This window comes from Myotis myotis, unplaced genomic scaffold (assembly GCF_014108235.1).
Source record: "Myotis myotis isolate mMyoMyo1 unplaced genomic scaffold, mMyoMyo1.p scaffold_m19_p_4, whole genome shotgun sequence".
Lineage (NCBI taxonomy): Eukaryota > Metazoa > Chordata > Mammalia > Chiroptera > Vespertilionidae > Myotis > Myotis myotis.
The window spans coordinates 30,587,176-30,640,011 of record NW_023416346.1 but is presented as its reverse complement, the minus strand read 5'-3'; the positions used below and the strand labels follow the sequence as shown (position 1 = coordinate 30,640,011).

Here is a 52,836-nt window from a genome sequence, read left to right as displayed (position 1 = left end):
ATAGGAATGTCCAGAAAGAAAACAGAAAATGGTGGGAGCAAATTATCAATCCAAAATACTTTCCCAGCTCTGAAGGACTTGAGTTTTCAGATTTAAAGGGTCCACTTAGAGCCCAACAAAAGAGCATTATGAGTTTCCAGAACACTGGGGATAAAGAGAAGAACCTGAAAAGTTAATGAGAGAAAAAATATATCACATACAAAGTATTTGACTTCACAATAGCAAGATTAAAGGCTAGAGGACAATGAGGTGATGCCTTCAAAATTCTGAGTAACTGATTATTTTCAACCAAGAATTTTATCTTTATCTAAGTTATTAATCAAATCAGAGGGTAGAATAACATTATTTTCAACCAAGAATTTTATCTTCACCTAAGTTATTATTCAAATCAAAGGGTAGAATAACCCTTATTCAGATGGGAATGCACAATCAAAACAAGGATGTAAACCAAGAAAGAGAATCACAAAGCATAGAGCTTATCCAGGGGAGAGGTGAAAGGAATTTACAGGATGACAGCTGTGCAGTAAGTTCAGAAAGCAAATGGTTCAGATTGGAGAAGACCAGAGAGTCCCAGGAGCAACATTTCTATGGAGAAAAAGCCTCAAAATCCAAATAAAGCCAAACAACAACAAAACTAAGAGATCATCTGAAATCTTTGCTCATGTGACCATGTGAACCATTGTACCAATAGGTATTTTACAAGACTGTTGGAAGGTATAGGAAGACTTGGAGATAGTTTCAAATAAACTATGTAATGGGGGAAATAAATTAGGTCATCATTAACTTATGAAAAAACAGAAATTGTACAAAAAGGAAATGTAATCATAATACAATTCTTAACCCATCAGTGAAATATTTGTGTAATCATAGTGATGCCAACATTAAATTGTGATATAAACTATATTGGGAGAATAAAGGAGGAGAGAAAATTGGAAGAAAATTCAATCCTCATATACTATAATAAGATGCCAGTAGTTTAATTACATTGAATCAAAATAAAATAATGTCAACCACTCTTATTCAAGATAGTACAGGAAGTCCTAGCCACAGCGATCAGACAAGAAGAAGAAATAAAAGGCATTCAAATTGGAAAGGAGGAAGTAAAGCTCTCATTATTTGCAGATAACATGATATTGTACATAGAAAACCCTAAAGACTCCATTGGTACAAAAAGCAGATTAAAAAAACCATTAAGCAAATAGAAAAGTTGAAGGACATGATCAACAAAGTTGGCCTGATAAATATAGAACACTATAAACAACAACTGACGAATATATACTCTATTCAAATGCAAATGAAATGATTCACCAACATTTATCATACTATGGACTCTAAAGCAAGTGTTAAATTTCAAAGGACTGAAATCATGCAGAGTATATTATCTGACCACAGTAGAATTAAGCTAGAAATCAATAACAAAAATATAACAGGACATCTCTATTTGAAAATTATATAATATACTCCAAATAACCCAGGGTTCAAAGGAGAAACAAATGTACAGCATAGGGAATACAGTCAATAATATTGTAATAACTATGTATGGTGCCAGCTATAACCCAAGGGTGAACCTAGGTAACTAGGCTTAAGTTTAACAACAGGAATTTTTTAAAAAACTGAGCAGAGATTCCAGTTGTCACACACTGTGGGGTAAATAGACACTACATAATTAGTCAAAGCACATCACTAACATAAATAAATATTTAAAAACAAAGAAACAAGACATAGCCCATACAGAGGAAAAAGCAGCTTATATACATTGTTTCTGGGTGGGCCTAGATAAAGATTTCAAATAAGCTATTATAAATATGTTTGAATAACTAAAGGACACCATGTTTAAAGAATTAAAGCAGGGGGAGTGGGAGCAGGTGGGGAGAGGTCAATGGGGGGAAAAAGAGGCATATATAAAACTTTCAACAATAAAGAATTTTTTTAAAAATTAAGTATATGATGATAATGACTCATCACATAGAGAATATTAATAAAAAGATACAAATTATAGAAATAATGGAAATTCTGTAGTTAAAGGGTATAGCAAATAAAAAAATTTACTCAAGGGGCTCAACAGTAAAAAAGAATGAAGAAAACTGAATAATCTCAAAGGCCTGTGAGACACCATCAAACACACCACATATGTTTAATGGGATTTCCAGAAAGGAGGGGAGGGGGGGCAATGACATAAGTATTTGAAGAAATAATGGGTAAAATTTCTCAAATTTGATGGAAAACTTTAAGCTACACATCCAAGAAGCTCAATGAATTCCAAGTAGAACAAACACAAAGATATTCACAGCTAGATAGATATTAATCAAGTTGTTCAAAGCCAAAGCCAAAGAGAAAAACTTGAAAACAGCAGGAGAAAAATTATATATATGCAAAGGAACCACAATAATATTAACAGCTGCCTTGTCATCAGAAACAATGGAGACAAAAGGAAGCAACAGGTGCCCATCAATAGATGAGTGGATCAAAAAACTTGTGGTAGCCGAAACCGGTTTGGCTCAGTGGATAGAGCATCGGCCTGTGGACTGAAAGGTCCCAGGTTCGATTCTGGTCAAGGGCATGTACCTGGGTTGCGGGCACATCCCCAGTAGGAGATGTGCAGGAGGCAGCTGATTGATGTTTCTCTCTCATCGGTGTTTCTAACTCTCTATCTCTCTCCCTTCCTCTCTGTAAAAAATCAATAAAATATATTTAAAAAACAACAACAAACTTGTGGTACATAAGTACAGTGGAATATTACTGGCCATAGAAAAGAATAAAATCTTACCATTCCGGACAGCATGGTTGGACCTAGAGGACATTCTGATCAGTAAATAAGCCAGTCAGAGAAAGACAAATACCTTATGATTTCACTTATATTTGGAATATAAATAACAATATAAACAAACAAACAAAACAGAAACAGACTCAGAGATACAGAAAACAGACTGATGGTTGTCAGAGGGGAGGGGGATTGGGGACTGAGTAAAAAAGGTGAAAGGACTAAGAAGCACAAGTTGATAGTTGCAAAATAATCACAGGAATGTAAAGCATAGCATAGGGAATATAGTCAATACTATTGTAATAACTGTGTACTGGGCACATGCCCAGGTTGTGGGCTCAATCCCCAGTGGGGGTGTGCAGGAAGCAGCCAATCAATGATTCTCTTTCACTCTCCCTATCTCTCTGAAATCAATAAAAATGTATTTTTTTTTAAAAAAAAAGTTAAGAAAGAATCAATGGAGACAAGAAGGCAGTGTTATGACATGTGCAAGGTGCTGGGTTGGGGGGACTGCAGCCAAGAATTCTAGAATTCAGTTCACCATGGTAACAGCTCATGACAACACTTTCTTCTCAGCTTTGGGTGAGCCTTCAGGTCTTCTGCTCTAAGATGTGCTTATGAGAAGGGCGTGGAGAGGTCTCTGACCTGACACTATGGGTGACAACTTTGAAGGTATGAGCATTGAACAACTGAAAGTGGAGTTATTGGAAGAAATCCATAAGAAAGACTAGTAAAACTCTCAATAAATGAACTAACATAAGATAGTGGAACAGAAAGCCAACTTCATTAAAAACATTGAATGAAGATGCTTTATGAGACACAACTTGAAGTGAATTATCAACTGAGAGAGCAAATAGTTACTCTGAAAGAGAAATTGGGAAAACTCAGTGGAGATCCTTCAGATATACAAGGTACTATTGAAGTCTACATGGAATTGTCAACGAGATATTTAGTGAAATTACTTAGAAAACTACTCCAAGAGAAAAGGCGTCTTGAAAATCAAGTGAAGTACTATTCAGTTAAAGCGGAACAAGAAGAAAGGGCTTACAAAAAGGTCAAGGATGAACGCCAAAAATACCTTAATAGCCTATTTCAGGTCTCTCACTTACACGAAATTCCTAGAAGACAACATATGGATGAATTCCATAGAAGGAAAGAGATTCCAGTGGAAATCGGAAGGTACAATACAGCTAATCAGAAGATAGGAAATGCCAAGAGAGAATCAGCAAAACAGAGTAGAACAGGCGTCCTCAAACTACAGCCCGCGGGCCACATGCGGCCAGCGGAAAACATTTATCCGGCCCGCCGGGTGTTTTTGCCACCGCTGCCTGTCCTGCTTAGCAGCCGACTGGTCCCTGGCCCGCAGTGCGCATGTGTGGAATGTCTGAGGGACAGTGAACTGGCCTCCTGTTTAAAAAGTTTGAGGACTTCTGGAGTAGAAGATCAAACTGTCTTCCAAAACTCAATCCATGATTCAAGAATTGGATGGGTTTCTATTTCTTCCCCTTTTTCATTTGTTATATTTACCTTGTGAAGTTAATACTCAACACGTTTTTTTCAGGGAATGAAATAGATAAGAGCTATTAAACCTCTTTCGTTCCTCTTTCAGAAGTTTGTCCCTTTGTGTCAAAGTAATTTTCTTAGTAATTTGGTTTAGTTTCAAAAATTATTTTAGAAAGTAATTTTGGTGACCCTAAAATTATAATAGCAGTGTTTTTAATTCTTAAAATATCCTAAGGAACCTGAGTGAACTATCCCAATCATTACAATAGCATATTAGTTGCTCATCTTATCATGGGGACTCACTTCATCATGTTTAAGTGTTAGCTCTACAGGAGCTACTTTGGAATACTTTCCAGATGTTAGAAAATGTCTGTGTTAGAGTGATGGTATGCATGTTGGTGGGGTACTATAAAGAACTGAAATGGGAGACACTCTAAGATCTCTATTCTGTTATCAGTTTTGCCACTGACACTATGGGTGACAACTAAGAAGGTATGAGCATTCTGACTTTGAGTAAATCACTTTGCATTGCATCACTTTCAGCATTTATACAGTTGGGAATATTTACCTACTTCCTTGAGATTGCTGTGCAGATCAAGAATACTTACTAAATATTTATTTATTTATTTTGTTATACTAGAGAAAAAGTTTTATCTAGTTCTAAGCTCTGAAGATAATTTGTCATGTGAGATTTTACAAGAAAATGAAATTATTTATTGTAATAATAAAAACAAAAAATGCAGGTTGTGGGCTCAATCCCTAGTAGGGGGCTTGCAGGAGGCAGCTGATCAATGATTCTCTCTCATTATTGAAGTTTCTATCTCTCTCCATCTCCCTTCCTCTCTGAAATCAATAAAAATATATTTAAAATATGTATTAATATAAGTATATTTAAGTTCAGAATTCATAGAGAAAAAATTAGTATACGGATATTTAATATGTTTTTTACTGATTTCAGAAAGAGGAAAGAAAAGAGAGAATGATAGAGAAATATCAATGTGAGAGAGAAATATTGATCAGTTGCCTCCCGTACATGCCCTACTGGGGATCGAACCTGAAACCTAGTTGTATGACCTAACTGGAATCAAACCCTTCACCTTTTGGTATATGGGAGGACACTCCAATCAACTGAGGCGCACCAGCCAGGCCTTTAATATGTTAGAAATTTTAAAATGTCTAAATATTTTACAAAATATTAAGAGCTACCATTTATAAAAACAAATGTTGCTATAATTAAAAAAAAAGACATAAAAAAGAGTGCTAGCAAGGATATGGAGAAATTGGGACCCTCATCCACTGCTGGTGGGGTTGTAAAATGGTGCAGCTATTTTGGAAAATAGTTCCTCAAAAATTAAACATAGAGTTATCATATGACCCAGAAATTCCACTCACATATATAGACAAGAGAAATGAAAGCCTACATCAACAAAAAGTTTCACACAGCCCTAGCCAGTTTGGCTCAGTAGTGTAGATAAAGTGTCAGCCTGTGGACTGAAGGGTCTTGGGTTCAACTCTGGTCAAGGGCACATGCCCGAGTTGTGGGCTCAACCCCCAGTAGGGGGCATGCAGGAATCAGCCAATTAATGATTCTCTCTCATCATTGATGTTTCTCTCTCTCTCTCCCTCTCCTTTCCTCTCTGAAATCAATAAAAATCTTTTTTTAATTAAAAAAGTTGCACACAAAAGTTTACAGCACCATTATCCTATATAATAAAAGCCTAATATGCTAAGTCCAGTCCTCTGATCGGCCATTCAACCAATAAAAGCTTAATATGCTAATGATATGCTAAGGCTGCTCAACTGCTCTATGATGTGCACTGACCACCAGGGGGCAGACAGTCGACTGGTCAACCAGGAACTATGACATGCACTGACTACGAGGGGGTAGACGCTCCAACTGGTAGGTTAGCTTGCTGCTGGGGTCTGGCCGATTGGGACTGAGCGAGATGGGCCAGACATGCCCTGGAGCCTTCCCGCGGTCCCTCCCTGGCTAGCCAACCTCCCGCGTCCCTCCCCAGCCCCTATCATGCAACAGTGGGGTCCCTTGGCTTGACCTGTACCCTCTCGCAATCTGGGCTGAGAGACACCCCCCCAAGTGCACAAATTTCGTGCACCGGACCTCTAGTTTACTCATAATAGCCAAAAAGTGAAAACAACCCAAATGCCCATCAACAACCCAAATGAACAAATGTAGTATATTTAAACAATGGAGTATTATTCAGTAATAAAAAGAAATTAATGATGTAGGCTACAACATGGATGAAACTTGGAAATAATATCTCGAGTAAAAGAAGCTAGCCACAAAATATCACATATTGCATAATTCCATTTATATAAAACTAGAGGCCCAGTGCACAAAAATTTGTGCACTCGGGGGGGTGGCGGGGGTCCCTCAGCCCAGCCTGTGCCCTCTTACAGTCTGGGACCCCTCAGGGGATGTCTACCTGCTGGCTTAGTGCCACTCCCCAGGGGATCGGGCATAAGCTGGCAGTCAGACATCCCTCTGGCAGCCCGAGATCCCTCCAGGGATGTCCACTTGCCAGTGAGGAGCAGGCCTAAGCTGCAGTTGGACATCCTTAGCGCTGCTGAGGAGGCGTGAGAGGCTCCCACCACCATTGCTGTGTTGGCAGCCATCAGCCTGGCTTGTGACTGAGCAGAGCTCCCTCTTTGGGAGTGCACTGACCACCAGGGGGCAGCTCCTGAATTGAGCATCTGCCCCCTGGTGGTCAGTGTGTGTCATAGTGACCAGTCATTCCCAGTCGTTCTGCTGTTAGGGTCAATTTGCATATTACCCTTTTATTATATAGAATAGAGGCCTGGGGCATGGGTGGGGGCCGACTGGTTTGCCCTGAAGGGTGTCCCGGATCAGGGTGGGGTTCCCGCTTGGGTGCCTGGCCAGCCTGGGTGAGGGGCTGGGGGATGTTTGCAGGCTGGCCAAGCACCCCAGCGGGAACCCTCACCCCATGGGGTTGTGGCTAGCCTGGGTGAGGGGCTGAGGGCTGTTTGCAGGCTGGCCACACCCCCTTAAGTGTGGGGGGGTCATGCTGGGGTGCTTGGCCAGCCTGGATGAGGGGCTGATGGCTGTTTTCAGCCTGGCCATGCCCCCTGGCGACCCAAGGTCCCAGCCTCTCCTTTTTTTCGTTTTCTTTTTTTTCCCAGTGCCTCCTTGAGCGGAGGCGAGGGTGGGCTGGAAGCAGGTATCTGGGATTTATTTGTCTTCTATAATTGAAACTTTGTAGCCTTGAGCAGAGCCCAGGGCCGGCCAGGGCAGGCGGGAAGCTTGGCTTCCTCCATCGCCCGGGGCAACCCAAGCCTCCTGCCTGCTCCAGCTCCATGGCCAACGCCATCTTAGTTGGGTTAATTTGCATACTTGCTCCTGATTGGCTGGTGGGCACGGCTATAGTGGAGTGGTGGAGTGATGGTTAATTTGCATGTTTTTCTTTTAGTAGTGTAGACTAGAGGCCCAATGCATGAAATTCATTCACTGGTGGTGGGTGTCCCTCAGCCCAGCCTGCATCTTCTCCAATCCAGGTCTTCTGGCTCCCAACTGCTCGCCTGCCTGCCTAATTATCGATGCCTAACCACTCCCCTGCCAGCCTGATTGACACCTAATTGCTCCCCTGCCGGCCCTGTTGCCCCCAACTGCCCTCCCCTGCTGGCCTAGTCACCCCCAACTACCCTCCCCTGCTAGCCTGGCTGCCCCCAACTGCCCACCCCCCGCTGGCCTGGCCACCCCCAACTGCCCTCCCCTGCAGGTCTGGTCCCCCCAACTTCCCTCCCTCCCCTTTAGGCCTGGTTGCCCTCAAATGCCCTCCCCTGCTGGCCTGATTGTCCACAACTACCTTTCCTGTTGTGGCAGCCATCTTTGACCACATGGGGGCGGCCATCTTGTGCAAGAACATGAGGGTCAATTTGCATATTACCTCTTTATTATATAGGATGTCCTGAACAAGAAAATCTATGGCGATAGAAAGTGGATTAGTAATTGCCTGGAGCCGGCAGGGCCAGAGGGAGTGTGGGTGATGGGGAGTGACTGCAAAGGGTACAGGTTTTCTTTTTGGGATGATGAAAATGTTCTAAAATGTATTGTAGTGATGGTTGCACAACTCTGTGAATATATTAAAAACCATTGAACAGTACATTTTAAATGGGTTAATCATATGTAAATAATTTATATCTTAATGCTCTTATTTTGTTAAAAATCTATACCTACCAAAATAACCCTTGAAAAATAAAGGCCCAGAGGATTAATAAAGAGTAAGTGGATGCTGCATGGACAAGCTCCCAGGAATTACAACTAAAATAGAGAAAAACTTCCTGAATAATCAACAAAACTCGCAGGAGAGAACCCAGATACCCGAGGACCGAAAGTGGAGACCACACAGAGACTGAGTTAATAAATAAATAAATAAATAAATAAAATAAAATAAAGGCCCCAGGAAAAGGCAAACCCAGAAAAAGAAAAAAGCCTTAGAGAACTAGTGGCTATTAGACTTGCCTTATAAGAAATAAAAGGAATTCATCAGGCTGAATAGAAATTGTAACCCAAACACCAGTAAAGGTACTTACATAGGAAAACATAAAGTACAATATAAGTACATTTTCTTTCCTTCTCACAACTGCTTTAAAAGACATCTGCATAAAACAATAATTGTTAAATATTGTTAGCTTTAGAATACATAAAGATATACTGTCTATGATAATAATAGCACAAAGGGCGAAGAGGAAAGGGAGCTATATTGGAGCAGTTTCTGTATACTAGCAGAAATAAATTAGCATTAATGTGAAGCATATTGTTTTAAGATGTATATTTTAATACCCAGAGCAACCACTAAGAAAATAATTCAACAAATAGAGTAAATAGAGAATTTAGATGGCACACTAGACAATGTCTATTAAATGGAACAGTAAGCAGTAAAGAAGAAATAGAGGAGAAAATATACATGAGACATACATATAGAAAATAGTTGTAAGTAAGTACATTTATATTATAGCCAATAACCATATTAAATGTAAATGAAATACACTGTAAGCACCACAATAAAAAATAAAAGATTATCAGGCTAGATTAAAAAAAAACAGAATCTAACTGCATGCTGTCTAAAACATATATACTTAATTTTTTATGTTGTATTTTAATTTTATATCTTTAAAACATGTTTTATTGATAGTTTAGAGAGAGAGGAAAGGAGAAGGAGAGAGAAAGAAACATTGATGGGAGAGAAACATTGATTGGTTGCCTCCTGCACACCCCCTACTAAAGATGGAGTCTGCAACCCGGGCATGTGCCCTGACCAGGAATTGAATCAGTGACCTCTTGGGGTATGGGAATCCAGGTCCCAGGTGCCAGAGGGAAGCCTGTGCCAGCAGCAGGGGGAAGGAAGGCCTACTCTTGCACAAATTTCATGCATCGGCCCTCTAGTATACTTTATAAAGTCTTCCCCCTGATGTTTCCAGTACCCACCTGGCAACATACATATTTATTAGAATATTATCAACTATATTCCCTATGCTGTACTCTACATCCTCATGACTGTTTTGTAATTACCAATATGTACTTCTCGATCCCTTCATCTTTTTCACCCAGTCTCCCAACCCTCCCCTCTGGTGACCATCAGTCTGTTCTCTGTATCTATGAGTCTGTTTTTGTTTTGTTCATTTGTTTACTAGTATATTATTCCAGAAGTAGTGGAAATAAAGAATCAGAGTAGGGACCAGAGCAGACACACAGTATTATCAGCCATGGTGTTCAGGTAAGGAAGAAGGGAAGGTGACTAAAGGTGAAATTAATCTTTATCATGGAATCCAGAAAAAAAAAGGTTCTGCCTACATCTCAGAAAACAAAGCATCCCACTCCATGTTACATCTATTATCTTCTACTCAATGCTAAAATTAGAAAATTGGGAATCATCCTTGACTCTTCCCTCGTCATCTTAACAAATCGTATTCATAATTACCAAATCCTATCTATTCTATCTTCTGATGTTCTCTTGAAGCAATCTAATTATCCTCAGCCTCTCGGCCATTACTTAATCCAACAAAATATCTCTCTTCTGGATTACTTCAATAACCTTCTCATTGGTCTCCATGACTCCACTTTTGCTGCCCTACAATCTATCTGTTATGTGCTGAATTGTACCCCACTCTTAATTATGTATGTTGAATTCCTAACTCCCAGTAACTCAGAATGACTATAGTTGGAGATAAGGTAAAGAGATAATTAAGTTAATATAATGTTATTAGCATGGGCACTAATCCAATGTGACTGATATAAGAAGAGGAAATGATAAGAAGAGGAATTTTGAACACAGATACAGAGGGAAGATGATGTGAAGGCACAGAGAGAATATAGCTATATGGAAATTGAGAGAGAACTCAGAAGAAACCATCCGTGCTGACACCTTGATCTTGTATTTCTAGCTTCCAGAACTGTGGGACAATTAATTTTTACTGTTTAAGCCAGCCAGTCAGTGATACTTCTTTATGGCAGTCCTGGCAAGCAAGTATACCATCTTCCACACTGCCTCCACAGTAACTTTTATTATGTGTAAAATTAGTCATGTTAATTCTCTGTTTACATTCCTTACTGGGCTCTCACCAAGAACAACTAAACAAATCTAGGTATTATTTAAAAATATACAGAGATGTAAAGATATTGGAAGCTGATGGAGTAATCAGTATAGGATGGGCCAAGGTTTTAAAAAGGGTTGAAACACCAGAGGACAGTGACTTTTTTTCTGGGGTCATTTGCAAATTATGGTTTTATAGTAAGAGAATGATAACCTGGGCTTTGGCTAGACAGAGGGCCACTGCTGGAGAAACAAAGATTTGGGTATTTTTTAGGGGGTGATTTGAGGAGCCCATACCCCAGTGAAAAGGGAAGGGAAAGGAAATAAACCTGAAACATATTTTGTGTTTTCCTTCAGAAATTTGATTAATTTTGAAACTGTACATGTCACTTAGCATAATTTCCTCCAGGTTAATCTGTTTTTCTTATATATTTGGAATATTAAGCCCTTATCAGATACATGGTTTGCAAATATTTCATCCTATCTAGTAGATTCCCTTTTCAGTCTGTATATAGCTTCCTTTGCTGTGCAGCAGGGTTTTTTTGTTTGATGTAGTGTCATTTGCCTACTTTTGCTTTTATTTATTGTGCTTTTGGTCTCATAGCTAAGAAATCATTGCCAAGTATAATGTTAAGAAGCTTTACCCCTATGTTTTCTTCCAGTAGTTTTACATTTTGAGGCCTTATGCTTAAATCTTTAAATGATTTTTTAGTTGATTGTTGTTTGGTATGTAAGATAAGGCCTAATTTCATTCTTTTGCATATGGATATTTAGTTTTCCCAGCACTATTTATTAAAGAGAGTATCATTTTTCTGTTGTATATTATTTTTACCTTTGTTGAAGATAAATTGACTGTATATGTGTGGGTCTATTTCTGGGTTGTCTGTTCTGTTCGATTGATCTATATACCAGCCTTTATGCCAGTATCATACTGTGTGTGTGTGTGTATGTGTGTGTGTGTGTGTGTGTGTAGTATTTTTTAAAAATATTTACTGCTGAGAATTATTACATATGGCCCTCATTTTCCCCAATTGACCTCTTCTAGCCTGATGCCTCCCCCTGCCCCAGGCATTCACAACCCTATTGCCTGGAAAGCTATTTTTCCTTAAATTTTAAATGATAGCCTTGCTGGGTAGAATAGTCTTAGTTGTAGGTCCTTGCTTTTCATCATTTTGAATATTTTGAGTCAATCCCTCTGGCTTGAAATGTTTTTATTGAGAAATTAGCTGACAATCTCATGGGAGCTACCTTGTAGGTAACTAATTGTATTTCTCTTGCTACTTTTAAGATTCTCTCTTTGTCTTTAACTTTTGGCATTTTAATTATGATGTGTCTTGGTGTGGGTCTCCTTGACTTTATCTTGTTTGGGACTCTCTGTACTTCCTAAACTTGGATGTCTAATCCATTTACCAGATTAAGGAAGTTTCCAGTTATTATTTCTTCAAATATGTTCTCAATCCCTTGCTGTATCTCTCTCTTCTTTCTCTGGTACTCCTATGATGTGGATGTTGTCATGGTTGAAGTTGTCCAGAGGCTCATACTATCCTCATTTTTTAAAAAATTCTTTTTTCCTTTTGCTATTCTGATTGGGTATTTTCTGCTTCTTTATCTTCAAAATCTCTGATTTTATCCTCTGCTTCATCTACTCTGCTGTTCATTTCCTATAATGCAGTGGTTCTCAACCTTCTGGCCCTTTAAATACAGTTCCTCATGTTGTGACCCAACCATAAAATTATTTTCGTTGCTACTTCATAACTGTGATGTTGCTACTGTTATGAATTGTAATGTAAATATCTGATATGCAGGATGGTCTTAGGCGACCCCTGTGAAAGGGTTGTTCGACCGCCAAAGGGGTCATGACCCACAGGTTGAGAACCGCTGCTATAATGTATTCTTCATTTCAGTTAATGTTTCCATCATTTTGACTGGATCTTTATTATGTTTTCTGTCACCATTTCTATGTTTCTTATCTCTTTGTTGAAGTTCTCACTAAGTTCATCTACTCTTCCTCTAAGTTCATTGAGCATCCCTATAACCAGTGTTTTGAATTCTGCATCTAGTAGATTTCTTGTCTCCATTTTGTTTAGTTTTTTTTTCTGAAATTTTGTCCTGTTCTTACATTTGGGACATGTCTCCTCATTTAGGCTACTCCCTGTGCTTTTTAAAAATCTATGTATTAGGTAGAGCTGCTAAGTCTCCAAGGTTTGGTAGAGTGGCCCTATGTAGTAGGTGTCTTATAAGATCCAGTGGCACAGCCTCCCCAATCACCTGAGCTGGTCATTCCAGATGGGACCCCCATGTGGGCTGTGTTCACTCTCCTGTTGTAGTAGAGACTTGATTGCTGCTGGCACATCAATGGGAGGGATTTGCCCCAGGCCAATGGGCTGTGAGGACTGGTTGTGACCACTGTGTAGGATCATCTGTGCAGGGGCTAACCCTATGGAGCAGGATTACTTTCAATGGGGCTCTGGTGCTCACTAAATCTGCTCCTTGGGTGTGCCAATTGTGGATGCAGTTGGGTGATCTTTGATGTGGTCCAAAGCTGTCCACTGTGTGCACTGGCTCTGGGGCCTCCTGCAAAGTTCAGACCAAGGTCTGCTGCCACTTGTGCCCTGCCCAGGGCCACCCAGAATGGGCTACAAAGCAATCTGAAGATGACTGTTACTTGTGCTGGGCCTATAGGTGCCCAGGCAGAAGCTAAGCTGCAAACAAAATTGGTCTGCTGCTAGTTACAGGCCTGGAGCCATGTGATGAGTGGTCCAGGGCATGCCATGGCCAGATGCTGCTTGATTGAGAGGTTTTAGGAAAGGCTGAAGCATGAGCCAAAACAGGCCATTTGTATGGAAAAACCACTGGAAAAGGCTTAAATGGATTTACAGTTTTGGTGGCATGGCATCTCAGGGAATCACCAGGCTGGGGCAAACAGTGGTAGCCAGTTTGATGGAGACTCAGACATGGTGTCTACCTGCCAGGCTCAGTACACTATCTTCCCAGAAGGTACTATTCAAAGTCTCCGTTTGAGTTGTGCAAGAAAGATTTCAGTCACAGATCTTGACATTTCTAGCATCAATAGGCAGGTAGAAAAACTCTGTGAATGACTCTACGTGCTTGCCTGTCCAGAGGCTGATAATAACTCAATTTTATTGCCTTTCTAGAGTTACAATATCCATCTACCACCACCACATATTCTTACAAGTTCTGGTTTCACTAAAAAATTCTCCCATATGAATGCATGATATCACCCTGAGGTTTGCGTTAGATTGAGTTCAGAGCTCATTCCCTCCCCCCTTTCCCCACCATCACAGGCATTATTCTGCTACAAATTTAGAAGACATATTACTGCTGACTTAATTTACTTATTTTCATTTCCTTAAAATATCCACTTCAACATTGTGAAATTAATATTGTGAAAATATTAATTTGCTGCTATAGTAATTTCAAAGTACATTTGGAGGTAGCTGATAGGGATATCATCCAAGCAGACAATTTGTATAAAGCAAAGTTCTTTGGATTTTTTATTTAGAATGCATATTTTTACTTTATAACTGTAGCCAACTTGATTATGTAGGCTATTAAAAAGGCAAAATTGTGTATAATCTAAAACTTTGGGGAAAAGGTCATGGATATCTGTTTTGGGAATATATTATCGATTTTTTTTTCTGGGAACAGCAGGTATTCCTAATTATGACTTTGCTTAGGCTAATACTGGGATTAACTTGCACACTGAGCATATATATGTCAACAACATGTTGGGTAAATGAGCAGGGAGCCCTAACCCAAGAGTCTTTTTTTTTAAAATATATTTTATTGATTTTTTTACAGAGAGGAAGGGAGAGGGATAGAGAGTTAGAAACATCGATCAGCTGCCTCCTGCACACCCCCCACTGGGGATGTGCCAGCAACCAAGGTACATGCCCTTGACCGGAATCGAACCTGGGACCTTTCAGTCTGCAGGCCGACGCTCTATCCACTGAGCCAAACCGGTTAGGGCAACCCCAGACTCTTAAGAAGCTGTTTGATATACAATTTATCTGCAAAGTCTTGAGCCCTCTCTTTGTAACTGATCTGTCAGACTTCCCATGTAAAATGAGAGCTGTTTCTCACCTTGACAGGCTGCATACCAACTTCAAAGATGCCATCACTTATAAAATTTTCAAAATCTCTTTGCAATTTACTTCTAAAATCTGCCCTCTTTTTTCTCAGTCATGATGGAATCTGGGCTTCTGTATCAACCCATCCATTGCAGATTTTGGGGCAAGTTGGGAGGCTTGATAGGCAGGGAAGAATCCTTTGGATTAGCCATGAGAATGCATGGCTTCAGCATGGTCTTTATCCTGATTACTTCTAAATTCCTTTCCCTGGCCCACACCTTTCTCCCCAAATCTAATGGCATGTAGATCTGCCTATTTATCTTCCCCTTAATATCCAACAGGAACTTCACCCGAACTTCTCTTACTCACTCCATTCCAAATCTACTTCTTGTATATATTTTTTTACATCAGTGGCTGGTACAACTATCCATCCAGTCCCCAAACTAAGAAGTTAGGAATCGTTCTTGCCTTCTCTTCTCCACAGTCCTTCCCCCACTTCTCCAGTTCTTGCTGAATTTACCTTGGATGGTCGCTTCTGTTCACCTACCTCTCTGTACCCTCTTTTCTACTAAGACAAAGCCTCTATCACCTCCTGTGTGGTCTATGCAGATATTACCCTAATTGGCTTCCTTGAATGGAATCTTGCTCCCTGCTCCCATTCATCCTTCACAGAAGAAACACAGAAAAGTGTTATTCTGATACACAAATTTTAAGTCACTCCTTTGCTTAATGGCCACCATTGCCCTTAAGGCAAAGTTTTAAAACCTTGACTCTTTTGAAAAGGCCCAGTACAAATGTGACACGTGCCAACCTTTCTAGCTTTATGTCATGTCTTTTTTCCCTTTTGTCTCTCAACTTCAGCCATGCTCTATTCTCAACCTCAGGACATGCCAGGCTCTCTAGTCGCTGAGCCTTTATTAGGGCCCTCCCACTGTATAGAGTACAGTTTTACTTTCCTCTTTATCTGGTTACATCCTCCTCATTATTCAGATCTGGATCAAAATGCCACTGACTCAGGACAATTCCTCTGACACTTCAGACTTTCCTGTTTTCTGCTCTTCTAGCTCCCTGTTTTATGGTTTTCTAGCTCCCTGGACTTCTCCTTTGTAGCTCTCTTCAGATTATGAGAGCACAGGGGCATAGAACATGTATGTTTTTCTACTTTTTTTTTCTATGAAATGCTTCATGAATTTTCATGTCATCCTTGTGCAGGGGTCATGCTAATCATCCAATATTGTTTCAATTTTAGTATATATGCTGCCAAAGCAAGCACAAGGCATGTATATTTTTGTTCCATGCTAAAGTCATTAGCACAGTGGTCGGAACAAAACAGGAGCTCAATAAATGTTTTCTGGGTAGCTGATTAAGCAGTAGCCTCCTAACTGTCCCCCTTTCCTCCAGGTTCTTCCCTTTTCAACCTATTCTTTCCACTACCACTAGACCAGTGATGGCGAATCTTTTGAGCTCGGCGTGTCAGCATTTTGAAAAACCCTAACTTAACTCTGGTGCTGTGTCACATATAGAAATTTTTTTATATTTGCAACCATAGTAAAACAAAGACTTATATTTTTGATATTTATTTTATATATTTAAATGCCATTTAACAAATAAAAATCAACCAAAAAAATGAGTTCGCGTGTCACCTCTGACACGCGTGTCATAGGTTCGCCATCACTGCACTAGAGTGATCACCTAATCCTAAAATCTGAGGCCTGGTTCCATTCAAGTCACCTTTGAATGAAGAAAATAAATTCTCTCCCTCACATACAGAATGAAGTCTAAATGCTTTTGTATATGACATCAAGATCTTCTGTGATCTGTTCCCTAAACTATCTGAACAACTTGATTTGTGTCTTAGTTTCTGCTTGGAAGAGTAGTCTACATTCTAGTCAAATGGAATTGTGCACTATTACCTGCCCATGCCTCATGCTCTCTAGCCTCCATATCTTTGCTTTTGGTGATCCATCAATCTAAAAATCTAAAAAGCCCTTGCTGTGTTCCTGCCAAACTCCCATATTGCCTTGTCTTCTCTGAAGCTTTCGTAGTTCCCCCTCCAAGTTGGAAATGGCCACTGTTTTTCCTGACATACCCTACATTTTTACCTTCTTTTGACTGATCCCATTATGTACAAACATGGCTCATTTTCTGCTAGACTGCAAACTACAGGAGAGAAGGACCTGGCTATTTCTTTATGGCTGACAGGACTCAGGCAACACTAGACGTGTGGGGTTTATTTGCAGGCCTACACTTGTTTCATAACATTGTACTCAAAGTGTGGTGCAAGGATGAACTGCTTATATATCATGCAGGGGCTTATTAGTAACTAGAGGCCCAGTGCATGGATTTCTGTACTGGTGGGGTCCCTCGGCCTGGCCTGAAGGAAATTGGGCTGAAACCGGCTCTCCAACATCCCCTGAGGGGTTCTGGATTGCAAGAGGGCACAGTCCAAGCCGAGGGGACCCCACAAGTGCACAATCGGGGCAGGTGAGGGACCGTGGGAGGGATAATGGGAGGGATTGTGGAAGGGCTCCAGGGTGTGTCGGGCCCATCTTGCCCAGTCCCGATTGGCTGTAACCCAGCAGCAAGCTAACCTACTGGTTGTAGTATCTGCCCCCTGGTGATCAGTGTGCATCATGGCGACTGGTCAAATGGTCCAATGAAAGGTCGGTCACTTAGTATATTAGGCTTTTATTATATAAGATAAACAACCTCAGGTCTATCAGACTTACCAAATCAGAATCTGCATTTTAATGAGATGCCCAGGTGATTTGCATGCACATTAAATTTAAAAGGTAGTGCACTGTCTGATTACGCCAGGGAACATGCATCCTCTGAAAAAGACAAACACCACATTTTGTTATTCAGTGCTCTCAGACCTGGTACCAATTTACAGATCAACTGCGCAGTATGTGTTTCTCTATTTCTGTATTCTCAGCCTAATATCATCTGGCTTTTAGTTTGGGACTCTTCCATTTTCAACAGTATGGGAGAACAATGGCCCCAATCAGGGAGGGAAGCTAATTCTTTAAGCTTGACTTAATCAGTGCAGTCTCTGGCCAAGCTGTGAGGCAGGCCTTGTGTCCTCTGTTAATCATCAGTGAAAGGAATGCCATGGAGTGATGTCAAGTGAGCTTTTGAGCTAACCACTCCTTGAAACATCTGGAGCTGGCAGAGGATCGTGACTATGAATACGGATGAGAACAATTGAACAATTTAAATTAATCATAGTTTATGTATTTTGTACAAAATGTATTTGTGTTTTGATCAAACAAGGCAAACAACTAAGCAACGCTTGAGCTTCCTAGGTTTTAGAAGAGAGGTCAATACTCAATTAAAAAGACATTCCTGAAATTTTCCCCCAGACTCTTTAAACACGAATAGCCTTCTCTTTTTCCTTAGGCCTTATTTCATTATCAACATAGCTCAAGTGTTAATATTTACTGCCCACCTTGTATGCAGATGCTGATGGGTCCTGTGGAGCATATTGTCTCACTTCTTTTCAGTGTGCTGCAGATAAATTTGGAATTGGAAAGGCTCTCAAGTTCAGGCAGAGCAGCTCAAAGTGAGAAGTGGCAAAACCAGCTTTTATTTATTTATTTAGTCAGTCTCAGGCATGTATTTGCTGATAAATTACTACTTCTAAAACCTCCTCACTATCGTTTGAACTGCTTGGCTTCTATTCAGAACTACACCCAGACTCAGGCAGGTGAGGCTTCAGATTAGCTTCTATCTGACACGGGGGACAAAAAGTACATGAAAAACCAAACAAAACAGAGGTTGCTAGCAATTCCGCTATCACAGGCTCCTTACTGTGTGCATTTAATCAAACATGTATATTGTCAAATAAGGCTATGCCAGACAAGGAAACAACTGCGTGGAATCAGAAACTGGAAGATGACATACAGGCCACTGATGGAGGCTGTCTTTCTCATGAGAAAGTTGCTCCTGTACAGAATTGTGAAATAGACGCATTGCACACTTTCTCTCCAAATATTTCTCCTTTTGCTGGGTATATTAATGGGTCAAGGAGAACAGAGTGGAGAGAGAGAGAGAGAGAGAGAGAGAGAGAGAGAGAGAGAGAGAGAGAGAGAGAGAGAGAAGAAGAAGAAGAAGAAGAAGAAGAAGAAGAAGAAGAAGAAGAAGAAGGAGGAGGAGAAGAAAGAGAGAGAGAGAGAGAAGGATTTGGCTCACATGTTTATGGGGATGGCAAATTCAAAATCCAAATTCCAGCAGGTCATCTGGCTTGAAACTCAGGCAGATTTCCCTGTTTCAGACTTGAGACATATTTCCTTCTAGAGCACACTAAACAGTTCTACCATTATAACTTCATTTAGTATAAACCACCTTTTGGTCCAGGTTTCATCCAAGCAAACAAACTGCTAGACTGGGCTAAGGCCATCTGGCCTTTCTGGTTATTTAAGGTTGTTGATCTGGACCACAAGGGAATACAGTGGGATTCCCTGTAGAATTAGGAAACCACAAAGGGTGGACAGGGACATTTGTCTGATACTTCTGACATGCATAGTAGAAGTCTCTGAGGCAATGTCAAGAGAGCCAAACTCCCAGGTTGTCAAATCTCTCAGGCAGTGACTCCAGAGCTATTCTAAGGTCTTCCTTTGCCTTTTAAACCACAAAAGTTTGCCATTTCCTCTAAATTGAAAGAGTACTCACTGGTCTCTTCCCAGATGCCTGGCTCTCACTGCTCTAGGGAGCCCAAGAGAAGGTTTGATTGTGCCTGGTTGCCCCTTTCCTTGCTATGATCCTGAGAGGCAACCAAAGATCCTCCATTCATTGAACAGCTATTCTGTGGTAGGCAGAGGGCTTTAGAAAGGAATCAGACATGATTCCAGCTCTTGAGGTGCTCCCACCCAGGAAGTCAATGATCTCAGGCAACTGGGATTAAGAGGAGGCCCGCCTAACTCCCTGGGCACTGATACTTACTCCTCTGTTTATCTACTTCTCCCAACCCTGGTGACCCTTATATCCTCTCCATTCTCTCTCCTCACCACATACCTTTGTTGGCCTTCTGGTTGCCCAGGCTTTTGCATTGCAGTTTTCTGGACAAACTTGCCCTCTCTGTGCTTCCAAAACAGGTCTGTCCTACTCTTCCATATGTTCAGAATTTGTTGCCAGTACATGGGTCATTGGATATCACTCTAATAAAGTGGAGTGCAACATGGTACAAGTAACTGATAGTCTATTTCAGTGATGGCGAACCTATGACATGCGTGTCAGAGGTGACACGTGAACTCATTTTTTTGGTTGATTTTTCTTTGTTAAATGGCATTTAAATATATAAAATAAATATCAAAAATATAAGTCTTTGTTTTACTATGGTTGCAAATATCAAAAAATTTCTATATGTGACACGGCACCAGAGTTAAGTTAGGGTTTTTCAAAATGCTGACATGCCGAGCTCAAAAGGTTCGCCATCACTGGTCTATTTAAATTCATTCATTCTACCAACAACTATGTACCTAGGATCTACTATGTATCAGGCCCTGTGCTAGGTGCTGTGCATAGAGAGGTAAATATTACATGGTTGATGCCCACAATGAACTCATCATTTTGTTAAGAAGACAAGACAAATTGGCAAACACAGACAATTGCCCCACAACAAAGAAGCGCAATGATAGAGTTGTGTGCTGTGGAGTAACTCTTTTTGACCTTGGGGAATGGAGACTAGGGAGAGGAGAAGCTTGAGCTGCTTCCTGAAATATAAGTAATAGTTCATCAAGTAAACAAGGCAAAATAGACATTCCAAGGAAAGGGAACAACAGAAGCCAAAGCACAGTTGTGTAGTCATACACAGCCTTTTGGGAGGATGGAGATGTGGCACAGTGCCTGCCAGGGATTGGACATGTACATAGAAGTGAAGGCTCTGGCCTTCCAGGCAAAAAGCCTTGGACTTAATGTTAAGAGCAACAGAGAGCTATGCATGTTTTTGGATTTTTGTAATAGCTTTATTAAAATATAATTTATATACCATATAATTCACTTACTTTAAGTATACAATGTGCGGTGCTCAGTATATTCACAAAGTTGTGCAACCATAATGACTAACTAATTCTAGAACATTTTCATCACCCCCAAAAGAAACCTCATACTGATTAAGGGCCACTCCCCATATCTTCCCCCACTGGCAACCATTAATCTATTTTTTGCATCTATATATTTGCCTATTCTTGATATTTCATGCATATGACATTATGCAACATGTGATCTTTGGTGAGAAGCATCTTACACTTAACATAGTGTTTTCAAGGTTTGTGCATGTTGTAGCATGTATGAATATTCCATTTCTATTCATGGCCAAATAACATTCCATTGTATCGATGTACCATATTTAGTTATCTATTTATCAATTGACAGACAGATTATTTATATTTTGGGGCTCTTATGATTAATGTTATTGCAAACATTTATGTGCAAGTTTTTTATGAATATGTTTTCATTAGTTTTGTGTATATGCCTATGATATGGTAACTCTATGTTCAATGTTTGAGGAACTGCCACACTATTTTCCAAAGTGACTACATCATTTTACATTCCCATCAGCAGTGTAGGAGGCTTCCAATTTCTCTGCATCCTTACCATCCTGTATTATTTTTCTTTGTGATTATAGCTTAGCCAGTGTGACATAGTACTTTTGTTGTTATTTTGACTTGCATTTCCCTGATGAATAATGATGATGAGCATCTTTTTGTATATTACTAGCCATTTGTATATATATTCTTTGAGAATTATGTACCCATACCATTACCCAAATTTTATTGGGTTATTTGTCTTTTTATTATTGAATTATAGAACCAGCTCTGGATAGGACTAAGGCGAGCCAGACTGACGAGTAGAAGAACCGAAGGACCTTCACTACTGCAAATTTTTTTTTCTTCTTTTTTCACCTTTTAACTAAGAAACCAATTTTTTTTCTTCTTTTTCCATCACCTGATTTTACCCTTTTAATTACTACATTTTTATTTTTAATCAGTATTATTACTGCTACCATTTTACCATTTTTTAAAGTGCCATTTTATTTTCTCTTGATTTTATTTTGGGATTAGTGTTCTCCATTCTATTTTCATCATTCCTTTAGCATCAATTTTCCCTACCTCAATTTTACCTCTATGCTAAAACCCTCTCCCTCACTTTTCCCCTTTTGTTGTCCTGTTTCTCTTACCCTATTCCTGCTTTAGATTTTCCCTATTCCTTCTGTTTACCTCCTGTCAAAATTTCACCCTACTTATATATCCTATTTCCAATCCACTGCTCTAAATCCTTATACACATATCCCTTATCTTTCTTCACTATCCAAAATTTTTTTTCTTCTTCTTTTATCTTTCTATTGTTTTGTTGCTGTTTGCTTGATTGTTGAGTATATTATTTTGTTGTTGTTGTTGTTGTTGTTTGTTTGTTTGTTTTGTGTCTGTGTGTGTGTTTTTAGGACTGGTTGTGAGGCTATTTGTCTTTTTCTTTTTCTATTTTTCTGCTGGTTTTTCCCCTCCCTCCACCCGCCCCCCCTTTCCCCGGTTACTTTTGTGCTTCTGTTTTCCCTTGCCTCTCTTGATATTATTGGTTGTTTCTAGTTTGCATTCATCTCCAGGGAACTGTTGCTGGAATTTGTTGGGATTAGTGGTGGTTCTATAGGAGTTTTCTCCTCATATAAATAGTCTCCTCCCCTCTTCTACTTCAGTCTCTCTTTAGGCTCTTTTTTTTCTTTTTTCTTTCTTTTTTTCTCCCCCTCCTTTTTCCCAATTTCATTTTTGCACCCCTTTCCCCACCCCCCTACTTTTCTTTTCTTTTCTTTTTTCTCTTTTATCTTTTTCTCCTCTTTCTTCCTTATCCCCTAATTCTCTTAATTCGGGTGGTCACCTTTATGTGGGGTTATTAATATCGTGAATATATTTGTGTTTAGTGCCTGGTACGTGGTGCCTTGTTGTGTTGTATTTTGTGCCTTTAAATCAACGCAGCAGATCCCAGCAACAGCAGCCTCCTGAGCACCACACCCTCTGTCTGAGGAACAGCAGCTGTACGTGAAGCCTCCCCCCACCAGCCAGAAGAGCCACCAAAGCTGTAAACAGCACCCACCAGAGGAGCTGCTGCCAACTGAGGAGCAGCTACTACCACAACCGCCTGAAGAGCAACCACAGCCCAAGGAGCCACTGCCACCCAGGGAGCAGCCACTGAATGACTCAACGTCTAGATATGTCAGTGAGATCAAACATGGGTAGACAAAGAAACCCCCAAAGGAAAGAAAAGGAAGACTCGCCAGAAAAGCAGCTACGTGATACAGAGGCATGCAACATGACAGAAAAAGAATTCAGAGTAAGGGTCCTAGAGTGCATAAACCGGATGGAGGAAAAAATCAATAACATATACAAGAAGCTAGAAGAAACAGATGAAAAAGTCAACAACTTAAGTAAGACCCAAAGAAGAAATGAAGAGCGATATAGCTGCAATAAAAAACACCATGGAAAGTATCAACAGTAGACTAGGAGAAGCGGAGGACTGAATTAGTGAATTAGAAGACAAGGAAGCAAAACACACCCAAAATGTACTGCAATTGGAGAAAAAAATTAAAAGACAGGAGGAGAGCCTAAGGGAGCTTTGGGACAACATGAAATGAAACAACATACGAATAATAGGGGTGCTAGAACAACAGTAAGATGAACAAGGATTAGAAAACCTATTTGAAGAAATATCAGAAAACTTCCCTGAGGTGGGGAAGAAAAAAGTCACACAAGCCCAGAGAGTCCCAAACAAGGTGAACCCGAAAAGACCCACACCAAGACACATCATAATTACCATGGCAAATGTTCAGGACAAAGAGAGAATCTTACAGGCTGCAAGAGAGAGACGGAAAGTTACATACAAGGGATCTCCCATTACATTGTCAAATGATTTCTCAACAGAAACACATCAGGCCAGAAAAGAATGGGCGGAAATTTACAAAGTGATGCAAAGCAAAGGACTGAATCCAAGAATACTCTATCCAGCAAGGCTATCATTCAAAATTGAAGGGGAAATAAGAAGCTTCACAGACAAAAGAAGGCTAAGGGAGTTTATCACCACCAAGCCAGCCATGCAAGAAATGCTAAAGGGACTGGTGTAAAAAGAATAAATAAAAAGTTCAGAAAGAGAACAGCCACACAAAAAAAGAAATGGCTACAAACAAGTACCTTTCAATAATAACTTTAAACGTAAATGGACTAAATGCTCCAAACAAAAGACATCGAGTGGCTGAATGGATAAAAAAAACATGACCCATACATCTGCTGTCTACAAGAGACCCACCTCATTAGAAGGGACTCACACAGACTGAAAGTGAAGGTATGGAAAAATATCTTTCAGGCAAATGGAAAGGAAAAGAAAGCTGGGGTAGCAATACTTATATCAGACAAAATAGACCTCAAAGTGAAGGCCATAACAAGAGATAAGGAAGGCCACTTCATAATACTAAAAGGATCAATACAACAAGAAGATATAACCCTGGTAAACATATATGCACCCAATGCAGGAGCACCCAAATTCATAAAAAAACTCCTGGAAGATATCAAAGGAGAGATCGACAACAATACAATCATAGTAGGGGACTTAAATACACCACTGACATCACTGGATAAATCCTCTAAACAAACAATCAGCAAAGAAACAGCAATCCTAAATGACTCACTAGATCAGATGGACTTAATTGACATCTTCAGAACACTTCACCCCAGTGCCACGGAATATACATTCTACTCAAGTGCTCATGACACGTATTCAAAAATAGACCATATATTGGGTCACAAGCAAAGTATCCCCAAATTCAAGAAGATTGAAATCATAAAAAGCGTCTTCGCAGACCACGATGACATAATATTAAAAATAAACTACAATAAAAAAACCCCAAAATACTCAAACACCTGGAAGCTGAATAGCATGCTATTAAATATTGATTGGGTTACCAATGAAATCAAAGAAGAAATTCAAAACATCCTGGAAACTAATGACAATGAAAACACAACAATGCAAAACCTATGGGACACAATGAAAGCAGTCCTGAGAGGGAAGTTTATAGCTCTACAGGCCTATCACAAAAAACAAGAAAAAATGGTAGTAAATCATCTAACTCTACAACTCAAAGAATTAGAAAGAGAGCAACAAGAAAACCCCAGAGTGAGCAGAAGGAAGAAGATAATAAAGATTAGAGCAGAAATAAATGACATAGAGACCAAAAAAACAATACAGAAAATCAATGAAATCAAGAGCTGGTTCTTTGAAAGGATAAACAAGATTGACAAACCTCTAGCCAGACTCACCAAGAAGCAAAGAGAGAGGACCCAAATAAACAAAATCAGAAACGATAGAGACGAAATAACAACAGACCCCACAGAAATACAAATGATTGTTAAAAAATACTATGGACAGCTCTACTCCAACAAACTAGACAACCTGGAGGAAATGGACAAATTCCTAGAAAAATACAACATTCCAAAACTCAATCAGGAAGAATCTAAAAATCTCAATAGACCAATAACTATGGAAGAAATTGAAGCAGTCATCAAAACGCTTCCAGCAAGCAAAAGCACAGGACCAAACGGCTTCACAGGGGAGTTTTACCAAACATTCAAGGAAGAACTAAAACCTATCTTCCTCAGACTACTACAAAAAATCCAAGAGGAAGGAACACTTCCAAGCTCATTCTATGAAGCCAGCATCACCTTAATACCAAAACCAGGTAAAGACAACACAATGAAAGAGAATTACAGGCCAATATCCCTCATGAACATAGATGCCAAAATCCTCAACAAAATCTTAGCAAATCGGATCCAGCAGTACATCGGGAAGATCATACACCATTACCAAGTAGGATTTATCCCAGGGATGCAAGGATGGTACAATATCCACAAATCAATAAACGTGATACATCACATAAACAAATTGAAAGAAAAAAACCACATGGTCATATCAATTGATGCAGAAAAAGCATTTGACAAAATTCAACACCCATTTTTGATAAAAACTCTCAGCAAGGCGCGAGTAGAAGGATCATACCTCAACATAATAAAAGCCATATATGACAGGCCCACAGCCAACATCATACTCAATGGACAAAAACTAACACCATTTGCCCTAAGAACAGGAACAAGACGGGGATGCCCACTCTCACCACTTCTGTTCGACATAGTACTGGAAGTATTAGCCATTGCAATTCGGCAAGAAGAAGAAATAAAAGGCATCCAAATTGGAAAAGAGGAAGTAAAACTATCCTTATTTGCAGATGACATGATATTATACATACAAAACCCTAGAACTCCATCAAAAAGCTACTAGACTTAATACATGAATTTGGCAATGTAGCAGGATACAAAATTAACCCCAAGAAATCTGAGGCATTTCTATACACCAATAGTGAACTTACAGAAAGAGAGATTATAAAAACAATCCCATTTATCATCGCACCAAAAAAATTAAGCTACCTAGGCATAAACATAACTAAAGAGGTAAAAGACCTCTACTCAGAAAACTTCAGGACATTGAAAAAAGAGATAGAGGAAGACATAAACAGATGGAAGAACATACCGTGTTCATGGATTGGTAGAATCAACATCATTAAAATGTCCATACTACCCAAAGCAATCTATAAATTCAACGCACTTCCCATTAAAATACCAACGGCATACTTCACAGATCTAGAACGAACTCTCCAAAAATTCATCTGGAATAAAAAATGACCCCGAATAGCTGCAGCAATCCTGAGAAAGAACAAAGTAGGTGGGATCTCAATACCAGATATCAAGCTGTATTACAAAGCCACTGTTCTCAAAACTGCCTGGTACTGGCACAAGAGCAGGCATATAGATCAATAGAATAGAATAGAGAGCCCAGAAATCGGCCCGAACCAATATGCTCAATTAATATTTGACAAAGGAGGCAAGAACATACAATGGAGCCAAGATAGTCTCTTCAATAAATGGTGTTGGGAAAATTGGACAGATACATGCAAGAAAATGAAACTAGACCACCAACTTACACCATACACAAAAATAAACTCAAAATGGATAAAGGACTTAAATGTAAGACAGGAAACCATAAAAATTCTAGAAGAATCCAAAGGCAACAAAAATCTGAGACATATGCCGAAGCAATTTCTTCACTGATACAGCTCCTAGGGCACTTGAAACTAAAGAGAAAATGAACAAATGGGACTACATCAAAATAAAAAGCTTCTGCACAGCAAAAGAAACCATAAACAAAACAACGAGAAAACCCACTGCGTGGGAAAACATATTTGCCAATGGCATATCTGATAAGGGCCTAATCTCCAAAATTTATAGGGAACTCATACAACTTAACAAAAGGAAGATAAACAATCCAATCAAAAAATGGGCAAAGGACCTAAATAGACACCTTTCAAAAGAAGACATTCAGAAAGCCAAGAGACATATGAAAACATGCTCAAAGTCACTAATCATCCAAGAGATGCAAATCAAAACAACAATGAGGTACCATCTCACACCTGTCAGACTGGCTATCATCAACAAATCAACAAACAACAAGTGCTGGAGAGGATGTGGAGAAAAAGGAACACTTGTGCACTGCTGGTGGGAATGCAGACTGGTGCAGCCACTATGGAAGACAGTGTGGAATTTCCTCAAAAAACTAAAAATGGAACTCCCATTTGACCCTGTGATCCCACTTCTAGGAATATATCCCAAGAAACCAGAAACACCAATCAGAAAGGATATATGCACCCATATGTTCATAGCAGCACAATTCACCATAGCTAAGATCTGGAAACAGCCTAAGTGCCCATCAGTAGATGAATGGATTAGAAAACTGTGGTACATCTACAGGATGGAATACTATGCTGCTGTAAAAAAGAAGGAACTCTTACCATTTGCAATGGCATGGATGGAGCTGGAGAGCATTATGCTAAGTGAAATAAGCCAGTCAATGAAGGAAAAATACCACATGATCTCACTCATTCATGGATAATAGAGACCATTATAAACTTTTGAACAATAGATACAGAGGCAGAGCTGCCTCAAACAGATTGTCAAACTGCAGCGGGAAGGCCGGGGAGGGTTGGGGGGCAGGAGGTAGGGGGATAAGAGATCAACTAAAGGACTTGTATGCATGCATATAAGCATAACCAATGGACATAAGACACTGGGGGATAGGGGAGGCTAGGGGATTGTTAAGGGCGGGGGAAAAAAAAAGGGACACATATGTAATACCCTTTGTAATACTTTTAGCAATGAAAAAATAAAATATTATTGAATTATAATATTTATTCTGGATACAAGCCCTTATTAAATATATAATATACAAAAAATATCTCCCACTCTATATGTTGTTTTTTCACTTTCCTGATGGCATCCTTTCAAGTGTAAAAATTTTTATTTGGATGAAGACCAATTTATTGATTTTTAATTTTATGGATAATGCTTTGGGTATTGTATCTAAGAACTCGACACAACCTGATGTCACAAAGATTTTCTCCTGTTTTCTTCTAAAACTTTTACAGTTTGGGCTCATACATTTAGGTCTGTAATTATGTTGAGTTAATTTTTGTATATCATTTATATGAGACTCTAAATTGCTCTTTTTGCATGTGGATATCCAATTGTTCTAGTCCATTTATCAAAAAGACTATCTTGTGTTGCCATATTTGTCAAAAATTAATTAATCAAATATGGACTCTCAATTCTGTCCCACGATATTTTTGCTTATCCTTGGGCTAACACTAAACTGACTTGATTATTGTTGCATTATACTAAGTTTTGAAACCAGCGAGTTCTTTCTTTTTAAACTTGTTTTGGCTATTTTAGGTTTTCTGTGTTTCTATGCAAATTTTGGGATCAAGTTGTCAATTTCTACACAAAATCTTGTGATTTTAGTAGAGCTTACATTGAGACTACATATCAAGTTTGGGAGACTTGCCATCTTGAAAATATTGAGAATTCAACCCATGAACATGGATTCTATCTCTGTTTATTAAGATCTTTATATTCTCTCAACAATGATATACAGATTTCAGTGCACAGAAATGTTTCACATTTTGGTTATATTTATTCCTGAGTATTTAATATTTTTGTTGCTATTTTGTATTTTTAAAAACATTCACTTTCTTATTGTTTGTTACTAGTATATAGAAATAAAATCGAATTTTGTATATTTATCTCGTATAATTGACTTTTGTAAACTTTATTAATTCTTTTATACTTTTATGGATTCTTTGGGGATTTTCATATATAAGATCATGTTATCTGCAAATAAAGACAGTTTAATTCATTTTCAATCAGGATGTCTTTAATTTTATTTATTTGTTTGTTTATTTATTTATTTATTTATTTATTTATTTTATTTCTCACTACACTGGCTACAACATCCAATTCAATGTTGAATAGAAATGATGAAACAAGAGACTCTTGCCTCTTTCCTCATCGAAAAGAAAAAACATTCAGCATTTCACCATTCAGTATGATGTTAAGCTGTGGGTTTATTTTGTTTTATTTTTGTAGCTACCCCTTATCAATTTTAGGATGTCTTCCATTCCTAGATTGTTGAGACCTTTTATCATGAATGGGTGCTGGATTTTGGAAAATGTTTTTTTTTCCCTTTGATTAATGTAATTAATATGATAAATTATATTCATTAATTTCTTTCTTTCTTTAATCTTTAATTTCTTTATTGATTAAGGTATTACATATGTGACCTCATTCTCCCCATAAACCATTAATTTTCAAATGTTAAATCAACTTAACATCACTGGAATGAATCTCACTTGGCTGTGGCTATAATTCATTTTATATATTGCTGAATTTGGGTTGCTAATATTTTCTTAAAGGTTGTACCAGAGTTTATGACCATGGGCAATACTGGTCTGTATTTTTGTTTTCTTATAATATGTTCATCTCACTTGGAATCAGGGTAATATATTATCCTCATAGATTGAGTTGGTAAGTGTTCCCTCTGCTATTTCTTGGAATAGATTATAAAGAATTGGTATTATCTAAATATTTGACAGATTTCAGAAGTAAAGCTATCTGAGCCTGGGTTTTTCTTTGTGGTAAGATATTCAATTACTATATTAATTTATTTGCTTGGCATATGTTTAGTCAGATTTCCTATTTCTTCTTTGGTCACTTTTGGTAATGTATATTTTTTAGAAACTTTTCCATTTCACCTATGTTGTTAAATATTTGTTATAAAGTTTTCCAGAGTAGTCTCATATAATCTTTTAAATTTCTATACTGTTAATAGTGACATCTCTATTTCAATTGTGATTTTGGTAATTTTTGTTTCTTTCTTTTAGACTTGGTCAGTCTAGCTTATGACTTTTCAATTCTGCTGATCTTTTTAAAGGAATAAGCTTTTGGGTTAATTGATGTTCTATATCACTGTCCCCTATTTCATTAATTTCTACTCTAATTTTAATCATTTCCTTTTTCAGCTTATTTGACCTTAGTTTACTCTTCTGTTTTTGATTTGTAAGGTGGAAGCTTAGAGATATTTCTTCTTCTCTGATATAGGCATTGAAAACTAAATTTCCTTCTAAGCTCTGCTTTAGCTGCATCCCATAAAATTTGATATTATAGCCCTAACTGGTTTGGCTCAGTGGATAGAGCATTGGCCTGCGGACTCAAGGGTCCCAGGTTCGATTCTGATCAAGGGCATGTACCTTGGTTGTGAGCACATCCACAGTGGGGGGTGTGCAGGAGGCAGCTGGTCGATGTTTCTCTCTCATTGATGTTTCTAACTCTCTTTCCCTCTTCCTCTCTGTAAAAAAAAATCAATAAAATATATTTAAAAATTTTTTGATATTTTATTTTCATTAAAAATGTTCATTTTTATCACTTCTTTCATGCTTCATTCTTTGACCTCTGAGTATTTAGAAGTGTGTTGTTTAATTTTCTAGTATTTGGAGGTTTGCCAGATTTCTCTCTGCTGTCATTCCATTTTATTATTGAATATATTTTGTATAATTTCCATCCTTTTAAATTTACTAAAGCCTATGTTTTTGCCTAGAATATGGTTTATGCTGGATAATTTTTTTATACACTTGAAAAATTTTGTCCTTCAGTTGTTGGGTAGAAGGTTTTATATATGTCAGTTAGGTTGAATTACTTGATAGTGTTATTCAAGTCTTCTTTAACCTTGCTGATTTTCTGCCTAGTTGTTATACCAATTACTAAGATTAGGGAAATGAAATCTACAACTATTGCTTGTGGATTGTTGATTTCTCTTTTCAGTTATGTCAGTTTTTGCTTCATGTATTTTGATGTCTTGTTATAAGCAGTGTATGCATTTATAATTATAATTTCCTGACTTAATTTATTCTTTTGTCATATAAAAACTCATTAATCAGTAGTAATATTTTCTGTTTTAATGTCTATTTTGTATGATATTCATGTAGTCACTTCAGCTCTATTAAGATTGCTGTTTGTATAGTAGATCTTTTCTCATCATTTTTCTTTAAAATTATTTGTGCATTTGAAATTAAGGGGTCTTTATATATTTTTTTACATATTTTATTGATTTTTTACAGAGAGGAAGAGAGAGGGATAGAGAGTTAGAAACATCGATGAGAGAGAAGCATTGATCAGCTGCCTCCTGCACACCTCCCACTGGGAATGTGCCCGCAACTAAGGTACATGCCCTTGACTGGAGTCAAACCTGGGACCTTTCAGTCTGCTGGCTGACGCTCTATCCACTGAGCCAAACCAGTTACGGCAAGGTGTCTTTATAGAAAGCACACAGTTGGGTCGTGCTCTTGTATTCGGCCTGACAATATCTGTCTTTTGAGTGGGATGTTTAGCTCTTTTAAATTTAATGTAATTAGTGATATAGTTGGATTTTAACATTTTGTTATTTGTGTTTTATGTCTCCTGTCTTTACCTCTCTGTTTTCCCTATTTGCATTCTGTCATGTTAAATAAAAAATATTTAATATACCATTAAAATTCCTCCAGTTTTTTTAACCATATATTTTTAGTGAGTATATTTATGGCTTCTCTCAGTATTATAATTATAATATTTTTATTTATCACATTTAACTTCAGATTAATATTAATCTAATTCCAGCTAAATATAGATATTTTGCTCCAAGATAGCTTCATTTCTTCTCTCCTGTTTTTATGGTTTTATTGTCATAAGTATTAGACTCCTAAATATGTTATAAACCTAGCATAGTCTTTTAGTTGTTAATATTATTTATAAAATGCTTTACAAGATCTTGTCTTTTAAATAAGTTAAGAGAAGATATAAAAAGATGTCTAAAGGTATTTTATATTTAACCTGCCATTTCTGGTACTCATTATTTCTCCCTCTGGATTTAAGTCACTGAAGTCATCTCCTCTCAGCCTAAAGAACATCCTTTACTATTTCATATAAGGCAAGTCTGATTGCGACAGATACGCTCAGCTTTTTTTTATGTTGGAATGTTTTTATTGTACTTTAATTTTTGAGGGACAGTTTTGCTGTTTTGGAATTCTTGATTGACAGTTGTTTTTCTCTTTGAGCACTTTAAATATGGCTTTTGGTCTCAGTTGTTTAAGATGAAAAGTCAGCCATTAAATGTACTGATTGTTTCTATATGTGACCAATCATTTTTCTTTTGCTGCCTTTAAGATATTAGCTTTGTCTTTCACCAATGTGACTATGATGTGTCTAGATGTGAGTCTCTGAGTTTACCGTACTTGTAATTCATTAAGCTTCTTGGATGTGTAGTATAATTATTATTTTTTTAATTTTGAGAAGTTTTCAGCCATTATTTGCTTAAATACTTTATTTTTTTTCTTATACTTCAAGTTTTCTAACCTTCTATTATTTTTAAAAAATATTTTTTCTCTTTGTCCTTTGGAGCATATAATTTCTGTTGTTATAGTTTCTAGTTGACTGTTTCTTCTGCCATCTCAAATTTTCAGAATTTCCTTGAAAATCCAGCATTTTCATTTAGTGTTTATTTTATTTTAGAATTTATTTTGCTATTGAGAATTGGGAATGCATATTTGTTGATTCATTATTGTCGTACTTCCTTAAATCTTTAAATATACTTTACTTGAGTTCTTTGAACATATTTATAATAGAGGTTTTAACATTTTTTTCTGATAAATTCAACATCTGAGGACACTAAAAAAATTCTGTTCAGTGCTTTTCCCCCTATGAGTCTAGTCCAAGTGATGGCGAACCTTTTGAGCTCGGCGTGTCAGCATTTTGAAAAACCCTAACTTAACTCTGGTGCTGTGTCACATATAGAAATTTTTTGATATTTGCAACCATAGTAAAACAAATATTTATATTTTTGATATTTATTTTATATATTTAAGTGACATTTAACAAAGAAAAATCAACCAAAAAAATGAGCTCGCGTGTCACCTCTGACATGCGTGTCATAGGTTCGCCATCATTGGCTCTAGTCTGACTTTCTTTGTCTCAAAATTTTTTCTTGTTAACTGGAAATCTTAATTAACATATTATATTAACTCTAAATTCTGATGTTTTATAATAATCAGATTATTATAATATTTTATAATAATATGAAGAGAATTGTAGTTACTGGATTTTGTTTGATTGTTTCTTTATTTAGTAATTTCCCTGGGCTTAATTTATGAAATTTGTGTCCTCCACCTGTTTGTGATTGCTAATGCCTCTTCAGTTTTTCAAACTTCATTGTTTTTGCTGTTAAACCGGGCTTCCTTAGGGTCTCCCCTGTATCTGCATAGTTTAATGGTCAGTCAATATTTGGACAGAGATTGTACTCTACTGCAGCTAATGAATCTGTGTGTGGATAAGGGAACACAGTAAATCTTTAGGCTGCTTTCAAGTATGCCTCTATTTTTTTTCTTTTGGTTGGGCCTTTTCATATCTTCTCTACACATGTGTGCAGCTTCATGTTCAGCCAGAAGTGTGTGGCTGGCATGGACCTACTCAAGTCATATGCACATGTATGCCACTGCAGCCAGGAATAGGCTTGTCCCAAATATACAACATCTGACTAGTAGAGATGTTGGCCTTCCCTATATACTGGCTGCTTATGTTCTCTATAACTGTTACTTGTACCAACAAAATTGTTAGGCATAAACATTGTCCACCACCCTTTATAAAAATATATTTTTATTGATTTCAGAGAGGAAGGAAGAGGGAGAGAGTGATAGAAATATCAATGATGAGAGAGAATCATTCATCAGCTGCCTCCTGCACACCCCACACTGGGATTGAGCCCGCAACCCGGACATGTGCCCTGACCAGGAATCGAACTGTGACCTCCTGGTTCATTGGTTGATGCTCAACCACCTAACCACCCTTTTGACCTCAGCTAAGAAGCTGCTAATTCTCATGATCTACTCTATCTTGCAGAACCTCGATTCTGACCGAGCTAGATGAGAAATGGGACAGCTCCAGGCCAGAATGACATAGATTTCCATTGTTCTTACCTGAAGTTCAACATTTTCTCAACTATAAACACTTCTCATATTGTTGTGTGACTTTTGTTGATCTCCAGAGTCCTAAACTTATCTTTTGTGTGCGTGTGAATTTTGTCCACCTGTATAGTGGCTTTTGAGGGAGAAGATTGGAACATCTCTTCATTTGCCCATAATAATGTAGAAGAGTTAAAACAGGAAAGTGACATGCAATGTTTAGAAGGGGAGAAAAATCAACCTAGCCAATATATGGTGGAAGACCTTAGTAGGACAAATTTGAAAGCAGAGACCAGTCAAAAGACTATTGAAGTACCACAGGTAAAAAATGATGCGGGATGTAAAAGGATTATCACCAGTGAAGATGAATAGAGTAGATGAATTGGGCATCTATATCAAATTTGAAATCACAGGCCATTTAAGTAGGCCAGTTTAGAGGTACGGTGCCAGTTGGGTACTAGAAATATCAGGGGAAATACTTTGTAATGTATATGATTGTCTAACCATTATGCTGTACACTTGAACCAATACAAAATAATATTGAGTATAACCTGTAATTTAAAAAATAAAAAGATCATATGTAGTATAGGACATTGTAAATAGAACTGAAAAGTAAGTAATATTTTAAAGAGATATTGCTTTGAAAGAGTTGCAAAGACTTTATGCTTGATGGGAAAATTAGAGTGTGTCAAAAGTGAAAGAATGAGAGAGTCTGGGTCTAGATAACTAGGAGTATGAAAGCACCGGGCACAGAAATAAAGAACAAAAGATGGGGACAGGCTGTGGTGGAAAAAGAAAAAGAAGACAATTTTGAAAAAAAAAATAGTTTTGAAAAGCTATGATGATATCCAATTGGAAAGGCACAATAGGTAGCTGGGGATTTAGATCTGCAGCTCAGAATCAAAGAAAGCCTACAAATGCAACATGAAAAAAAGACTTTTTATATTAATATCCAGGTACAGATGTGTCTAGAAATCTGAAGACATCTTAAGGTGTTACTGTTTTTCAACACAGCGTTTGATCTTCCATAGTCTCTTATACTTATCTGCAACCCTAAGAAGGGTTTTTGTTGTTGTTTGATATTTTTGTTTTATTTTGGGAAAGTTGGGCAGAGAGTAGACATATAAGACCAGGTGAAAAACAGAAGAAATTGAGATCAGGAGAGGGGAGAAAAGCACATAAGGCATACCAGAAGCTTACTCTATCACTAGCCTCCTGAAAATGTGGTGGGGGTGCAGGGTCAGAATGAATGTGTTTTCCACATTCCCTCCTCTCTAATTTTCAATGAAAGTTTCACTTATCTTCATGAATATCTGTATCTGTGCCTTATTTGCGTTGATCTTGTCTTTTCATTTCTCTGTCTTTGTCTATCTTAGTTTCTCTACCAACTTTCCCTCAGGAGTTGTTTTTATTTTTCATCAGCTCAATATTTCATATTTGGACTGGCCCATGATTCTGCAAAAGGCTGGCAGAATCCTCTGAGAATACAAGGGTCAATTGCCCCAATAGATCTCTGAACTACCACTAGATGGCAGAGTCTGGGAACTTTGCTAATCAGGCCTAGACATTGATGCATGCCTGAATGCTGACTGGTAGGGAGTATTACTTGGTCATTCTCCTTTTACTCTGTTGCAACCAGTTGCTAACAAAAGCCAGTAGACCTAGCAGAATCCTTTTGCCCATTATGGAAGAAAATTCATGTTTTTAAAATACTCAGGGCTGGAAAAGCCTATTCTCTAAGCTGGTGTTTCCCCTACATTAATTCTCACACACATTCCTTATTATTATAAACCTTCCCCTAGATTCCCTTTTATTCCCTCATTAGTTGTTTGTTTATTTGCTCATTTGTTTGTTTGTTTTTAAGTCATATTCCCTCTCCAGCCTGCTTAGCAAGTTGGGCTGATCCTTTTTTCTCACTTTGAGCATGGACTTGCAGAATGAAGTGCAATCAAAGCCTGAAAGGCTCTTCAACTTTGTTGGTCTAACCCAGCCGTGGGCAAACTACGGCCCGCGGGCCGGATCCGGCCCGTTTGAAATGAATAAAACTAAAAAAAAAAAAGACCGTACCCTTTTATGTAATGATGTTTACTTTGAATTTATATTAGTTCACACAAACACTCCATCCATGCTTTTGTTCCGGCCCGCCGGTCCAGTTTAAGAACCCATTGTGGCCCTTGAGTCAAAAAGTTTGCCCACCCCTGGAACCCCATCATTTTCAGATGGTGTAACTGAGGCACATAAAGAAGAAGAACCTTATTCAACATCATATGAAGAATTCAAGGCAGAATTCTATGGTTCAGAGTCTCATGACATACTCACAATAATCAATAATACAGCCAGGAGATCACTTAGGCCTACTAATTATATTAGTACAACTAGATGTCTAAAGAAGGGGGAGGAGGCAAGAAATGTAAGACATGATACCTGTCCCCCAGGCACTTAGAATCTAGTTAGGAATACAGACTAATACACAATTAAAAAGAGGTAATGCCTTTTGTGACAAGACAGTGTAAGGAATATGTTAGAGTGGGTGAGTGGCTCAGGGATTCAGAGGAGAAGGAGCTGTAAAAGGAAACAGGGATGTGGGTGGAAGTGCAGGGGTGGAGAATTACATGAAGCTTGCAGATGGAAAATTCAATAATTATTATTTAGGGGTCAATTCCTAGGCTGACTTAAGCAGAAAGTGATGGTCAAAGAGAAGTAAAACATAAAGTTAGAGTAGTGGGCTGGGACCAGGCTGTTCAGGCTCTTAAATGTCAGGCTAATTTCCTACTAATACTGAGGAAGAAATTTTAAGTATTTTTAATTTTCATATTTTCCATGTTCATAGGTAACTTTCCTCTAAGTTTAATTCCCCAACAAGTGGCCTCTCCACTTTGCCCTACTTTCCTGCATTAGTCTCAGCCCCTCAGAGATGAAGTTGAACCCAAAAGATAGGTTGGTGCATGTTTCCTCTACATCTGTTTCTTAATGACATAACCAAGAATAACCTGGACATTCTCCAGCTTTAAACCCCATTTACTCATTTCCACCCCCCACCCCCTCAAAGAAGTCTGAACACCAGTCCTCTGAATCCCGCAGCTCCCTTTGCCTCAAGGGGGCTTCTGGGGAGTTGGAGAGTTCTTGACAGCTTAGCAACACCTATATGAGGTGAACATGGTTTCATACAAACTATGAAAAGGCCTCCAGACAGAAAGGCTCTTTTTTATTACTTTTAAAAAATTTTTTCCATCACCATTTATCCCCCCTAAACTCTCTTCAAAAGCAGCCTGAACATGAAAGCAACTCAGGAGCCATTTCAGATTGTCAAGAGCACGTCAGTTCCCAAGCAGCCTGACATGCCACATTTCAAAGCTAAAGAAGGTTGCTCTCTCCCCTTATGAACTCTCCCTTCGTATCCCCCAATGATTTGAGGTCTGTTTTTCTACTAGGATACAGTGGACACCCCTATCTTAGAATTTTCCGTCTAGTTTTACTTCTGCCATTTGCCATTTACTCCTCCCTTCCCCCTAGAATGTTAGGCCCTACATCTTGGCTTCTGCTGATTCCAGCATCTGGCATATAGTAGGTGCTTAATAAATTGCATTTTCTTCCTTCAGAAGGGCTTTATGGGCCACTGAGGGTACAGGTTATTGGTTTGCAGGCAGGCTGCAGGACCCCATGCCTGATTCAAAAAAAAGGAAATATTTTTATGTTGATTTACAGCTTGGACTGCGGATGAAATTTTGTTTTGGAGAGAGAAGGGAATGTTCTCATTATCTAATATTTTCATTTTCTAAATGAGGTCAATGAAGCTCAGAGCCACTTTAGAGTCAGGAAAATGATCCCATTTATAATAGCAATAAAAATAATAAAATACTTAGAAATAAATTTAACCAAAGAAGAGAAAAGACATGTACAATGAAAATTATAAAACATTGAGGAAAGAAGTTAAAGAAGACAAAGATAAATGGAAAGACATCTATGTTTGTGGATTAGGATACTTAATATTGTTAAATGTTCATACTACCCCAAGGGAGCTACAGATTTAATGCAATCCCTATCAAAATCACAATGGCATTTTTAACACAAATGGGAAAAAAATCCTAAAATTAATATGGAAACACAAAAGACTCAAAAGCCAAAGCATTCTGAGAAAGAAAGAAAGAAAAAAGCTGGTAGCATCATACTTCTTGATTTCAAAATGCATTACAAAACTACAGTAATCAAAACAATATGCTACTGACATGAAAAAGCAGACAAATTAAGAGATCAGAATAGAGAGATCAGAAATAAATCTGCATATTTATAGTCAACTGATGTTTGACAAAGGTGCCAAGACACAATGAGGAAAGTATAGTCTCTCCAATAAATGGTGTTGGGAAAAGTGGATATCCACATGCAGAGGAATGAAATTGGACCCTCATATCTCACCATGAACAAAAATCATTTCAGAATGGATTAAAGATTTAAACATAAAACCTGAAATGTAAAGGTACTTTTCCATCACCATCTTTTTCAGCAAGAACCACATTCTTTTATGGTTCTTTACCAGTAGGGTGACCCAAATATTCATTCCTGAATGGTCTGGGCCACTATTAGTTATGCCTGGACCAGGTTGTTGTATTTTCCCACTGACCTTAATCACAGGGCATGGTAATACTGAGACACCCTAAAAAATCTCCTGTATTCTAGACATAACCTTCCTTACCTCCATTATGGAGTAGTAGTCCAACTTTCCCTTGGAAGTCAGAATCAATCACCCCAAACAGTATAAAACTCTCTTCTTTGCTTCTTGACTCAGAGGTCTGAACTACCCAAAATGACTGTAGTGCTGCAGCTGTCCACTTTTGGGTAGTGCCTGCATATCATGCAGAAGCATCCGTAAAGGGCCTTAATCTTCTCTTCCTTTATCAGTTGATCATAGGAAATTCCCCAAAGGGCCATAAGATTGAAGGTAGTGCAGAAGGAGTGGGGACCATGGGCATTTGGGCCACTTTTTAAAAAAATCTAACTTACTTGTGTCTTCAAGGTTTGCTTGGGCCCAATCATGTATAGATCATCTCAATTTGGTGAGAGAGTGCTTCTGTGCATTCTCAATTTTATGGCCTGATGGACAGCTCAGGTGGCATGGTAACTCAGCAGGACATAGTTAAACATTCAGTCTTTACTAAGGCCAAATAGTAGGCCAGGAGGTCTTTCTCAAAAGGAGAATGGGTATCTGCAGGGCTTTACTCCAAAATACTAAGAGCCTTCTGTAATTCACCAATTGAAACCTGCCAAAGTCTCCAAAGAGCATCCCTATCTCTACTGAAACCTCAAGTATGATTGGATCTGCTGGATCAGGTGGCCCAAGTGGCAGAGCAGCTTGCACAGAGCCTGAACCTGTTGCAGATCCTTTCATTTTTCTGGACTTCACTCAAAACCAGCAACTTTTCAGGCCACTTGGTAAATGAACTAGAGTTATACACTCAAATGAGGACTATGCTGCCACCAATATCTAAAGAGGCCCACCAGATGCTGTGCCTCTTTTTGGGTTGTGACAGGGGCCAGATGCAACATCTTATCTTTCCCCTTAGAAAGGATATCTTAACATACCCCAAACCACTGAAATCCTAGAAATTTCACTGAGATAGAAGATCCCTGAACTTTTATTTTCCACCCTATAATAAGATGTTGCTCTACCATCTTGCCATTTACAGAATTTCTAAGCTGCTGTAATCTCTATCTTTCTTTCCCTGAACATAACATGTCTTATTTTCTATGTTTCTAAAGATTTTCTTTTTATTACTGTTTTTGAGCAATTTGATTATGATGTGCCCTTCTCTAGTTTTCTTCATATTTAATGTACTTAAATTTAATTGAGCTTCTTAGATCTGCAGTTTTTAGTTTTCTTCAAATTTGGAAAAATTTCAGCTACTAGTTCTTCAAATATCTTTTTCTGCCCCTACCCTTGAAGTTCTGATTACGTATGTATTAGGCCACTTGTTATAGCCCCAAGCTCAGTGATGCTCTGCTCATTAAGTTTTTATTTTCTGTTTCATCTTGGACAGTTTCTATAGATATATCTTCACATTTACTAATCTTCTCTTCTGCATTGTTTACTCTGCCAATAGGCCTAATCCAGTACACATTTCATTTCAGACATTGTAGTTTTCATCTCTAGAAGTTCAATTTGACTCTTTTTATATTTTCCATGTCTCTATTCAACTTTTAAAATATATGAAACACAGTTCTAATAACTGTTTTATGGTTTTTTGGCTTTTATAACACAATTTTCTTCCTCATTATGGGTCATGTTTTCCTGTCTGTTTACATGTCTAGCATTCTTTTATTGGATATTAGCCATTGTGACTTTTATCTCATTGCATGTGAGATATTTTTGTATTACTATAATATAGACCTTTGTTCGGGGATGCAGTTAATTTACTGGAAATAGTTTGACCATTTCAAGGTCTAGCTTTTATCATTTGTTAGGAAGGTCTGAAACAGTGTTCAGTCTATTTCCCACAACTGAAGGATGGTCTTTATGAGTACTCCCCTCCCATGTCCTGGAATTCTGAGGTTTTTCAAGCAGGCTTATTTGGAACAGGCACTACCCTGGCTCTGTGTGAGTGCTAAAACACTCTTGCTTCTGATCCTTTGCAGTGTTCTCAACCTGTGGGTCACGACCCCTTTGGCGGTCGAACGACCCTTTCACAGGGGTATCCTAAGACCATCCTGCATATCAGATATTTACATTACGATTCATAACGGTAGCAACATTACAGTTATGAAGTGGCAACGACAATAATTTTATGGTTGGGTCACAATATGAGGAACTGTATTTAAAGGGCCAGAAGGTTGAGAACCACTGCTCTAGAGTCATACTTTCTCCAACATCAGCTCGTTTCCTTACAAGCGCTGTTTAGTATTCAGGCAAGTATTACTGAGGAACCCTCTGTAGACATCTAGAGTTCCCTCTCTAAGCAACCCTATATTCTCTGCTACTTTTTTTCTGAGAACTTTAAACTCCTTAACTCTTTCCATAGTATCAGCTCCATCTCCTCACCTCAAGGAGTCTATCAGACTCTGCATGGGTCCCCCCCATTCCTGTGCTATGACCTGGAAGATCTTTCAAGGTAGTAAACCGGGGCAATCATTGGGCTACTTTATTTAATTTTCCATACCTCAAACACTACTATTATTTATTTCCTGATGTCCAATGTCCTAATCCTTTGAATCTGTGAATATATTGCCTTACATGGCAAAAAAGACTTTGAAGATATGGTGAAGCTAAGGACCTTGAGATGATAATGAGATTATTCTGGATTAGAATCTGGAAAAAGCAGGAAAATTAACTCTCTACCTAGAACATCCAAAAGGAACACAATCCTGCCCACACCTTGATTTTAGGCCAGTAAGACCCATTTTGGACTTCTGACATTCAGAACTATAAGATAGAAAATTTGTGTAGTTTCAAGCCACCAAGTTTGTTGTAATTTGTTATAATGGCAATAGCAAACTAATAGCATTGGACATAGAGGTGTTGGCTGAATTTGTCTAGGTCTATGAAGTAATCTGGGCTGATGCAAGAATTGAAACACATGATAAAGATTCATGAGATTATCATAGCAAAGACTGGCAACTGAAATGGAATGCATCTGGACAACTAGAAATGAAAACATTAACTGATCCTTCAAATTCATGCAAAAGTCAGATTGGCTTTGACAGACTTAAAATGCAGGCACACAGACCAGCTTTTCCACTTCTAGAGATTTCACAGAAGGCAAGAATAAATACTTTATTTCATTCTCTATTTGGTGGTGTTTTGTGAGTTCATTCAAAAGATGATTTTTCTTGTAGCCAGTCTTCACAAAGAAGTGGGCTCATGGAGTATTCATTCATTAACTTATTAATGCTCTGCTCAAATATTGTTGAGCTACTAATACTTTCACCACTGCAGACATGGTCCCTTCCATCTAGGAAATTATGTCTACTACAAAAGACAGATACCTTTAATATAAGTAGAGTGGGGCAGGATTCTTTGTCTCTTTAGCTCTCTTTGTTTCTTTTCCTCCTTACTTCTAGTGGAGAGAGGGCTTTTAGCATAATGATGCATCAAATTCTTGCCATCAAGGACAGTTTAATATTAGCAAGAAGCAAAGACAGTTCAATATGAACATGACTGCCATATGATAAATGCTTTGAAAGACCCCAGGCTGCTTCTGAATGAGACTGTAATGAGCACTGGTTGGAAGGATCCCCCATCACTCCTCCCCCATAATGAACAATCCCTGGCCTTGGTTAAAAGCTTCAGACTATTGACAAGCCTGCAGGACAGGATGGAATTGGGACAATTTGGGGGGAGAAGAGGGAGATCAGATACTCCCATCAGAAATGGAATTTGATTGGACTGAAAGCAAAATCCATGGATACCATCTTCTTGAATCTGAGTGTGCTTATGATGGGTTACTAGTTAGAAATGAGCTCTCCTTGCAAATCACCTCAAAATGTTACGTAAAGTAAATTGTGCTAAGTATTATAAGGGTGACATAGTGACATAGGGTTCTACCTTGATGTGATCAGAGAATTACCAAGCATGATTTCCATCCCTCCAAATCTCTGTCCACTAAGGGTTCAGAAACTGAAATTCTGCCATTGATGCCTAATGTATTTTGAGAGAATAAGTCTCCTTAGTCTTAAAAAGTTAGTGGGATGACAGATGAGATTGGTAGTAAGATGAAAGATGCAGCTCTTTGTTCTCATTTAAAAAGTCTTTGCTATTCATCAGTTATAGAGATTCCAATCATTACTGCTGATGATGGGGTGTTTGCTCTTCAGAACTCCCTGAAGCAGAATGCACATGAAAATGTAATGTTTTGTGCTTAATTCTGGACAAAGAAGAGATTGTTACTCAGGCTTTTGCTCAGTTGAAAATAAATCTAATTCCTTGGGTGATAGATCCTACTATTTTGAAGGGTGCAAGATTTTTCATTTTGTTTACTTAAAGAAGCAGGTCCCTGAATAAAGCTAGTTACTCAGAAAAAATGCGGCCATGACATGCACAAAATAGTTACACAGCCAGAGCAGATTTAGGTGTCTACCGGGAATATTTGGCTAGATGCTTTCAGTGGGGGATGTTTTTGGTGCTTCTAGAATGAGCTATATTCATATTTTGCCATCAGACTTTCTTAGAACATTAATGCTCATCTAGTCCCGCATGCAAGTTTCTCTTTCCTTCCTTCTCTTGAGGTGCATATCTTGGGTGGTTTCTCTGGTGCGTTCTATGTCTAAATTGCCCTCTTCCCTATCCATGGGCAGAAGAAACACAGCAGAAAGTATAGGGAGAAGCTCTGACAAGTCTAGCAAGTGACCCTCAGTTTCTCCCCCCACCAAGCTTCTTCCTCTTTCTTCCCTCAGTCACTCTCGATCACATCAATGCCAATATAAGGGACCCAATGCTGAGTCATGTTATTAGAACACACTATCAGTTGGTATTATCATTTGGTAACCATGCAGAAGGTAGCCAACAGCAAAGCAGCGGAACCATAGAGGCAAGTTACAAATAAATAAATTACTTCAGAGGTCCATTATTGCAGCCCTGCTGACCCCAGGTCATCTGTCTTAGAGCTTCTTTTGGGTTAGGGACTTTAGGACAACCTCAGGAACAGTGTAAGAGACTGGGCATCAAAGATCCCAGTAACTTCGTTTTCTTGCTTTGCCATTCCTCTATGTTCTCAAACAGACCACAAGAAGTAGCTTGATGTAGAGAAAAGAACATTTCTTTATGGTTTAGGAGACTGGGTTCTAATGCCCAGTTGAAGATTGTAACCTTGAACAAACCTCTTTCAATTCTTGGGCCTCAATATATATTTCTGTAAAATGAAGGGAAGGATAGGCTACATCACTAAGAATCTTGAAAGCTCTGACATTTCAAATATCAAAATAAAGCACACACCTTTGTTCTACCACTGATATCTGACCTTGGGCAGGTCACTTACCCTCATTGAACCTAGTTTCTCCATCTATAATATGAGAGGCTGAACTATGTTGTCACTAAGAGCTCTGCCAATCCTGACACTCTATGCAACATTTCCTGGGGCCAGAACAGGTGCTGACTATCTATGGCAAGGAAAGTCTTCACTAGGCATTTTGGGAGCAGAAAGTTGTTTCTTGCATCCAAGTGCATGTGCTCACATGTCTGGCATAACTCATTGGGTAGGTCTAATTTTCCAAGAGTTGTATTTTTGCTTGTTTGATTTCTTGTTCAGACAAGTCTGCAATCCATTCTGTGAACATAATTAAACAAGCAGCTAGAGCAGTGGTTCTCAACCTTGGCTGCACATTAGAATCACCTGGGAATCTTTTTTAAAATCCTGATTTCTGGGCCTCATCCTCTGGAAATTCTGTTTCTTTGTTATCGGGTGGGGCCACAGCATTAGTAACAAAGAAACAGAATTTCCGGAGGATGAGGCCCAGAAATAAGGATTTTAAAAAGATTCCCAGGTGATTCTAATGTGCAGCCAAGGTTGAGAACCACTGGACTAGAGATTCTAGTTCTCCTCAAAAGAGGAAATACATTTACATTGGAAACTAGGTCCCAAGAGATGCTTCCTAGGAGTATGAGAATTCAGTCCTCTGAGGAGGTGACCACCACATGGTATGGAAATAAGGAGTAATGAGGGGGTTGAGCCCCACTGCACAATGTTGTCTCCTTCAGTGCTTGTCATTATGCCTCTAATGCAGCTGTCACAGGAGAGGGGTGCTGGGGGGTCAGATGAAATAGATGAAAGGATTAAGAAAAAAAAACAATGAAAAAAAATACAGTTATAGACACAGACAATAGTATGGTGATCACCAGAGAGAAAGGGAGGTGGGGGCAGGTAAAAGAGAGTGGAAGGGGGCATAAATTGGGATGGAAGGAAATTTGATTTGGGGTGGTGAAAAAAGAATACAATATACAGATGATGTATTATAGAATTGTACACTTAAAATTTATATAATTTTATTAACCAATGTAACCCCATGGCTGGGGCGGGGGTCAATTGGGGAAAAAGACATATGCAAAACTTTAGACAATCCTATATAATAAAGAGGTAATATGCAAATTGACCGCCATGCCCTCACACAAGATGGCCGCCCCCACGTGGGACAAAAATGGCCTCCCCCAAGTGGACACAAGATGGTCACCACAAGATGGCCAGCAGGAGGGGGCAGTTGCGGGCAATCAGGCCAGCAGGGGAGGGCAGTTGGGGGTGACCAGGCCTGCAGGGGAGGGCAGTTGGGGGTGACCAGGCCTGCAGGGGAGGGCAGTTGGAGGGGATCAGGCCTGCAGGGTAGGGAAGTTGGGGGCAACCAGGCCTGCAGGGGAGAGCAGTTGGGGGGGGGGACCAGGCCTGCAGGAGAAGGCAGTTGGGGGGGACCAAGCTTGCAGGGTAGGACAGTTGGGTGCAACAGGGCTGGCAGTGGAGGGCAGTTGGGGGCAATTGGGCCAGCAGGGGAGCAGTTAGGTGTTGATCAGCCTGGCAGGGGAGTGGTTAGGGGGGCAAGCAGGCCGGCAGGCAGAAGCAGTTAGGGGCGATCAGGCAGGCAGGCAGGTGAGTGGTTAGGAGCCAGTGGTCCTGGATTGCAAGAGGGATGTCTGACATCCTCCAAGGGGTCCCAGATTGGAGAGGGTGCAGGCTGGGCTGAAGGACACCCCCCCACCCATGCACAAATTCTATGCACCGGGCCACTAGTAAATATATATATATATATATATATATATATATATATATATATATATATATATACTTTCATTCATTATTTGAAGATTTCATTGAGACTGCAAAAAGGATGGTGGCCTAGATGCTGAGAGCAGCCTACCTAAAGAGCTTACTTGGCCAGGACAATTTTAAAGAAGATTGGAATTTAAATACCTTTAGGCAGAAAAATGTCTTAACTGTGAGCCATAATCTTCACCATTCCCTTTTGTATTACATCTGGCTATTTAACGCTGCCCCAGAATACTTAATAACAATGACTTATTTGGTTTCTACTCCTCATTATGCAGCCCCTCCTCAACTGGTTGTTAGGTACTTGGTAAGTTGATCTTCCAGCTGAGGAAGAAAGTTCTAGGTGGGACCTTAAAAATGTAAATAGATCTGGTATGTTCTAATATTTTCCTGAATTCCAAGGAGAATTTTATATCTTAGAATAACCTACTTACATTGCCTCAGTCCATTTAGAGGGTTTTAATCCGGACCACTTGGGCCTAAATGTGAAGTTCCCCAGTGTGGATGACAGCTGGCTCTGGCACAGAGACTCAAGCAGATTCTCCCAAGCCCAGTCAAGGCTGGGGAAGAGAAAGACAACTAGCAATGGCACCTGGTCACAGAAGAATTTCCCAGGCCTGGCCTTTAGCTCAAGAGAGGAAAATTGAAAAGAACATTAAAGAGTTGTTCCATGTTCTGTATCATTTGAACTTCTATTTAATGTCTCAGATTTTTTAAAGAAGCCTCTGAAAATGCCTTTTGGACATAAGGATATAGGGAGGATAAATGGTGATGGAAGGAGACTTGACTTGGGGTGGTGAACACACAATACAATTGACAAATAATGTATTATAGAAATTTACACCTGGAACCTATATAATTTTATTAAACAATATCACACCAATAAACTCAATTAAAAAAAGAAACAAATAGTAACAATTTTTTTTTCTTGGAGTGAGAATTCCTCTAGGTCATGTGCAAAAGGTTTGTTTGTTTTTGTTTTTTTCCCCCCAGATTACCAATCACTTAACTGCTGAACTTGTTTTTCCAGCTCTCCACCTCAAAGTTCCCTCCAAGTTAGCCTGGAGACACTTGACAAGAGACAAACAGTGTATTATTCAGGCTTGTCCTGTTTCCCAAGTAAACCTGTAGCTTACCTCCTGCTCCAGAGAGGAAAGTCCATAGGGAACAGGCATGGGAAAGTGAGGCAGCGACTAGCTGTAGGAAAGTTATTAATGGCAGAAGCGTTCTAAGAACAAAATGAGACCATCTTAGTATCAGAATTTCAATTTTTACTACCATCTATGCAGTCTCTGCTCATCCCATTTTATTGGCATTTTATCTTTCTTTTCTGGATAAGGCTGATGAAAACAATACTATTCCCCAGCAGAGCAGGCCTACAGAAATCCCTGAAACTTTAGGAAGTTTATCCACAGTGATTGGCACTCACCTCTACCTCCTAGCCCTGCTGCCCTCTCTCCAATTTCCATCTTTAGTTCCCTCACTCATCAGAAAAAAATATCAATGATGTTTAAAGAATGCAGACACCTGCATAATTCATTTAATAGGTTCTCATTAGGCTGTTTTTCAATAAAATAAAATAAAATAACGTTTGGGGTCCTAAAGAGCGTAGCTCAACTCCCCAGGTAAATTTTCACCTAATCCCTGAATATATGATCATTAAGGTTCTACCTATGGCCACCTTTTCTTGTCACGCTTTGTACCACAAATACCATCTTTCCATGACTCTAAGAAATCATGAATTGTAAGAAATATTTACCATCCTGGAGATCTTCATTTTCTTTTTTAGATCAGAATTTCTATCCGGTATAATTCTCCTTTAGGATGAAGAACTTCTTTTAACACTTTTTATATCACAGATCTAGTAGCTATGAAATCTGTTAGTTTCTGTTATTAGATAGTCTTAATTTTGCTTTTATTCTTGAAGGATTTATTCTTAGTGACAGTTGGAACTTTTAAAACAAGTTTACTTCTGACTTGTATTGTTTTTGCCCAGAAGTTTACAGTCATTTTCCTGTTCTCTTTTATGGTATTTCTTTTTAATCTCTTGTTACTTTTGAAATTTTCTCTTTATTGTGGCCTTTCAGAAAATTTATTATGATGTGTCTTTGTGTTGTTGTTTTTGTATTTATTCCAATTGATTCATTGGAATTCTTGGATCTCTGAGTTTATAATTTTCATTAAATTTGGAAAAAATTTTGGCCAATATTTTTTCAAATATATTTTCCAACTTTCCCTTTTGTGCTTCTTTCTGAGACTCCAATCTATACTAATAATAGCCTAAGTGGTGTCACACCCACACGTCGTCACAAGATGGCCACGTGCACAGTGGAGGTGGGGCCCAGCAGCCACTCTGCATGGTGAGGCCTCGGGGTCCTGCAGCTCTGCGCAGTGCAGAGGAGGCCGGTCCCAGCATCTCCGCCACCTCGCATGGAGGAGGCGGGTCCCGGCAGAGGAGGTGGGTTGTGGCAGGTGAGGGCAGTTGAGGGCGATCAGGCCAGCAGGGGAGGGCAGTTGGGGGCGATCAGGCCAGCAGGGGAGCAGTTAGGCACTGATCAGGCTTGCAGGGGAGTGGTTAGGGAATGAATGATCAGGCTGGCAGGCAGAAGTGGTTAGAGGCAATCAGGCAGGCAGGCAGGTGAGTGGTTAGGAGCCAGTGGTTTTGGATTGTGAGAGGCCTAAACCAGCAGTCGGACATCCCCCAAGGGGTCCCAGATTGGAGACGGTGCAGGCCAGGCTGAGGAACACCCCCACCTATAGTTAAACATATATTAGATTGCTTGGTATTGTCCTACAGGTTTCTGTTCTTAGCTATTGTGTTTGATTTTGTGTGTTTGGTTTTTATTTTTTTGGCTTTTCTCTCTCTGTGCTTCATTTTAGTTAGATTCGATTGCTATGTCATCAAAGAAACTGATCTTTTCTACTGCAATGCTTCATTTACCATTCAGGTACAAACCTTTCAACAGTATACTTCTATTTCAAATATTGTTATTTTCATATTCGATGTTGTATTTTTCAGATTTAGAAGTCACACTTGATTTTTTAAAATAATTTGCCATTCTCCCCTCATTATGTTCACATATTTTACTTTATTTTCTTGACCATGTTTAAAATAGCTATTTTAAAGTTATTGTTCACTAATTGACTTTTCTCCTAATTGTGGGTTTCTGTTTTATGCAAGTCCAAATCTTGAATTGAGAATAGTTTTTAAGTATCTGGACTTGTTGGCTTCCTTAAAGGAATGTTGAGATTTGTCTGGTAAGCAATTATGTCACCAACAGCTCATTATGATACTTTTCAGTCTTGTTTTGCAATTCTGTTAAAGCAACTCTATTATAGACTTTATTCAGGGTTTATTAGGGTTTACTACAAGATATGCCTCTTCTTGAGCTTCTATTGAATTCCCTGGGTATTCAACAAGTTCATTCTCCATTATCTGGTTGGAACTAAAATGTCTCCTATCCCTGTGTGAGCTATGTGAATTTTTCAGCTTACATCACCCTGGTAATTTTTCTTTGCCCCATAGAATTTCACTATATTTGTATGTGTATGTGGCTTTGTATTCAAAAACAGATTCCAGTGTACCTCTATGCAAATTTCTGAAGGTCTTTTCCTGAATGTCTCCCTCCTCTCCTATGCTTTGTCCCACAAATTTGACTCACTTCAACTTTCCTAAACTCCAGTCTCTGTGTCCTGAACTCAGTGTGTCTCCTATGTTCTGCTTGAGTTCCCTCTCCTTGCACTATGGGCAAGAAAGTAAGGCTCAGCTTGATTGTTCTAGTTTCTCATGGATCGCATTCCTGTGCCTGAAAACAGTTGTTTAATATATTTTGTAATGAGGTAGACTCCCTAGAACCATGGTCGGCAAACTGGCTCACGAGGCACATGCGGCTCTTTGGCCCCTTGAGTGTGGCTCTTCCTAAGCCTTAGGAGTACCCTAATTAAGTTAATAACAATGTACCTACCTATATAGTTTAAGTTTAAAAAATCTGGCTCTCAAAAGAAATTTCAATCGTTGTACTGTTGATATTTGACTCTGTTGACTAATGAGTTTGCCGACCACTGATCTAGACGAGTCTCAACTGGGCTGACTGGGTACTTCAAGTCTGCCACATATCTGTTCCATGCCAGTAGGCTACCTCAGGAATGTCCTCATGGAGATGACAGAAACACAAGAAAGAGCAAGGCCTCTCGAGTTGTAGACTTAGAAGCACCATACTTGCACTTCTGCTTGATTCTATTACCCAAAGCCAGGCACATGGTCAAGTCCAGAGACAGAGGCAGAGGACACTTCAAAGTTAAATGCCCAAGGGGGTGGATGCAGAGAGGGTAAAAGATCATTCAACCCATCAGCAAGACCTATCGATTCTACCTTAGAAATGCTTTCCACACCTGTCCAATACTCCTTCTATCTTATTGCTACCACCACTTCAGTTCCCCATGATCTCTCTTACCTATCACCATCTGACTGCTCTGCCCAAATTTTTCTTGTCCATTCCTTCTCAGACCATTCTCAATACAGCAAGGAGAATAAACTTAAAAAGAAAACCTGCTCTGACCACTCATTTAATTAAGTCTGCCAAATGGTTTCCTATTGTTCTCAGGATAAAGGTGAAAATCCTGAGTAAGGCCTGAATTGTTTTCAATTTTCAATTGAGGGGTTATTTTAAAGCAAATACGTGAACCTGGTGAAAGGGAGAAAGAGAGTGAAGAGGGAGTGTGGGAAAGAGAGGCTTTGTAATGACTTCCATGTGAGGACAGCCTGGGACCCCTTTCTCCAACCTCATCTCCTTCCATCCTTTCTTTCACTTTATGGTTGGAACACATCATAACCCCCCAACTTGTACACTATGTCAAGCTTCTGGGGTCTTACTTGGACTGCTCTGTGTGCAAGTAGAGCTCTTTATCCCTCCTTTTGGTACGGCTTCCAAACCCTCTGCCTTATCCCCTAAAAAAAAAAAAAGAGAGAGAGAGAGAGGAGAAGAGCACAGATTGGTTTGGCTGAGTGGATAGAGCTTTGGTCTGCGGATTGAAGGGCCTCAGGTTTGATTCCAGTTAAGGACGAGAGAGAGAGAGAGAGAGAGAGAGAGAGAGAGAGAGAGAGAGAATGAGGGAGAGGATGTGGGGGAGAGGAGGATAAGCGGGAAAGGAGGATGAGGAGGAGAGGAGGGTGAGGGGGAAGAGGAGGATAAATTGTAAGAATGACAGAAAAGGAAGATTGTAGCAAGGAATAATCTTGAGCAATTAAACCAACCCTGGGCTACCAACTATCAAACTCCTTGTAAGAGGAAAAGGAGAAACCCATTACTTGCAGCCAAACACCCCTACTTGGTATCTGTCTCTTTAACTTTGAGAGTCAAAGGGTACTTGTTAGGAAAATTTATCATCTTTTCTCACCTCCAAGGGCCTATTGAGAGTTTCTAAGACATAAATAATCTCTTTGTCCAGTGTCTCCAGGCTTTGTATACTCTCAGCCATTAGTTACTTTATAGTCATTTTGATCAATTATCAGAAGATATAGACCACATTCATATAACTTTTATGACAGTATATTGTTATAATTGTTCTATTTTATTATTAGCTCTTATTAATCTCTTACTGTTCCTAATTTACAAATTAAACTTTGTCATAGGTATGAATATATAGGAAAACATATAGTATATTTAGGATTCCATACTTCTTTGTGGTTTCGGGCATCCAGTACAGATCTTTAAATGTATCTCCCACAGATAATGGGGAATTACTGTGTTTGGGGTTTTTTTGCTACTGAATTGTATGAGTTCCTTATATTTTTAGGATATTAATCCAAAATTGACTTGAAATGTTTTCTGCCATTCTATATGTTGCCTTTTCATTTTTGTTTAGATGAATACTGTATGCACTCACTTATATGTGGAATCTAAAAGAAACTGAACTCATAGAAACAGTGAGGGATGTGTTAATTAATCTTATTGTGGTAATCATTTCACAATATATTGATATATCAAATCATCAAGTATACACCTAAAATTTCCATAATTTTACATGTCCAACATGTCTCAATAAATCTGGAAAAAAGGAAGAAAAAAAGAAAAGAAAGTAAAACATTTTTGACATTCAGACATTTATAGACTGGGTAAAAGGCAATGCATGCTTAGGACATTATCAGAAGACAAGAGTAAAAAGAAAGGACTCATTTATGTCATCCCAATATTAGTTAATGGGTTTTGAGATAGGCAGACTGTGGGATCAGAAAACCATCAGAAAAGTGAGAGGAATGGTTCTAGATGTGTCAACTGAGAAGGTGTTTTTATCAGTAGCCTTTTGATTATGATAGAAACCGTACTCCAGATGTCTAAAACATTATGTGAAGAAAGTGTTTTATATGTTTACATAGTTAAAAAGTCTGGGGTTCAATATGGCTTACTGGGAAAAACTGGGTACTGGGGTTCAATGATATCATCAAGATTTTCTTTCTCTCTCTCTCTCTCATTGACTACATCTCAGCCTTACTTTTTCCTGTTTACATCATTTTTAGGCAGACTCTTCTCATGTGATAACAAAGTTGGCTATCAGAAACTCCTGGTTTACATATGGTACTTCAGGCTTAACAAGCCCATTTCTTTCCTAATAATCCCAGCAAAGTCCCAGCTTTGACTCATATTTGTGTAGTTTGTGTCAGCTGTCAATCTCTAAATGTAGTACTGTGCCTGTTTGGTCCAGTCTGAGTCATCTATCCACCCTTAAAATGGGGTGAGGGGTAGGGTAAGAGATATGAGCTCTGCTGTACCTT

The 52,836-nt window shown here is 38.8% G+C and overlaps 1 non-coding gene and 1 pseudogene across 1 annotated transcript; one reads left to right on the top strand and one right to left on the bottom strand.

Annotated features, from left to right (window-relative positions):
• The first annotated feature begins 3,414 nt into the window (after nt 1–3,414).
• Nucleotides 3,415–34,701, top strand: LOC118654412 (annotated as a pseudogene).
• Nucleotides 16,092–16,197, bottom strand: LOC118654830. The gene has a single exon (XR_004967094.1). It is a non-coding gene; the product is annotated as a U6 spliceosomal RNA (small nuclear RNA).
• Nucleotides 34,702–52,836: the final 18,135 nt, after the last annotated feature.